Source organism: Martes martes (genome assembly GCF_963455335.1).
Source record: "Martes martes genome assembly, chromosome: 6".
In the NCBI taxonomy this organism is placed as follows: domain Eukaryota; kingdom Metazoa; phylum Chordata; class Mammalia; order Carnivora; family Mustelidae; genus Martes; species Martes martes.
Genome location: NC_137893.1, coordinates 98,599,765 through 98,671,693, shown reverse-complemented (window position 1 = coordinate 98,671,693; position 71,929 = coordinate 98,599,765). Strand labels below are relative to the sequence as shown.

At 41.9% G+C, this 71,929-nt stretch overlaps 1 protein-coding gene and 1 long non-coding RNA gene across 5 annotated transcripts; one reads left to right on the top strand and one right to left on the bottom strand.

Annotated features, from left to right (window-relative positions):
• Positions 1-21,212: 21,212 nt before the first annotated feature.
• Positions 21,213-67,299, top strand: GCLC (glutamate-cysteine ligase catalytic subunit). Of its 4 annotated transcripts, none has more exons than XM_080805318.1 (16): positions 21,213-21,304; positions 43,049-43,161; positions 44,006-44,188; positions 47,650-47,763; positions 49,347-49,405; positions 49,515-49,648; positions 53,582-53,656; positions 54,110-54,226; positions 55,302-55,440; positions 55,865-55,977; positions 56,456-56,548; positions 56,837-56,941; positions 63,770-63,851; positions 63,937-64,040; positions 64,119-64,239; positions 65,685-67,299. In XM_080805318.1, exons 2-16 carry the CDS (start codon positions 43,058-43,060, stop codon positions 65,894-65,896), a joined length of 1,755 nt encoding a protein of 584 aa, XP_080661444.1. In that variant the 5' UTR covers positions 21,213-21,304; positions 43,049-43,057; the 3' UTR covers positions 65,897-67,299. The 4 variants fall into 4 exon arrangements, with proteins under 4 accessions (XP_080661444.1, XP_080661443.1, XP_080661442.1 ...); XM_080805317.1 differs by having other exon boundaries at positions 63,934-64,040; XM_080805316.1 differs by having other exon boundaries at positions 21,213-21,845.
• Positions 55,235-64,007, bottom strand: LOC308344021. The gene is made up of 3 exons (XR_013966941.1): positions 63,888-64,007; positions 61,500-61,545; positions 55,235-55,923 (listed from the first exon to the last, which is right to left on the bottom strand). It is a non-coding gene; the product is annotated as an uncharacterized lncRNA (long non-coding RNA).
• Positions 67,300-71,929: the final 4,630 nt, after the last annotated feature.

Genomic DNA, 71,929 nt, shown 5'->3' with positions numbered 1-71,929 from the left:
AGGCTTTTGAATTTCATTATTTCACATACTAGGTACACAAGTGAAACATACAGTTCTTCAATTTCATTGCCTATAAGACTTAAAATAATGTGAGGTTTTATTTGCCTTTTTATCAGCAACATGCGTCCAGTTCCGCACCCACATGCATTCTCCTCCTTTAAAAAAAGAATTAAATTCTCTTCTGGATCGGCTTCTTGTGATTATGATGTTAGGTAATTGAGTATGGGCTGGAACAATGGATGACAGTAATTCACAGATGGTGAGCTCCTCATGATGGCAAAGGCCCAAGGCATAATAGTGACATGGATGGGGAGCTAGAATGAAGGAGAAGCTTATCAAAAACAAGGAGATGAAAGACTGAAATGCCAGAGTGCCAGATGGTCAGCCATGTGGATGCAGACGTCTCCTAGGGTGATGGCAGGGCATACGGCTCAAGGAAAGATGGAGAGTCAGGTGCCCCAAGTTTAGTGAATGAGTAGAGAGACAAGGAGGTTGGTGGACATCGGTATAAGAGGGGTGAGAAGACATAGCCAGATAGCATGAAACCTCAGAGGCACAGAAAATCTATGAAAGGCTTGAGGAGTAACCATCTGGAAGTTGCAGTGAAATGGGAAAGAGACTGCAGACTGGCGTCCAGATTCCCACACCCAGGGAACACGGGAAAGCTAACAGCCTACATTTGAAAGAGCCACAGGGGAAGTACTTACTGTCTTCAGAAACAAGCCAGTCTTCAGGTAGGTAAGAGGGCAAAAGGAAAAGTACTAGAAAGTCTGAAGACGAGATTGTTGGTCAAGAACTCTAAAGGAAGCATCAGGAAGATGAGCGAGAAAAAGGAGAGGGGAAAAGAGGAAGTAGAGATTGGATCAGAGGAGAGAAATGACGGTTGAACTAATAAGAGTAAGGGAGAAGATAAGTACTGGCTTAGTTTTTGGTCCCGACCAGGACCCATGGGCAAATCAACTGAAATAAAAATATCTTTATAATACCCTCATGTTGAAAGCTTGAATGGAAGTGGAACAACTATATGAGTTCCTCTGAATCCTGGGGGGAGAATGAGCATACGGTAGCGATTCTCAGTGCTGAGAGTGCCTCAGAATCTCCAAAGAACTTCCATAAAACATAGATATCTACGCCCCACTCCCAACCAATTAAATCAAAATTGCTGAGCGTGGATGTGAACACTAGTAGTTTGGGGCAACAGTATTCTTTTTTTTTTTTTCCTCAGAGATTTTATTTTTTTAAGATTTCATTTATTTATTTGAGAGAGAGAGAGAAAGAGAGCACAAGCAAGGGGAGGGGCAAAGGGAGAAGCAGGCTCCTCACTGAGCAGGGAGCCAATGTGGGGCTCGACCCCAGGACCCTGGGAGCGTGACCTGAGCCGAAGGCAGAAGCTTAATCGACTGAGCCACCCAGGCACCCTAGAGATTTAATTTTTATGTAATCTCCACACCCAATGCAGGGCTCAAACTCACAACCCTGAGATCAGGAGCCATGTGCTCTACTAACTGAGCTATCCGCGTGCCCTGGCAATGGTATTCTTTTTAGGCTCTCCAACTACTCTTACAGCCAGGGATGAGAACCACTGATATAGGGCAGTGGTTCTTGAATTGGCTGTGGACTATGGGGATCACCGTAACCTGGGAACTTGTTAAAAATGCAGATACTCAGGCCTCGCTCCAGAATTACTGAATCAGAATTCTGGTGGTTAGGCCCAGAAACCCATGAGTTCACAAGCTCTCCGGGTGACTGTGATGCATCTTGAGGTTTGAGAGGCACAGGTACAGGGTAGAGGGCATAGGGAGGGGGCGGGGCTCTACAGCTGCGCAGGAGTCACTAGAGCTGTGTGTATGTAAGTATCCTTCATGGTCAGCAGCGTTGCCGTCTCATCAGCATTGAATGACAGTTCTTACTGCTCAAGTCTTTTTACGTACGATTTTTGGGCAGTTTGCTAGGCAAAACAAAACAAAAACAAACAAACAACAACAACAAAAGACATACACAAAAATGTTGGTCTGACTTAAGACTGAACCTTTTTCATATGTTTATTGTTAACATAAATCCTGCATGCTGCAGTTCAAACTATTTTATTTTATTAGTTTTTGAACACCATTGTTGTTGTTGTTGTTTTTTAATTTAAATTCAACTAATAAACGTATAATGTATTACTGGTTTCAGAGGTACAGGTCTGTGATTCATCGGTCTTCTACAACACCCAGTGCTCATTACATCACATGCCCTCCCTAAAGTCCACCATCCATCCACCCCCTCCCTCCAGCCCCCTCCTCTCTAGCAACCCTCAGTCTGTTTCCTATGATTAAGAGTCTCTTACAGTTTGTCCTAAAATAAAAGTAGAGACTAAAATAAAAATAGAGACCAGCCAGTTACTATCGAGAAGAGGGGCAAATACACCGAAAACTTGCAAGGAAGTAGCAAACTCTCCATCTAGCCAGCTTTATGAAGAATTGTAGGACGATGGTAGTGTTTTAATCATGAACTTTCAACCTGAGAATATGGACATACACAATAACATCTGTTTCTAGTCTCTATTTTTATGAAAAAAGAAAGGGAACCACTCTCAAAAAAAAAAAAATTGAGGGAAAGAAAACTAAGAAGAGGAAATTCCTCAAATTAAACAAGTTGAAATATTGGCAGTAGGTGTAGTAAAGCACACACAGAAATGTGGTGTACATTTCCTGAAAATGTTAGTTGTTTAACGGAATGGATCATGTTTCATATTTTCTTAAGTAAAACTTAGCATATCCAGGGTGGTCCATAAGTTTTAAATAATAACAATTTGTTCTCCAATGTGGCCTCATTTAGCTTCCTTCTTCACTGTAACATCTTGAATTTCTCCCAGGGCTTCGTTTGCAATTCACTTAAAAAAGAAATTTTAAAAAAGCTAAGAATAAACATATTTAGGGGGGAAAGGCAAAACAAAACAACAGCTTCTTCAAGTTTGGGCTCAACTGACAGATCATCTGCACAGAAAAAAATGTCTTTTCAATTCAGCATACAAATTGTCCATTCAAATCTTCATTACTGCTTACCTAGACTAGTAATTGTTTCCTTCCTCCTTTCATGTCACTTTGCTCCAAGATTAATTTTCTTATTGCAAAATTCAAAAGCTCTCAGCAACCTGCCCCCCACTGATAACCCAGGAAGTACAAACAAGCTGTTTACCAGGCAAAGGCCATGGGCACCCAGCTCTGGGGGAAACTACAGGAGAGACAGGAATGTATTGATCTTAAAAACTGAGAAATTCCTGGAGAGACAAAAGGCCATCATCAGCTCTGGGTGGAGAGGCATGCAGAAATGGAGCAACAGGTGAAGAGAGCGCCGCTGGATTGGTCTGCCTCTCTCTCAGATATCCTTTGGATCCCTGCCTGTCTCAGATCCACTGTGAGTCAGAAGCAACAGCCCAGAGAAGGGGGCAGGCTGGCCAGTCACCCTCAGTCCTCAGACCTCCTCAGCAAGCCCGCCGAAGGGATAATAGACCACGTATGAAATAATTGTCTGCTCCCTTTTAAACCTTTAGAGGAGAATCCTGACCAGAGGAATGCCCTTTGGAGGAGCAACCGATAAGTGATTAACTGCAATCCGGTGTCTAGGACTCTCTGAACTGGGGCTCATCTTCTAATAGCTTAAAGTCGCAAAAGAGCCATAAACTAAGACGTGAGCCCTGGTATCTCATCTTTGTACTTGATGACTCCAGAGAAACATCAGCTTGCAACCTAAAATACCTAAGGTTAGAACCATTAGAGAAGGAAAACCACAAACCGAATAATAGATATCATACCAAGCAGAAATACCGGAAAAACAGATTAAGGACGTAACCCAAGCATACAACCAAAGTTATGAGAAAGATATTGGGACTACAAAGCAGGAAGAAAAGTCAAAAAGAGAGCCAAATGAAAAGATTAAGTATATATGTGTGTGTGTATAACTTGAAAGAAAGAATAGTCAATGGAATTAATAGCGAGTTGAATATAGCCAAAGGAATGAATAGTGAAATTGAAAGAGTGGACTGAGGAAATCTCCCAGAAAGCAGGGGGAAAAAAGGTTTTTGCATGAAGGATTAAAGTAGACAAGCTAATGTACTGAAAATAGGAATCCAAAAGGAGAGGAAAAGAAAAAACCGGGGGGAGGGGGTGGGTTGGTTGTAGGGAAATAATAAAAACAAATACTCTGAATTAAGGAAAAATGAGAGAACTCAGATGGAGAGAACTGAGCGCCCAAAAAGAGAGATTAAGAACTCAGATACAGGTTTGGAAAACTTTAGCACATCAAAGAGAAAAGGAAAATTCTCAGAACTTCCAGAGAAAAAAGAGCCTATCTCCTACAAAGTTACAAGAATCAGACTGGCATCAAATTTTTCTAAGAGCAACACTAGAGGGGCGCCTGGGTGGCTCAGTGAGCTAAAGCCTCTGCCTCCAGCTCAGGTCATGATCCCAGGGTCCTGGGATCGAGCCCCACGTCGGACTCTCTGCTCAGCGGGAAGCCTGCTTCTTCCTCTATCTCTGCCTGCCTCTCTGCCTACTTGTGATATCTGTCTGTCAAATAAATAAATAAAATCTTAAAAAAAAAAAAAAAAAGAACAACACTCGATCCAAATATTTAGGGATTTTCCAGGTATCATTCTGTTCCTGATTTCTAATTTAATTCCATCATGACCTGAAAACACAGTTTGTATGACTTGAAGCCTTTTAAATTTATGGCGATTTGTCTTATGGCTCAAAATATGGTCTACCTCTAGCAGACACGTCAGCAAAGGAGATATATAGAGGGCAAACGAAGCCATGAAAAGAGGCTCAACACAATTAGTCATTAGGGATATGCAAATTAAAACCAAAGGAACTATCTCTACCCACCAACCATATAAAGTGTTGTCAAGAATCTAGAGAAACTAAAACTCTCCTGTGTTTCTGGTTGGAATGCGAAGTAGTTGGACAACTTTGAAAAATAGTTTGGCCATCTCTTAAGAGGCTAAACAAACACATGCCATCTAATCAGTCATTCCATTTCAAGGTATCGTTCAAGGAAAAACAAAATGTATGTTCATACAAAGATCTGTACTTGAATGCTCCTAGCAGATTTACTGGCAATAGCCCAAACTGGAAACAACCTAAATGTCCATTAACAGGTGAATGGAGAAGCAAATTGCAGTATATTCCCACAATGGAACTGTGGTCAGCAATACAAAGGAGTGAACTATGGACACATACAATAACAGGAACAAACTTCAACATCATTATGCTAAACAAGGCACAATCAAAGAGTACGTACTGTTTGACTCATCTATATAAAATTCTAGAAAATGCAGCTTATCTATGGTGATAAAAAGCAGATCAGTGGTTGCTCAGGGATGGGGAAGAAGGGCAGGAAAGGCTGTGAGGACGGAATTACAAAAGAGCAGAAGAAAACTTTTGGGGGGGATAAAATATGTCCATTATCTTGGTTATGGTGATGGTTTCACAAGTGTATGCATATACTAAAATTTATCAAAATGTATTCTTTAAATTGCAGTTTGTTGTATGTCGATGATACGAAGATAAGTTGTGGGGGTGCCTATGAGGCTCAGTCAGTTTAGTGTCTGCCTTCAGCTCAGGTCATGATCTTGGGGTCATGGAATCGAGCCCCGCATCACGCTTTCTGCTCAGTTGGGAGCCTGCTTCTCCCTCTCAATGCCCCTGCCTCTCCCCACTGCTCATTCTCTCTCTCTCAAATAGATTAATACAAATCTTTAAAAAATAGAAAACAAAATAAAGTTGTTAATATGAAAAAGTTACCAAAAACATAAAATTTTTCTCTGAAAAAGATAGATGAAAGACAGACCTCCATGTTTTATTTTAAAAAATAAACAGAGAAAATAAAATATATATACATATATACATATTTAATGAGGTAGAACTCAAATTCTAGATAATAACAACACAGTGGTGGGGAGGAGAAGCCAAAGGGACAGGAAATGATGTGTATCAGTTGGAGTCTAGTCAAGAGGCAGAAACACAGCTGTTGTTGACAGAGAGAATTTAACATAATTCAAGAACTGCTAGCCAGGTTTTAAAGAATTGAAAAGTTAAAAAGAGATGGGGCATCTCGGTGGCTCAGTCAGTTAAGCATCTGCCTTCAGCTCAGGTCGTGATCCTGGGGTGCTGGCATCAAGTCCCGCTATTGGGCTCCTGGCTCAGTGGGGAGCCTGCTTCTCTCCCTGCCTGCTGCTCCCACTGCTTGTTCTCACTCTCTCTCTCTCTCTGACAAATAAATAAAAAATACAAAAAATTAAAAAGAATTTTTTTAAGATTTTATTTATATTTATTTGACAGAGAGAGAGAGAAATCACAAGTAGGCAGAGAGGCAGACAGAGAAAGGGGGGGGAAGCAGGCTCCCCGCTGAGCAGAGAGCCCGATTCGGGCCTCGATCCCAGGACCCTGGGATCATGACCTGAGCCGAAGGCAGAGGCTTAACCCACTGAGCCACCCGGGCACCCAAAATTAAAAAGAATTTTAAAAAAATAAAGAATAAAACTCCCTGCTCACTGGGGAGCCTGCTGCTCCCTCTAGCTCTGCCCATCTTCCTGCTCGTGCTCTCTCTCTGTGAGATAAATAAGTAAAATCTTTAAAAAGCAAATAAATAAAATAAAGTAAAGAACCGAAAAATTAAAAAGGGAACCATCACCATCACACCGACCCTCCTTTCCATCGGTAGCAACAGTTGTCTCCAGCTTACCATCGTTCCCACAAGTGTGTGTTAGCCCCAACGTGCACTCCAGAGAGTAATGCCCTCCTTAGAGCCTTCAGCCTATCTCTTCAGGGCTCCTCCTCTAAAAGTAAAAGTTTTAATAACTTCAATCTCCTCTAATATGCTACAGAAATATTGGGGAACTATGAACACCACTTATTTAAGAAATACTTAAGGAACTTTCACTAATTTTTAAGGTAAGATAATATAGTATTAAAGTTATATTTCCCCAAAAAAGTCCTTATCTTTTAAAGATTCACACTGATGGATGCCTGGGTGGTGCAGTCAGTCAAGTGTCTGACTCCTGGTTTTGCCTCAGGTCATGATCTTGGCGGTGAGATTGAGCCCCGTCTTGGGCTCCACCCTCCGTGCAGAGCCTGCTTGAAACTCTCTTCCTCTCCCTTTGTCCCTCCCGGCCACATGCACTCTCTCTCAATTAAATTAATAAATCTTAAAAAAAATTCATGCTGAAATATTTACAGAGAAAACCATATGATGTCCGTAATTTGCTTCAAAATAATATAAGGGGAGGGATTACTAAAGAAAACGGGGCTATGGATGAAACAAGATTAGACATGAATGGATAATACATGGGAATTCATTATAATATTCTACTTTTTTATGTTAGGAATTTCCTATTGTAAAGGGTGTGTTTAAGAGCATGCACACAATAATATTTGTATAATAAAAACATGCACAAAGAAAATAGAAATATTAAGGGCATTAGAATGGTTGCTATTGGTGGAGGTGAGCTTAGAAATCAGCAGTGGAAATAAAAGGAAATAAAAATGAATGAATGAATGAATGAATGAATGAATGAATGAGACAGAAGAGTCCAGCACAGACCAATGGCCAATCTGCTATAACCTAAAGAGCACAACTGGCTCAGCCTTCAGCACATTAGAGGAAAACAACAATGACAACAATGAAGTCCTAAGTCTTCAGCATTTTAGGTCTTCTGGGTTTGGATTTGACCAATCACTTAAAACTGATTTTTTAGTATTCACCTTCAAAATCTAACATTCCACCAAAACAAAACACTCACTGTCGACTCTGAACAGCCCATTCTCTGATTCCATGATGTAGCTCCTGGCAGTCCTGCTGCCTAAAATTCTATGTCCAGGTACCATCTCTATATAGCAAATTTTCACCTCTCCGTCAAAGCCTAGCCCATATCCCGGCTCTGCATGATGCTTTCCCCAATGCCCACCTTACAGTGGAGAGAAATTTATGTACAAGACCAACCAACAAACAAAATAGCACCTTATCAGAATTTTCCTTAAAGAGTCATCCTTTTCTAATATATATTAAAAGCTTTTGTTTGTCTGGGCTTTTGGTTTTGCTTTTGTATTTACCATCTGTTCTAAAGATCCGGATCTTTCCAGTGCAGTATCCTAGGAAATATATCGGTTGTGTTCATCTGTATATCCCATAAGGCTTAGCACTTGTGTCTCAAATCTTAGAGGTGTTTCCTAAAATGATCAATGGAGGGGGGGCAGGGGCAGAGAAAAGGAAAGAAGAAAAGAAATGCTGGACTGAATGAATAAATTGAATTTCAATTCATGGTTCTTTTAAGGGCGAAAACTGGTCAACAAAGCATCCAAGCTCACTTAAAACCATAAATACGATTTAATAACAAAAGATGTTATCAATTTTATAATTTTTATTTCTCAGCTATCTGGAGCTTTTTTTTTTTAAGCATTTAAGTGCATACATCAAACTGAAAGAAACAAAGATATAAGATAAAAGCTGAAAAATTGGTTCAGAAGTCTTTTTGTTAGTATGCTATGCCCGCGTGATGCCTGCTCCAACAGCGGTAATGTGGATGGGTGTTTCAAACACTTGGACTCGAAGGAGCCGTGTGCTTCCCACCCGCTTGCTCTGTTTACTTCACCTGACACACCCAGCAAGAAACAAAAACAGCCATGGGGGCAGAAGAAACTCAGAACGTGGCGCAGCTGCCTTTGAAGTGACACTCCTCAGTGCAAATCCTGTGAATGCTTTTCATAGGTCGGCGTTTGGGCAAGTCATCTGAGCTCTGATTTTCTCTGTTGAGTTGCCTAACCTAAAAGAGGGGTTAACAGCTATCGTGGTCTGTCATTGACTGCCCCTCTTCAGTTTTCCCTTAAGTGACCTGATGCTTTGGGTGGGGGAAAGGGAGGCTGTTGCCAAGTTTTCTTGTTAAGGAAGGTAATGAAGGAGTTGGAACCACCTGGACATACCATGGGGACTAGCATCTGGGAGGAAGCTCGACCAAAGAGAGGGTTAAAAGGGTCCAGACAGGCAGTAAGGTAAGGAGGTTCCGTGGAAGCTTCCCAAAGAGACTTGGAGACCATCGGGCTCTGAGCAGAGCTGCTTGCAGATCAAGAAGAGCAAGCAGAATTTGGCATTGAGGCCCAGTGCCTTCTTGCCTCTGCACACTGAAGCTATAGAGGCTAGGACAACTCATCCGTACTGGGTGGGCAGCGTCAAGGGACTTCCTCGCTCTATGGGCAGACCTGGGAAATCTCCTGTAATCCTGCTTCCTGCCACAGGAACCAGAGCAGGAGTGAGAGCACATAGGTCCATTGTGGTGACACCAGAAAGCCAGCTTATATACCTGGTATAATGCAACCCTTTCAGTACTCCCAGAAATACCTAGCAGGTCATGGAAAAATGGGGAGTTGAGGGGCAGGACTGACAAGTGATCACATTCTGGGCAGAAAAACTGTGATAAGTTGGGTATTAAAATTTTGCAGTATTTCTTTTTTTTTTTTTTTAAGAGTTTATTTATTTGTCACAGAGAGAGAGAGCACAAGCAGGGGGAGCAGCGGGTAGACGGAGAAACAGGCTTCCCACTGAGCAAGGAGCCCAATGCAGAATTCGATCCCAGGACCTGGGGATCATGACCTGAATGGAAGCAGACACTTAATCAACTGAGCCACCCAGTCATCCCTGGTATTTCATTTTGTATGTATTCCAGATGGATGAAGTCAAGACATGCTGCTAACAACAGTATGTATGTCACCCCATGTTTCGTCAATTCTAAGATTCCATTTTTTGTAAATTGCACATGGATTTAAATCAGAGGTTTGTTTTTTTTTTTTTTTGAGAAAAAAATTTGCCTATGACATCAATCATAAACAATGATTATAAAATAAATCTTGAAATCAGATATCATAAACTATAACAAAGAAGAATCAGAACCAAGGAAATATGATATTTATGCCACTTAACAAACTTTCCTATTACTCCGGAAATAAAAGATTAACGGTGCTTTTAATGCTTTGATGATGGTGAGAGTCTTTACAAACATGACTGTTACATTTTGAAATAGGCGTATCCAGTTTTACATAAAGTTTTTGTATAGAGGTAAATATGGACCGTAAAAGATTTTTATCAATATTCTTTCCCACTAATTAAGATAACTTCATTTTGTTAATGTAAGCTATTTAAACAGTAACTTTCAGTAGAAAACAAGGTGATAATTTATACCCCCCCAAAAGGGGGCAAGTACATATTTTATTAAATACTTTCTAAAAGCTTTTGGCATGTTTCATCTTTAGCAACATTAGATGCTGCTAAAATTTCATCAGTTTATTCTTTATGAAAATGTAGGTGTGTCCTAAATAAGTATTTAAGTAACATTTTACCGGGCACAAAACACTATGGGCTTACATAAGACTTAAAAATGAGATGTAGCCCACATACTGTAGAATATTCGCATTAAAACAGACATTAAATGGTGAGAAAAGAATGTATAAGAAGAAGTCAACTTTGGTTAGTTGGGGGATATGAAGAAAAAAGAAATCCCTTCACAACATAATAGTTTTTTTTTTCCTAAGATTTTGTTTATTTATTTTTTTTTGAAAGACAGAGTGAGCGAGAGAGAGAGAGAGAGAGAGAGAGAGCGCAGAGGGAGAGGCAGAGGGAGAGGCAGAGGGAAAGAGATAAGCAGGCTCCCTGCTCGATCCCAGGGTCCCAGGCATGACCCAAGCCAAAGGCAGACGCTTAACCGACTGAGCCACCCAGGTACCCCAATAGTTATTCTACCTGTAAAAATTGGTGGTTATCATGGTTTACTCCAGGAGATACAAAAGACAGTAATAGTTTCTTAAAATGTATAATTATAATAGCATATGTAGAAATATTTGCCTCCAGCTACAATTTACTTTTAAAAGCTGTAGGAAAATCATGTGTGTGTAATAAAAACAAATGTATTTCTTACTATTACCTATAATTTTCATCAAAGGTTAACAATGTTATTATTCTGGAATCTTCAATAATACAAGATTTCAGGATTCCAACTGTTGATAAACATGTTGTTCGGAACATCATTTTCCCAGAGAGGCCTTTCCTGAGACCTGGAATAGTCACCCCCTGTCCCATTTAAACTATGTTCTCCTACCCTCATTCTTTTACTGTCATAAAGCATAATAACTTAAATTATGCATTAATTCATATGACTATTTATTTATTTTTTAAAAACAGAACACTTTATTCTAACTGAGCATAAACATCAATCAATGCTATGTCTACATAACATACGGCTCTTTATTTAACACCAGTCTTTTCCTACCCAGCTTAGCTATAAACTGTGAGAGAACTACCAGGTCTTTTGCTCACTTTTTTGTCCCAGCATCTAGCACATACCTGGCACCTAGTAGGCACTTAATAAATATGCATTAGATCTACTCATATTTTCCCCAGTACCCTTACTTTACTCCTCTACCTACCTCTCTTTATTAACCCATACCCTTCCCAGCTCCTCCATTAACCCCTGCAAAGTGTTCACTGACTACTGGAATTCAAAGAGTATCACTGAGAAGCAGGAGAGGAACTGATGCAACCCAGTGGAGAGCTGCCCTCCAAGATGGCGCTACCACCACATGAAGTGAAGAGGAAATGCCCACAATCCCTAGAAATGCTACAGAAGATCGGGCAGTGTCAGGGAAAGAAAGTCACTGATCTCAGTGTCCCCAGAGCCAACAGCTGACTTGGCAGGAGAGCCCTGGGCCTGGGACCTTTGTTCTCCTATCTTATTGGGAAAGAGCCCATGGCAGAGGGACGCCTGGAGAACCGGAAGTGGAGAAGCAAGGTGGTGAACACTGGATCTGAAATTGGATTCTGTCCTTTACTAGATATGAAACTTTACAAGTAGGCCTAAATCCTCAAAACGTTGCTTTATTCAACTGGCAAATAGAGATATTGTCGCCCAGCTTGTATTGTTGAGAATCAAATGAGAGGATGCTTAAGAGTTTGAATGAATGGGTGAGTTATACTGAGCTTGGAGGTCAGGAATCTAAGACACTATCCCTTCCTCTTTCCTTTCTTTCTCTTTATCCCTTTCTTCTTTCTTTCATTTTCCCTTCTGTTCTTTCTTCCTCTCTCCCAGTTTCTGGTAACGTCTCATAATCTGCACCAGTTTTTATGTCCTTCCCTGGGACTCTGGAATGCAATACTAATGCGATCCCTAAACTACAAGCCTCAGAGAAAACAAACCATAATAGCCATTGTTTTTTTTTATTATTTCAGCAATGTGCTAAGCACAGTTACAAGAAATCTAGTGTTCATGAATCATGCAACAACACGTTAACTGAACTGGGCTGTTAACAGACTTTAAATGTTGAAGTAAATATTTGCCGGCTTACGTTGGCATGTTTCTGCCTTTAAATAAACTACCATATAATCATCTGAATATAAAACAAACAGCCTGCAACTGTCTAAACTAGTCTTAACTTGAAAACTGAAACTTGGAAACCTGAAGGCATATTATTTTAGTTAAAAAGTGATGACCCTGAATCGTCTTTTTTACATCTAGAAATTTTTTTTAAGATTTTTTAAAAAAATGATCTCTACACCCAATGTGGGGCTCAAACATACAACCCTGAGATCAAGAGTCTCATGTTCTGCCAACTGAGCCAGCCAGGTGCCCCATCTAGAAAATTTTTAAATAGATAAGAGAGAGAAACTCTTATTGAAGGTTCCATCTTCAAGCAGAATTTATGTTGTTTTCTTACAAGGAAAAAAAAGGGTTTATAAGCAGCCTTGCGAGTAATATAATGAGTATGGATTAGCTTATTTATACCTTACAAACTTGACATCATGAAATGTACCAGATTTCTGAAAAATGTGATTCTGTGTACTTTTCCTCTCTAGTTTTACATTCTAGATGCCTTCTACCACCTGTGCTAGGAATTTTTTATCAATACAGTCTACCTGCAGAATATTATAGTTTAATGTTAGCAAAGGCATGCTATTACTTATCGTTTTCATCCCGGGTAATGTTCAAAAAAATAAAAACCTTAATCATGTAACAAGTCCGGTCAATGTAATTAACATGAAATCAAATATTCGTTGACATTTTGACACTATTTTGACTTCCTGAATAAGTTCCATCATAAATCTCCTGTAAACCCCTCAGGCTTTAGATAGTGTTTACATATTATGCTTCTAAGGCCTATAGATCCATAACAGAAACCAAGGACTGTCAAAGGTAACCAAAGCATCAGTCTTTCCATAACATTTCCTACTGATTCTCATTTTGAAGAAATCTAAGAAGGAAGCTATATGTCCTACCTGAAGATAAAAGGGAGTGGGGGGAAATTCTTCAACTGAGAGATTTTTATTCCGAGCTGGAGCAAAAGGAAATTTTCCAGAGCTGGTGGCTTTTTCTGTGTGCAATATAACAGCTGGTAGCTAACTCATTAGCAAAACTAACCAGAAGACAGTCTGATACACATAAATTGCCATGAAAACAATGAGTGCTATTATTTTCTTCAAAATGGCATCTGAAATTATTGAGTTTATTTTCTTGCTGTCTGTCTTCTCCCTCCAGAAGGAAAGCTCCATGAGAACAGAATTGTTGCCTTTTCCATTCACCCAGGATCTTCAGCATCAAGAACAGGACCCATGCAGAGTGGGTACCTAGTAGGTATTTGTTAAATAAACAAACACAAATTTAATCCAGCTGGTAGATAATTGCCTTAGTTACATAATCATGGAAATTTATATATTGTCCAAACTCCCAGATGTTCTTTGTAGCCCAGATCAACATTGATACTAATTTCGTAGCTAGTTTATGGACATACTTAATCCGTGTTTTTAAATATTAAAAGACATCTGTAAAAAAAATTTCTTCGTTATTTGTTTTGCATAGTGAAAACGAGAAGATAGTGGCCTAACTCTAATAATAATATTATCTTCATGGACAAATTCTCACATTCAAGTTTTTAGCTATTTTAATAAACATTGCAATCCAATTATGACTCAAAAAAACCTAGTGAATTTCCCTACCATGCATGCCCACAACCACAGGACTAGTCCCCTGACCATACTGATCAGGATGGGCAAGGTGAATCCTGATCAGTTCCCTGCATGTGAAGGTGGTTCATGATGTCTTGCATAAGTTATGTTTGGTTTCCTGGACAAGTAAAAGAGCTTAGATATGTGCTTGAGAGACATTTCTGGGCAGAGAATTTTCATTTTCAATACCATGGATTTTAGTGAATGATATGATTATATGGTACTATAAAGGTGGGGTCTTTTACTTAATGAATCTCCTTAATGGATCTACTTAATGGATTTACTTAATGGATCATTCTTAGGATTTTCCTTTAAAAAGAAACCATTTCTGGGAGTTCCTGGGTGGCTGAGTCATTGGGCATCTGCCTCCGGCTCGGGTCATGATCCCGGGGTTCTGGGATTGAGCCCCGCATGGGGCTCCCTGCTCAGCGGGAGGCCTGCTTCTCCCTTTCCCACTCTCCCTGCTTGTGTTCCCTCTCTCGCTGTGTCTCTTTCTATCAAATAAATAAATAAAATCCTAAAAAAAAAAAAAAAAAAGAAAGAAAGAAAGAAAAAAAAAGAAACCATTTCTTGAGGGTGGCTATAGTAGCTCTTATGGTACTCTCACCTCTTAAGGCTGTTCTTCATCCGCTTTTTGATTTTTCTCTATATCTTCCTCCATGAGCACAAGATATAGCTCTGACTCTAAAATCCAAAAATTATGAACAGTCAAAGGGCATAGAAAGAGAAAGAGGAATGTATATATATATTTAAAAAACCCTTAAAATATCAAATGTAAGAGTTTCTTTTGTATAGTCTCAACAAAGTAAAGACAGTAACATTTTGAAAGTCTCTGCTGAATGAAATTACACCATCACTCTTGGGTCCTGAATTTGCAGTCAAAAGTCCTGGATTTAAGTACAGGTTCTAGCATTCAACTTTCCTTTAGCTCAGTTTTTTTTTTTTTTTTCATATCTAAAATGAACTCGCATTAAAATTCTGTAAGGTGTGAGAATGGGACATTTATAGTAAGGCAGCCTATTAAATGTTACATTATATGCTATATTAAGACAGCCTGTATATTAAAACCTCTCGAAGGCAGGAGGTCAGATGAGGGTACTGCCAGGAAAGACTCTGTGAGGAGGAGATGGGGTGAATGTGAGGGCTCAAGCTATCACCCTGATGAGGAGGGACCTCACCACCTGTCTCAAGCCAGGGGCTCCTCTACCCAGAGAAGAAAGACCTCTCCTGGGCTAGCCTTCCTTTTGTACTGTCCTCTTAGAAGAAAATTGACTGGGGATATTTTCATAGGGAAAAGCAGGGGGAAAACTATCTCCTAAATTTCAACTCCTGAGGACCTCAGTTTGTGATGAAATATTCACTATTCAGTGTCCACTGCCAAGTGCTGGCAAGGCTGAAGCAATAATGATGCATTCTAGGTGCCTGGGTGGCTCAGTCCATTAAGCGTCTGCCTTCGGCTCAGGTCATGATCCCAGGATCCTGGGATTGAGTCCTGCATCCGGCTCCTTGCTCAGTGGGAAGCACTGCTCGTGCTCATTCGCTCCCTGTCTGACAATTAAATAAAAAATACAAGAAATTAAGAAGAATAAAAAAATAAAGAAAGAAAGACACCCATCTAATATTTAGAGTTAATGCTGATACATGTAAACCAAGGTTGAGATGGGACCATAGTTTAGATGGGACTAAAATAGGCTGTAGAAGGTATTACGTGTGGAAAAATACTTTCCGGAAGTACAACTGTGTTACTCTTTTGTTTTTGTTTTTGCTTTCAGAAACTGGTCTTATCGAAGCAAAATTGCTTGATATCCAGTACCACTGCTTTTCTAAATGATGTGATTATGATGAGTCCTTTTTCACATTTCATCGGCCACAAATGATGGGGTACTGTGTGCCACAGTTCAATTATTTGGTGTTATCTAACCTAGAATGAAGTTCACATATATTTATGTGAATAAGGTAAGTGAAATGGGAGGGGAAAGGTAGCGACTAAAATTAAGATCTTAACAAATGTAAAACACATGCCTTGAAGACCATACTCAGATTTGACAACAGGCCTCCCCTGACAATAATCATTCTCCCTGCCAGCCATTGTGACACACTTTATACTACATGTGACAAGGAAGGATTTTTAGTTCTGCTTTTTAAACGCAAGGTCACCTAAGGTAGAACGGTAGCTGGAAACCTTGGAATAAAAACAACTGGTTAACACCGTCTCCAATTTCAGGAGAAAGGAAATTGACTTCCAGTAAGGGATTAGCCTGTTGCTACTTCTTTTCACTTTCTTGAATCACCCCTCATACCAATTGCTCCAATTGTCTTTTACATTCCTTACTTAGAGCAAACTGCCTGAGATCATGCACCAGTGAGATGTGCTTTAAATTATGGGGACAGAGTGAAAACCTGAAAGGAGATTAGTCATGGGATGACACTGAAGATGGGTAATAGTTACAATAGGTATATTACATGTACTTTTCTGCTTGTTTGCAAATGTCTGTAATAAAAAGTTGTGTTTCTTTAACCATGCTCCAGTGACAAGGAGGACGTCTACCGGCCTCAGCCATTACCTTTCCTGTCCCAACACATCAGTCTTGGCATCCTCATCTTCTTGCCTAGCATCTCGTAAGAAGGCCAAGATACTGGACATGTGTTCTGGATTCCATCATGCCTCCTGAGAGATCTTGCTTTTAAAGGCATCCTCTCTCATTCCCATAGCTCTAATCTCACCCCACGGACTCCTCCTCATCTTCTTTACACACTCAAGTTTCCCCATCTTCACAAAAGCCTTCACTTGACAGAGCAGACCTTTGGCAACTCTACATGAAAATAAGCATGTTTATACTTCAGAAAAATCCCTATGAACTAAAAGTGGGCTTTGAAAACCAAGTTGACTGGGGGTCTATGTTTGGTTGACTTGGAATGGACAATTGCACAGCTCAACAACATGTGTTGGAAATACCACATAATACAAAAAGATTTGTACTTTTTCAACTAATTTAGTAGCATTACATCAGAGAATGTTTAGGTTGGAAGGGAAACCTCGTTTGAACAGGTGAAGAAGGAAGGGTCCCTGATGATAAAGAACACAACTTTACTTAGATTGGGCAGGTTACCCTGAGCTAGGGTGAAGACCACAGTCTTTTGGGTGCTGCACTTCTATGATAAAAGGCCTGGGGTAATTCAACGTACTTAAATCAAATTCCAAGTATAATGCAGTCATAGGGGAAAAATGCTTTATGCATCTTATGCATTTTGTACTGTGTACACACGAGTTAAGAGATAGCAGTTTGTTTCTACCAACGAATTAAAATACAAAGCAAGAAAATCTTAAACACCTGTCTGAACAGAGGTCTTTTGGGGGTAAGGGAGTGTCAAAGGAGAGGAGGGCTTAGTGGAGGCAAAATCAAGAGCCAGGAAGAGCCCCCAGAAAGATACCCTCAGCTTCACCCACGCCATGAGGTATAGTAGAAAGTAAACCGGAGTTCAGATCCCTGGCCACTGCCTGTTAGTTACTATTACTAGATCTCAGTTGCCTTATCTATAAAATTATAGCAACAACCAAGATTGTTCTACGGATTCTAGATCCAAGTGTTTAGCATAAAGCAGGTGCGCCATGAAGAGTAAATTACTGAGACCCCCGGGAGAGTATCTAAGGGACGTTGAAACCAAACACAACAGTAGGGTTGGGGCAGGTAACCCAAGCGGCCTGAACCTGTAAACCCCCACCCCACCCCACCGCAGAGACCCTTAGGCACAGGCCCTCTGTTTTTCTCATTTGATCTCTGGGAGGCCAGCTCCGCGATCTCAGCGGAGCTGCTGACTCAGGGAAAATTGGAACCGGCGTGACCATAAGGAAATGTATTTTTTTTTCTCCTTGCGGGGAGGCCCGAAAACCAACAAATCTGAAATGGCTGCTGCAACACTCTCAGCAGCGGTGGGGGTGGGGGAGTGAGAAGATTGGAGCGCCCAGACTTTGCCCCAGAGCAGCATCCCCGACATTGACCTCTAGCACGGAACCCGCACAAAGTGCTGAGTCACTGGGAGGTGGCACCGCGCGCCTGGAGGCGGGCCCGGCGCAGTCACGTGGCGGGGGCTCTATCACAACAACGACGCGGCGTGCAGCGCCCGCGGCCCGCGCCGCTTCCTCCCGCGACTGAGCCGCTCTCCGAGCATGCTCAGCTCGACCCCGCGGTTGCGCCGCGTCGCCAGCCTCCCGGCTCCACGGTCCGGGTTTTCCGGGCAGTCCTGGAGGCGGGGCTTGCGGCTGTACCCCGTGTAGGAGGCGGGGAACCCTTGTCCCGACCGCCCCTGGCGATGGTTGATTCAGGGAGACTGAGTCCGGTTTTTTTTCCGCGAAGTATGTGAACAGGCATCCGCCGTTGGGCAGGCCTGGAGAAGAGCTGATTCTGCAATCGACGAGCGCCTTTTCCGCTTAGCGATCATGAAAACCCTAAAAGATCTGTCCGGGGCTGGTCGCTGAAAACTTAATCGTAGCAGTACAAAAGGAGAAGTAAACTTAAAAATGAAAAACGCTGTCAAATAGAGGGGATTGGTTGTTGTTGAATGTGACTTCTGTTGATCTGTGGTGGGTTCACCCCCACACCTCCCTCCACCTGTAACAGTAATTGGTAAAGGCACTGCGGCAACCATGGTTTAACTTTGACTTAACTGCCCGATAGTACCACCGTGCCGCAACCGATTTGAGATTGAACAGAGCGCGGGGGCCCTTCAGAGTGCTGGCTGAATTCGGGTAGGAGAGGCCCCCTTCTGTGTCAACCGGAATCTGGGGCTGAATGACTCAAATTACAGTATTAACTGTCACTACATTCAGTACCTCGTAGAGCTTTGGCTAGACTTGAACTTAGTCTCTTACTGAACCACCCTTGTGCCTGTATTCTTTATTAAAATGAAACTGATATTCTCCCAAGAGCCCAGCTTCAGGTATTGTGAGGAAATCCAGCAGGTGTAGGAGAAAAGTGTGTGCGTTGTAAAGTGTAAATGTCTACACCTGCTCTGTTTCAATTAAGTGGAATGCGAGCCACAGAGATAATCTTAAACTTCTCATTAACCACCTTTAAAAACAGGTGAATTAGTTTAAGCACTATATTGTATCTTAACATATCCAAAATACAGTTACAACAACATGTAGTCAATATACGATTAATGAAATATTTACATTTTTATTTTTGTACTGTCTTTGAATCTAGTATGTGCATTACACTCCAAGTACCTCTCCTAGGCCACTAAATTTTCATCGGAAATACTCGATCTTTCCATGTCGTGAATTTAACAGACCCAAAAATAAATTCACATTCCCAACCTGCTCCAAATTTATGTAAAAGTTTTCCAGTAACTAAATGGAATATCAATTTTGAAATTTATATTTAAGTGGGTTAAAATAAAACTAAAATTCAGTTTTACAAATTAGCCATGTGTCAAATGCTCAGTAGCCGCATGTGGTTGATGGCTATTGTGTTGAACAATGCAGGCCTAGGCAAATGTGAGATGAGATTTTGAGTATAAAAAATGATCTTTTAGGTCCCTCACCTGCATATGAAACATGAGCAACACTACCCCCCCACCGCCCAGCTCCCCACACTCCCTGCCTTCCATAGGAAGCCAAGATTTATACAAGCACTTTTCTATTAAAAAAAAAAATCAAAACATATAAACCATCTCTATCCCAGAGGAAGTCACTGGTGTGGAGATATTTTTTAAATGATTTTATCCTACTGTAGAAACAGATGCATGTACAAATGCAACCAACTTAGGGAGAGGAATAGCTGGGACCCAACAGGTAAACAAGAATGTGTCAGGTGGACAATTCCAAGCAGGGAAAACAGTGGAAGGCCAGGACCGAACAAGCCCGGTGATATTGGTGCAGAGGGTAAAGGAAGAGTAGGTGCAGTAGCTGAGGTTGCTGAGTCAGCCATGAACAAGTTAGAATGAGGCTTGGTTTTTATTCTTGCTGTGTGCTCTGGATGGAAACATCTCCTGAGCTTCAAACACCCCCACAACCCTGCCCCCATCCGCTCGCCACACATACACACACACTCCACTGTGGAAATTACAGCCAGACCTTGGGTATCCATGTCTCCAGTCCCTGAGAAGGACAAATCCACTGTGAAGGGGTGTGGGAGAAGAGAGTCCTACAACTCTATATTCATTCAGCAGTTAATGAATGCTTACTAATGTTAGCCTTGTAGTTGATGGAAGTGAGCACAATAAATACACACGTTCTGGCCTCAGTACATGTGTAATTTAGTTGCTGTCTCTTTTTCCCTCCTTGACATCATCACTCTGTCAACACAGATTTATGGGGGTGAGGTACGGCCTTTCTCTTTCCCACCAGGACAGGATCAACTCCAGTTGTTTCTAATATTTTCTCCTTGGTAAGCTCATGAAAACATCATTTTAGTCACATAATGGATGATTATTAGCTTTGGATGGGGGATATGTTGTTGGAGATGATTCCTTTAAATATCCATCTGAAGATGATGACAAAGTCCCTTTTGTTGCCATGAATGGTGTCTGAGCCATCCAAAGACTTTATGTCATCAAATAATTTAGAGAATACACAAATACTTGCAATACATACACACTGTATATACATAAGCCCTGTAGACAAATTGATTCCTCTTAACAGCCAGGTAATTTGTTGGCCATCGACCCTAAGCACGTCTGCATCGTGCACACTCTTACAACATCCATAAAAGACAGAATTCATATAATTTTACACGGGTATGGAGATAACGTGCCCAAGATCTCACAGTCAGTAAATAGTGGAAACTAGAATTGAACAGGTGTTTCATCCGACTCCCAAGCTATGATGTTATTACCGTACCCTGCAGCTCTCACCTGTTTTTTATGAGCGTGAGGCCTTTTCTCACCTCAAAATAAATACATTGGGTTGTTCATTAATTCAAATAACCAAATTTCTTTCCCCAGCTCAAAGTCTATCTCTTTGGGTTAGAGAACACAGGTTTTTCCCTATCTCATTTGCTTAAAGCGTGCGGGACCTCACTCCCCACACCCCCGCCCCTTTGACTCCGCCCCAACCACGCCTGCGCACGCCTCCTCCGTGGCCTTCTTTGAGGCTCTTTGGGCGCTCGGCCACGCCTCCTCTCCTGCACCGCCTTCTTTCCCCGCCCCCGCCCGTAGTCTATAAAACCCGGAGCGACGGATCACACCCTGGAGCTACGAGTGAGCAGATAGGAAGACTGGGCATGCTCTGTGGCGGCGCAGGTCTCGGTCACAAGTAGGAAGAAGCCAGTGCACGACACCGGTAAAGAGAAGCGAGAGCCGCTGCCGCACTGTGGCTGTAGGGTCCGTCGCCGCCGCCTCGGAGCAGCAGCGGGACGGGAGCCGGAGCGGGCGAAGGGCGAGGCCGCCGAGCCGAAAGCCATCCAGCCTGCCCTCCCGTCCTCTGCCTCCGTGTCCGCGCGGCGCGCCGGACCCCGGAGTCGGTCACCTGGGCGGCTAGGACCCCGCGCGGGGGAGCGGAGCGGAGCGGAGCGGAGCCTCCCTCCGCCAGCTGTGATCCAAGGGCGCCCCCCACGGGGCGGAGCAGCTGCTGCCTCCGCCGCTTTTAGCGGGCAGCTGAGTGTCGGACTCGCACCCCGCGCTCTGAGCCAGCGGCCGCGGTCAGCCCCGAGGAGAAGGAGGAGGGGGCAGCCATGGGGCTGCTGTCCCAGGGCTCGCCGCTGAGCTGGGAGGAGACCAAGCGCCACGCCGACCACGTGCGGCGGCACGGGATCCTCCAGTTCCTGCACATCTATCACGCCGTCAAGGACCGGCACAAGGACGTGCTCAAGTGGGGCGACGAGGTGAGCGCCCGCGGCCTCCGCCCCCGCCGGGCGCCCCTGTCAGGCCACTTCGCGTCTCCTTTGTTCGGCGAGGCGCGCCCTGCGGTGCGCCCCGAGGGTCCCCGGACGCGTCCCCGCCCGGGTGCGCTGTCCCTGCTCTCCCCCGCCAGGCGTCCAGGGCTCTCCTGAGCGTGGGGCCCTGCCCGAGCCTTCTGACTAGACTTACCTCTCCCATTCATTCATTCTTAGGGTTTTCCCCTTCGTTGAACAAATGGGTTAGGCGCTGGGAGGGCGAGAGCGTGAGCAAGTGTGACATTTGGTGCCTCCAGGAGTTTTTAGTCTGGTGTAGCTGCCGGCCGTGTATCGCGGTCTCGCGTCCGGTGTCAAAATGCGCTTTTGCGATCAGTGAGGCGGGGACCAGGTTGTCCTAGAAGGGCCGTTGCTGCTAGGATTCAGGTCTTCAGGATGTTCGCTTCTGCCCCATCTCCTGCAGGTTCCTTTTTAAACCTTCGGCTGCTTCTCATCAGCTCCCTCTCACTGTCTTCACACACCCTTCCTCACCCTCCACGCTTTGCCACCACTTTATAGGCATAGATCAGGAATTACAACTTGGTTTTCCTAAAGAGGACGAAACTTCTTGTACCTCCATGGGAACTCTTGAAGCTTCGCAATTGGGATTTGTTAGTGCCTTTCCGTGGCCTGGATCCTCTACAAATCAGTGTTTCAACATGTGTTCTGCCTAGAGCTGAAATGTCTTTGAATTTTCAATTTGTTGAACCATTGTTTATTGGAATGATGTGGAAAGCATTGCCCACCCCCCTTTAGATTTAGTTTTCTTCTGCCAAAGCTTTTTGTGCTCTCTCTTTCCGTTTTTTAAAGTCACATGTAGATACCATTCAGATAATCAGATGCTTTTTTGAAAAGTGCTTTTTTTTTTTTTCTTTACCATTTGTGTTCTGTCGCTTGCTCAGGTACAAATTTCTCTCTCAGTTGATGTTATTACTCTTTTTTTTTTTTTTTTGATGTTATTACTCTTGATCCGGGCGTCAGGGTGGTGCTACGCTGAGGCACTATCTGTTTCCTTGTAAAATTAGTTTGTCAGTTTCGAAAGTTGGATGATAATTCTGATTTTTACAGTTGAATTGCGGTGTTTTAGGTTTCAAAAGTATAATGGCAATTCACATTTATACTAGAAGGGGTTTGTCATACTTTGGACAGAAAAGGGGTGTGGTATTGTGTTCGGTAATTCTTCAGTTTCATTCTGAAGTTCCTTGTTGCTTCATAGCATCTGACATTGTGTGTTCATTTGCGTATTGTGTGCATTTAGTGATCTGTGCTCTATCCCCCAGGTCCTGGATTTTTTTTTTTTCTGTCCCACATCTCTTTGCTTCTTTTCCCCCTAATAAACCAGCATCTTTTGGAGTAGGGAATTTTGCAGGTCATGATCCGTGTGCAGGTTGACAAATTTAGGTTCTCCTTGACTTTTTTTCCTCTCTAGAACTTAAAAAAAAAAAAAAAAGCAAAATGGAATCAGATGAAGAGGGCTATTTTGTCATAAAGAGGCAGCGTAGCATGTGAAACTTTTGAGTTTTTTTTTAAAGATTTTTTTTATTTTTATTTATTTGACAGAGAGAGAGAGATTACAAGTAGGCAGAGAGGCAGGCAGAGAGAGAGAGGGGGAAGCAGGATCCCTGCCGAGCAGAGAGCCCGATGCGGGGCTCAATCCTAGGACCCTGGGATCATGACCTGAACCGAAGGCAGAGGCTTTAACCCACTGAGCCATCCAGGCGCCCCTTGAGTTATTTTTGAGGGTGCATGTGAGCAGGTCTGTATAGAGCCACATGTAAATTATTTCTTAGTATGGTTGCCAACTCAAGGAGTTTGAAAACCAGAGTCTCTTATTTATCATGGGAAGCTTCCTTGATGAGATGAGCCTCAGCAAAAAAGGAGGAGAGACGTTAACTACTTCGGTGTTGGCGCCATTCCTCGCACAGAGGAACTCACAGATCACATCTGCTGAAGTAGAAGTCTGCAGGCAAGGTCAGGCAGCAAGCAAGCACGTATTGTATGCAGGAGTCTTGAGAAGTCACTGAGAAACTGGCTGGGCAGATGGATAAAGTGGAGAAGGGTGTGGTGGGCGGTGTGGCCCTTAGAGATGGAGGATGGCTTTGCCAGGCAGAAAATGGTGTTTGAGATGTGATATGTTGGACTGCTTGGCATGATACCAAATGACTGCTTTTTGTGGGAACTTTTAGTCTTAGAAGCCAAAAGAAAAAAACCAAACCAAAAAACAAAAAACACCTAAAACCATGGTTAGGAGACCCTGCCACTTTTGGAAATGCTTAGCCCTAGTTCCTAGGACAGTATTTGTATCTGGTAGTGTTATCAGAAAGAACCCTGGATTTGTAATGCCACTTGTGTCATATTCCAGAGCCTGCCAAACTGCCTGTGTGATTGTGAGCCTTAGTTTCCTCTTGTGGAAAATGACAGGGTTGGACTCACCTAGCTTTTGTAGTTTGAGTAAGAACAGTTTCAATAACTTTTTTACATTAAAAAAAAATTTTAATTTTTTTAAATGTACACATTCTTTTAAATGTACACATTTCAACCAGAATGTTACTTTTTGAAATTCACCTGTAGATAGTCTTTAGACTCTTAAAGCAAAGGCTGCGAATAAAGCAAAGGCTGCGAATCGCTGAGGTAAAAATGGGTTGTATTCTAAAGGCGTGTGCTGGCTTTTTAGAAATCAGAAGTATTATCCCGTGACAACCTTATGAATGCGTAGATTCCCAGATCAGCTTACAGATGCATGTTTCACGTTTGGTGAAACAGGTCCTAACCCTAGCCACTGGAGGAGATAGAAGTTCTGGAGGAGAACTTCTTTATTGTTTCTGGAGGAGATAGAAGTTCTAACTCCTGGGTTGCAGGGAGAACACTTCATTTTGCCCCAGGATGGGGGGTACTGTAGGGGAGAGGTAAGATGGATGTTCCTGGGTGCTCTTTTTGCCTGCTAAGCTTTCTACTCTACATATGCAAAAAAAAAAAAAAAAAAAAAAAAAAAGCACTTACCTTTTCACAGCCTACACAAACTTTTCAGGTGCAGATTTTGTTCATAACTGGGATTCGCCCATTAAAAGACAAACTTAGGAAACGTAGGCTGCAAACATGGCAGTAAGTACAACTTTTGAAACATGGCAGTAAGTACAACTTTTGAATTCACTCAAGTGTTACCTGCCTGCCAGGCCTTTTCAGCTACAACAGCAGAGGCATTATCAGAATTGAAATCTGGCTGACTTCAGGTCCATTTCTTAAACACGTAATACTAGGTTTTGGATTATTTACAATGTGTGAGATTTCATCAAATCTCCTTTTACAGAGTTCACACTACAGGTTGTAGAGGTGTCAGAAAACAACATTTAAAAGCAAATGTATAGTTTTTCTAATTTTTTTTTAACCCAGTGTAGTGGCTCTCAAAGTTAAGAAGGTAAATTGTCCTCTAGTTAGCAGAGAAGTACATGTGAATTTAGGAAAATAAAACATGTCCTTGATATTTGAGTTTATTTTTACCGTGCATAAAGCCAGTAAAGCTGGAATGGGATATGTTAAGGGCTGAAATGTCATCCATTGAGTTTGAAGGACAAATTTGCCTGTGTAGGTTAAGAATGCTTTAAGTGACTATTTAGAAAGTGCCTTGTTAATTAATAAGCTTATGATCCTATAAAAAACTAACATAACTCAGCTATAAATCTAGAATAGACAAAAACATTTTCATTTGAGTGTAAATTAACGTGTAACTTTGGACAAATTGCTTTATCTCAACCTCAGTTTTTTTAATCTATAAAATAGGGATGATAATGCTTTATAGGTTAAGATTAAATGAGATAATGTTGATGAAATGGTTTACAAGTAAGTGTCTTGCCTTTTGAGTGAAGGCTCATAAATGGTAACTTGTTCACTTGGATATTTTTAAATGTCTGCTATATCTCATTTAAATAACCATGGTCAAGCAGACTCTTAACGATTGAGTATAAACTGAGGGTTGCATGGGGGGAGGTATGGATTAAACAGGTGATGGGGATTAAGGAGGGCACTTGTCATGAACCCCCGGATGTTTATGTGTAGGTGCTGAATCACTGAATTCTACACCTGTAGCTAATACTACTGTTAGCTAACTGCAACTTAAATAAAAACGTGAAGGAAAAAATAATTTAAAAAATAGCCATGGTCATTGGGGAATGAAGCATTCCATGTACGTGGACATTTTTTTAACCAGTTAACTTATATTTGTTTTTTCAGATATAATTATATTCCATTAGCTTAGTTATTTTTGATGGTATCGATGGTGTTTGGAAAGTACAGTATTTCTGAATTGCACTTTAAAAATCTAAATTGTGTCTTTAATGCATTACTGGACACGGACTAGAATTAGATGTTGAGCACAAATATTTCTTGAGTCATTAGGAATGTTCAGCTTTCTTACATAAGTCATTGAGTATTTTGTGACCTATAAAGCAAAGTTTTATTTTTCTGTTACTTTGCTATCACTGTGGACATTGTTTTAACAGTATTCATGTGTCTCTAAAGCACAGTGGTGAAATCAAGGAAAAATAAATTTGTGTCTGAACTTTTCATATACTCAAAGCATCTGAATATGTTGTTTAGAAAACTGGGGCATTAATGATGTTGCTGGTATTGAATGGGTGATATTCTGATAAGCTTGTTAATACTCTGTTTATACATTCATGATTTAACCAAGTTAGGTGGGTTTTCATAAACATTTTACCATCTTTATTGATATAATTGACATGCAGTAAACTGCACATACTTAAAATGTACAGTTTGGTAAGTTTTGATATATGTGTACACCTGTGAGACTACCACCACGATCAGAACAATATACATCATCTCTAAAAATGTCCTTGTGCCCCTTTGCAATTCCCGCTTCCCTTCCCACTTCTCTTCCCACCTCCACAGGCAACCACTGCTTTGCTTTCTGGCCCCGTAGTAGAGTTTGCATTTCCTAGAGTTTTAGATCTAAGAAATCATAAAGCATGTACTTTTCTGGTCTGGCTTTTTAGGCTGCTTGTATATTTTGGGATTCATTCATTTCATTGCATGTATCAGTTGCTCATTCCTTTTAACTACTGCATTATACTCCATTACATGGATATACTGGGACTTATCCATTATTTGGATATCCAGTTTTTAGCTATTATAAAGCTTGTATGAATATTAGTGTATAAGTCTTTGTATGGACTTACACTTTTATCTACCTTGATTATTCCCTAGGAGTGATTGAACTTTTCAAGGAAATTACTGAACTTTTTAAAAGTAGTGGTACCATTTTATATTCCTAGCGGCAGTATAGACCAGTTTGTCCACATCCTTGTCTACACTTGGTATAGTCAGTCTTTAATTTTAGCCATTCTAATAAGTGGGTGATGGTATTTCATTGTATTTTTAATATGCATTTGCCTTAAGAACAGTGGTGATGAGTATCTTTTCATGTGATTGTTTGCCATTGGTATGACTTTTTTGTGAAATGTGCTTAAAGCCATTTCCCTAATTTTGAGAGTTCTTTATATATTCTAGATGTAATTCTTACCAGATAATTTACATTGCACATATGTTCTCCCAGTCTATTTTCCTTCTCTTAGTAAGGATGTCTTTTTGAGGACAGAAGTTGTTCATTTTAATGAAGGCCAGTTTGTCCAATTGTTCTTTTATGGATACTTCCCGTGTGTTATCTAAGAAATCTTTCCTTAATTCAAGGTCACAAAGGTTTTCTCCTGTATTTTCTTCTAGAAGTTTTATGACCTTAGGCTTTACATTTAGGTCTGTGATCCATTTTGAGTTAGCTTTGTCTCTGGTGTAAAGTATGGATTTTTTATTTTGGTTGCCCCAGCACCATTTGTTGAAAAGACTGTCCTTTCTTCGCTGCCAGAGGTACATGGCCTTTGCTGCTTGTCTAATTCCAGTTGTCTGTGTGTATGTCTTTATTTCTGGAGTCTTTGTACTGTTCTGTTGATCTGTCTATCTTTATGCCAGTACTATACTCTTTATATAGCCATAGCTTTATAATACGTTATGAGATCAGGCAGTATTAGCTCTCCCAGCTTTCTTCTTTTTCCAGTTGTTTTGACTTTTCTAGGCCCTTTGAATTTCTACATGATTTTTAGAACCAGCTTGGCAATTTCTACCAAAAACAAGCCTGGGATTTTGACAGCAATTGCATTGAGTCTGTAGATCATTTTGGGAAGAATGGACATCTTAATAATGAGTCTTCTGACCCAAGGACAAATAAATTTTTAACTTCTCTCATCCTTTTTTTTTCTTTTTTAGTTTTTTAACATACAAGTGTCACATTTTTTGTTAGCTCTGTCACGGTTTCGTGTTTTTTTTCCTATTGTAAATGGTATTACATTGCAGTTTCTGACTGTTCATTGTTAATATATTGAAATAAAATTGATTTTTACAGATACATCTTCTGCAGCCTTACTAAACTTCTTGGCAGGCGAGAATTCTGCCACTGAACCACCCATGCTAAACTTCTTGAACATGTGGGATACAGTTCTAATAACTGGTCTAATGTCTTAGCTAATTCTGTCACCCTTGTTATTTAAGATTAAGTTCAGTTTTATTTTCTGAATGTTTCTCTGCTTCTTTGCACGCCTGGTAATCTTTGACTGGTTGTCAGATATTACGAATTTTACCTTGTTGGGTGCTTGTTAATTGTATATTCCTAACTGTTTTCTTTAAGCCTTGTTCTACAGTACAGTTATTTGGAAGTAGCTCAGTACTTTGTGGTCTTGATTTTATAATTGGGCAGATCTGGAGAAGTCTCTAGGGCTAATCCCTCTACTGAGGCAAGACCTTTACGGATATTTTCCCCAATGTCCCTGAATAAGGAGTTAATCTATTCTGGTTTGTGGGAACACACTTGGCCCCAGCTTTGGGTACTTGGTACTTTGGTACTCCTGTATGGGTTGGTTTACTACTGAATCCTTAAGGGGGAATCCTCTGCAGATCTCCAAGGTTCTCTGTGGTGTTTGGTCCTGTGAACTCTAATTGATTTGGTTTCCTCAGACCTTCAGCTCTATCTCTTCAATTCAGGGAGTACTCCAGGTTCTGCCTTACCTTCCTCCCCCTGATCTAGAGCCTCTCTTCCGGCAGTAAGTGGGGGCAATTGGTGGATTCGCTTTGCTTTTCTCCCCCATAGATCAGGAATCTCTGCCTTGTGTTAACTGCTATCCAGTGTCTTGAAAAAGCTGTTTCATATACTCTCTCTCATTTTGGCTGTTTCAGATGGGAAGGTAAAATTGGTTGCTTTTATTCCCTCTTAAACAGAAGTAGAAGTCTTTCCTATTTTTTCTATTCTCCTTTCAGCTCTGTTCTTTCTCTGTAAACTTTGTCCAAAGGCTGGCAACGTTTAGCCAAGTTTCTTTTTGTTTATTATTTTTATATTTAAGTAATCTCTACATCCATCATGGGGCTTGAACTCATGACCCCAAGACTGAGTTTCATGCTCTTCCAACTGAGCCGGCCAGGTGCCCCTAGCCAATTTTGTTTAGTCAGGATTTTCTTCGCTTTTATGCTAAGATGTTCGTCATTTAATATCACTGTTTTCATCCTATGACTGGGTATTTGGTGAAAACACAATTATTTGAAAAGTTTGCATACATTTTATGAATAGACTTTAATTTGAAGATGCAAGTCTAAGCCCTGGGTCTTCCCCTGAATGATTGTGTGATCTTAGACACAGAACTTAAATTCTTAAGACCACAATTTCCTCATCTATAAGACTAATAAAAAAACAAACAAAAAAACCTACCATTTAGTTTTGAATTGCGTGTTTACATATGTATAGTTCCTAATTGTATTTTTTAACAATTTATTGAGAATACTTTAAATTCCATACAACTTATAAAAATCAGAAATGTATACAAGAAATGGTAGAATTTATTTCCTTACCCTGTCACCTTTTGGGTTTTAGCATTGGTCTAAGATAATATAGTTCACTGGCTACTGACAAAATAATTTAATTATAAAGCCATGAATACTAGGTTTCTAGAAATTTTTTAATGTCTTAAGCCTATTTGAGCTTCACAACTTTTCCATTAAAAGCAAGATGGTATTGTGAAAATGTTTTCTTGAAAAAAGATGATATTTAAATTTTACTTACATATGGCAGAACACTAAAGGCTTTATTACCATGATGGAAAACTTTTAAATTAACTATTTATTGTGTACTTCCTATATATTAAGGACTTACTGTGCTAGGTCATGGGGCTGAAGAGAGAAGTCAAGAAAAATGAGAAGCTCTCCACCCTTGAACTCGAGTGGGAGGCAGATGGGTGGATGCGCAGGAGGGAGGAGAGGAAGAGTTTGCTGTATATCTAGAGATCCTGGGAGTCTTATGAATGGAAGGTGGGGAGTCAGTCTTCTGGTAGGTCTCAAAGTGAGTTGGAGAAGCAGGGAAAGGGAATGCACAAACGTGAGATTACGGAGGTGCCTGATGTTGAGGGAGTATTGACATAACACAGGACTAAAGCAGGGAAAGGGGAATGCCTAGAAATTGAGGCTAGAAAAGTAGGTTGGATTCAGGCTGTTGAAGGTCCTTTGTAATAGGCCATGTCAGGAGATACAGTGTTAAGTCCAAGACTGGTACAAGGGAATTTCTTCCAGGTCCCTTTGATCGTAGTGTGAAATAGAATGGATTTCACATTGGAAGGATTAACTAGAGACAGGGACCTCACACTACGGAGGACATGTCATTGCTAGGTGATAGAAGAGAGTGTAGCCTAGGAATCTGGAGATTAAGATTTGCATATATTAAAGAGATACTTTAGGGGCGCCTGGGTGGCTCAGTCAGTTTATGTGTCTGCCTTCCGCTCAGGTCATGATCTCAAGGTCCTGGGATCATGTCCCACATTGGGCTCCTTGCTCGGCGGGTAACCTGCTTATCCTCTGCCTGCCTCTCCCCCCGCTTGTGTGCTTACTCTCATTCTGTTTCTCTGCGACAAATAGTCTTTTAAAATTAAAAAAAAAAAAGAGAGAGAGAGATACTTTAAAGAGGGAGTGAAAGGACCAGGCATGTGAGCGGTTAGGTTATGTCTCTTATACCCATTCCTGGAAAAGATCAGATGAATAAGACTCCCTGGCAGGATGGTTCCTTGGGGAACTGTTGGTTTGGATATTCTGTTCTGCAACCCTTTAATTTAAGGAGACCTCTACTCATTTAGTAGAAATATCAGGTAAGACAGAAGAAAGCCGGAGCAACATCTGAGCTGTGTGTATGGTGGGGCAGCCACAGGCCTAAAGATGGTGCTTAAAACCCAAGTGGAGAGCCAGCTAGCCCAGGGAGAAGAAACCTTGGCGGCACCTCAGAACCCTGATGAATCCATGGGATCCTGAGAGGAAGCTGTGTAGGGGGTAGTAGCGCTGTCCTGTGCGGGAAGGAGAAGAGCGCGCTTTCAAGAGCTGTGGAAGGATGGGAACTGAAGTGAAGCCACTGGATTTGCTGGTTGGGGAGGAACTGGAGGCTTTGGCAGCAGCCTATCTGGAACATATTAAGAATTTGGGAGAAAAGCAAAAGTTGGTTTCTGGCCAAAATAAATGGCACAACGCCCATGGATGTTTTCAGAGCTCATAGGGTCCTTAAAATCTTGATTATAATTTTAGAAAGAAACAAAATTGAACTATTTTAGTTGAACTAGATAGTATAGGAATTTCGGTATCCCGTAAGGAATAATGTCCGTGGCTGTTAAGTTGTCTCTGTAGCACGTTGGAAATGATTGTAATGGATTGAGTATATTAGAATGGCGACCCTGAGTCTCCACTCGAAGATTGGGTTTCTCAGACATGGTTTAAGACATTGGGGAAACATGATTAAACCTCAGTCTTGTAGCCCAAAGAGCTCATTTTGGATACAGCTTGCTAGGTATTCAGAAACCTTGGTTATCTGGATTGGTATATCCTTGGAAAGTTTATATGGCTGCAATTCTGCTGTTGGACACTGGAGCGCTTTCTGTATGCTTAGGATTTCTGTGTCTGTCATGGTCAGACCATTTGGGATTTGGTAGTTAAACTTATTTCCAGAACAAAATTACAAAAGGACCCCAAACCAGATGTTCCTCATTACATAAATGTTCACACACATCCACTGGTCTTGTCTCCCTTCCCCTGAGGTCCTTTTTTTAGTCCTTTGGATTTTGTTAATGCCTTTTTTTTTTTCCCCTGGATGCTGATGTAGCAGAGTTAAAACAAAACTGTTAGGCAAGAGACTCCGTGACCCTTTTCCTGGAAGATAGTAAGATTCCGGGCTGTGACTCTGCCCTGTTTGGATGGCTGGGGTGCACAGGGCTTCACATATTTTAATGCTCCAGAGAGATAGTCAGGATCTTGAAGTACCTGTAAAAGCTGGCTGGCACTTGTCTGAAGTGTTTTCAAGAGTTAAGGGTTGCACCAGTGACCTGCAACCCTAGGAAGTTAACATTTTTTAATTTAAAAAAATGTTTTGGGGGTGCCTGGCTGGCTCAATGGGTTAAGCCTCTGCCTTCGGCTCAGGTCATTGTCTCAGGTCCTGGGATAGAGCCCCACATCGGGCTCTCTGCTCAGTGGGGAGCCTGCTTCCACCTCTCTTCTACTTGTGATCTCTTGCTCTCTGTCAAATAAAAACTTTGTTTTTTAAGATTTTATTATTTGAAAGAATATGCTCTGAGCACTTTAAACCACAGACAAACCTGAAGAGGTTATTTAGGAGTATGTCCTTCATTTCCTTCTGGAAATACTGACCTATTTACACAAGTTGGGTACGTGGAAGGTACCTTCTAAACCAGCATGCTTTCAGCAGCCCTGCCTGTGCTTAAGCATGGTAGTCCTCTCCTCTTGGCCCCCCCTCCAAGGCTACCACTGCTGTACTGAATTGTATCTAGGGGTCCTGATCCTGAGGCTTTAGTACTCAGAGGACTAGGAAGTAAACAAAAGGCTTCTAAGGACAGAGTTTATGTACTTTCCTCCTAAAAGCGTCTCAAGCCCTTACCCTGAGAGCACTCACTTAATACACAATTCTGAAAGCTTGGCATCTGGCTTCTCAGCTCAGGATGAATTATAATAAACAGATCAATCAAGGCAGAAGCGAGAGAGACCAATTCATAGAGCAGTTGTAAAAACCACCTCTAGATGTGGCAGCCCATTGTACTTCTAAGAACCTTGCTCTGCTGTGATTCTAGTCAAAGAAATGAAATTGCTGATGAAGTCTGAAGCCTTAATAAAAAACGAAAGTGTGTTTAGGACCTTCCAACTGATAGCAGAAGAGGATGTAATCAACTTTAGAGGGACTTCCACTCATACATACATAAAAATTTTTAAGATATCATATGCTTAAAAGGGGTAAGCTTTGGGCAATAAGACAATGCATTTGAATAAAATTACTTTCCTGGCAGTGCAGAGTGAGTAACGTATTTGAAAGTGAAAGAAAAATGGCTGATCATACACTAAGAATTTCTAGAAGAGCTTAATAGAAATACAGAAATACAGATTTCCCCCATCAACCAAAAGTAAAGCATCCCTATGAAATTTTTTGTAACCCAAAATGGTGTAAAGAGAAGAAGCAATTACTATTAATATATGGAAAAAATTTGGGGTGTTTCCAGACTCCCAAAATAACCTTAGACCTTTTCTTCTAAGCTTTTATTTGAGAGAGAGCATAAGCAGAGGGAACAGTGGAGGCAGAGGGAGATGCAGACTCCCCACTGAGCAGGGAGCCCGACTTGGGGCTCGATTCCAAGACCCCCGGATTATGACCTGAGCTGAAGGCATCTGCTTACCCAACTGAGCCACCCAGGTGCCCAACCTTAGACTTTCTTGATACTTTGGGATGTATATTGCTAACAGGTGCACAAAATAACCTAAGATAAAGTCTAGATGCTCACTGACACAGGTCAGAACTATGCTTACTTTAGACTGACCTGTTGGATGTGGTTCCCAGGGAAGGGATTTGTCTACCCTCTTGATGTTTTGGGTGCCTGTTTTCTCTATAAGGGCTTGCTGGGGGGCCATTATTTTCGCCTTTTTCCATAAAGGCAAACAAAAACCAAAACCTCCAAATTTCTTTCAGTTAGCAAAAACAGATACTGTTATCCCTCACTTTCTGTAAGTTTTCCATTATGGCATTTTTTGCTTTTATGAAAGACCTATGTTAGTATATTTTTCACTAACCGAAAGAACTCCAAAGAGGATTTTTGCTTTTGTGGAGGGCTGGGGGTAGGCAGTTACCATGCTAATGTAAGGTCTTTTGTAAAAGCAAGTGGCCCACCACAAACTTTTGGAAAACGGGGAACACTCTTCACTCTAATCAGTTCTGTGTACAAAAGTTTTTACAGGGAAACTGTACTTTCCGATAACAGGGAAACCTGTGCTCTTATAGGGCTTTCATACAAACGAAATGGCTTGACTCAAATTTTTGAAAAGCTGGGGGTACTTGTATTGCTTTAGAGCTGGAAGGAACTTTTTTTTGCCCCCGCTTATTTCTTCAAATGATGAAGCTAAGGCGCCCAGAGTCTAAGACAAATTCCAAATGTCTGTAATTGTAATATTTCTGAGAAAAGAGGGAAAATTAAGAGTGTTCTGAGTAGGGTGGTGCCCCCTTGGGGATGGGGACAAGGAGGTGCTCATGCTGGGGGAGCCGGGTGGTCAACAAAGGTTTCTCTGAAAAGGTAGCACTGAACTTGAGACCCACAGGAGCCAGCTGTGTGAAGGGCTGAAGTAAAAATGTTCCCAAGCAGAGAAAAGTGCTGTCAAGGCCCTGACTTGGTTGTTGGAAAAACAGAAATGTGGCCACAACGTGGTGGGGAAGAGGGAGGTTTGATGAGGGGTATGGGGTGTTTTGCTCAGTGGGAGCCGCTTGAAAGTTTCAAAGAGGGGGATGACTGGATTTGCTTGGTGCAGGAACCCAAGACTACTTAACTGCAGAATTAGGCAGTGTTCTACACTATGAGCTTTCACTTTTAACTGAGACCAGTGGTCCCTGAAAGAAATGCCAAAGGAAATATTCTGGTGAGATGGTGCTTCCCTTCCCATCAGTGACCTCTTCTGATAGTCTCTATTTCAAGATCTGTAATGGTGATTACAGCCGACTTTGGCCCACCACAGGGGTCGTAAGCAGCATTTGGAAAACACCTCTAAGACACTGTTCTGCCTCAGTAACCGTAGCCTTGCCCACAAGCTGGAAAACAATAGCCACCAGCATCTGCGGCATGCTATGTAGTTGCTACTGCTTTAGGCAGTTGACACACAGCTTGTCCTCTTCCCAGTATCGGATGGACTCCAAAACCTGCTTCCCCCATATATCAACTCCCACGTAAGCAGGAGGAAGAGTGCTCGGACAGTCTTCATGGGCTCCAACCCAAGAGGAGATGGAAGGTGGACAGAAAAAGAAAGAGGAAGGGATGGTGGTGATAAAGGAAGTAGGCTTTTTTTGTTTGAGTGAGCATATAAATGTCTTAGAGCCACAGATGCTCAAGTGTTTTTTGTACCAGATGGCCAGTGATTCCCTTCTAGTGAAACGCCAACATCCTTTCAAAACTATAATATTGAATATGCTTGGTAAATTTCTCGGCCTGTGGGACAAATGCTAACAGGTTTAGTAATGTGGCTGCGGCCTTCCCAGCTAATCTTCTGCTGGCAGTGGAGCCCTGTGAAAGGGCAGAGGCGGGTGAGTCCTTTATGTGAACATCAGGCTGACCTCACTTGATAGTTATGCAGCCTGTGCCAGCCTCGGCCGGGGGCAGCAGGTAGTGGGTCAGAAATCGGGTGCTTTGACTTACCTCTTTAACGTGAACTTGAAATATGGCAGGAAAGGAGTTTGTATTAATAGGAGTCTCCATCTTCCACACCCCAGTGTAAGGTTAGAACTGTGCTCTTAGTGGGATCTCCCCAAACATCCAGGAGTCTTTCCTGAGGAGGGAGCCCTGATGCTATGCTGCCTTTGTGAGATAGAATTATGCAAGAGTGTGCTCAGATTCTTGCGATGGTGGAATATAGCATTAGAGTTGGAGGTGTTGAATCTCTGCCCACCACCCCCACGCCCTGCCCTGTTACTGGGGGCATAGGTGAGCCCTTCTGGACACAGCACTCACTTTGGAGATGGAATTTCTGTTTTAGCATTGGCTCTCACTTAGTCTTTTTAGAAAGTGCTTTTTTTTTTTTTTTTTTTTTAAACCCCTTAGTTTGGTGGGCTAGTCTACCACTAGTTCTAAAAACTAAAACTCCAAACTTCTATTTCCTGGGCAGTCCTTGAATTCAGACCAACCTAACTTCTACCTTAAAGGAGTATGCTTGTTTTCTTGCTCTCCCAGCTCTAGGCGTGCATTCGGGCAGAGCTGGGTACCACCATGGAGAGTGGGTGTTCTCTCTCCAGCAGCAGCATGCCCCCCACGAAAGCCCTAAGCTTGCCCACGCCTGCTAGGAGCCGCCTCACAGGTTCTTGGCGCACAGCCCCCAACACTGAGCGCCGCAGAGCAGTCAATCCAGAGCAGCCTCTGTCTGGGGACCCGGATACCTCGCTTCATGTTAGCCACGTGGCAACCAGGACTCTGGCTGAGGAATGTGTTCACAGCAAAGAGCTGAGGAATGCACTTGTCCTTGGAACCCAGAAGCTATAGGTCTGAAGTACAGATGTTTTTAGGTTAAATAAAAACTATATTTACAATATTGTGTCTTCAGGAAGGGTTAGGGTTTAGGGTTAGGGTTGTTTTAACTGCTGAGTGCCCTCACCATTGGTGACTTTACTTGATGGAACTGCCTTTTGTGTGGTTAGTGTGAGAAGACTGGTTGGTTCTGCTAGATTTCATTAGAAAGAACGTAGGAATGCCTTAACGTGGTCTTTTTTTTTTCCTTAAGATTTTGTCAGAGAAGAGAGCACAAGTAGGGGGAGCTGCAGGCAGAAGGCTGACGGCTTAACCAACTGAGCCACCCAGGCACCCCTTCTTTCCCTCCTTTAAAGTCTTAAATTTTTTCACTTAGGCTTCATATTACTAATCTTGGCATGTGAAAAAATTTTTCTCTGTATGGGCCAAGATAATGATTCAAGGAAGTTACTTCACTGAATCATACAGGAAATTCACTGATGTTATGTATTGTTAAAATTGAGATTAACACATTATAAATAAAAAGCCGTGTACTCTGTAAACTGAAGTCCTAATCTAGGATGCCAACAGAAGACCAGGTCAGGGTGAGGCCACATTTATTTTGTTTTCCAAAAGCGTAAACTTCCCTAGAGTACACCCTGTGTAATTCTGTGGTATAAAATGATATCTCCTGGTAGGAGAGAAAGTCAAAATACATCCAATAATTTTAGAATTTGATATGACTTTAGACTAAAGCATTCTTTGGGGCCCATGTGGCAGTTTAATATAACCTATCAGCAGTTTAAAACCTCACCATATACAAGGCTGTACAAAAGCACGTGTGTCAAGAGTTTCTGCCTCATGGTTACTAGTCCCCCAGAAGTGCTTAGAAGTTACTGCATAAAACAGTGGTTTTGATATTTGTAGTGTCTCTAGATGTGTCTCACCTGGGAGTCTGCCTTAAATCCCATTCTGAGCCCCATCAAATGTCATTATATCCATATCAGAATTTTTTACTCAAGTTGATTCAGTATTTGAAGCACAACTCTTCTTTTGGTCTCCTCATTTAGGTCTTCCCTGTTTAAGTGCAGGTGTTTAAAACTAAGCATCATGGCAGCTGGCTATTCTTTGGATGCTCTGAGTTTGGGTCTCTTGCTAGGTACGGAAATAAATGCGATCAACTGGACGGTTGAACATGCGCTCAAACATACTGGTCATTTGTATTTTGCCATGTGAGAAAACGGTCTTCTGGACGGAAGGCTTGGCTGCTAGCTTTAAAACTGCTTCTAATGTAGAGGAGGACTGTTGTGGCATCATCTCTATGGGGTGGACCCAGTTTATCTGCATCTCTGACCAGCCAGACCTGTGATTATGCTGCAGTCAGAATGTTGGTGGGGGAAAGCTTGGGAATCCTCTGGGAGGTTGTTGAAACATCAGTAGACCTCTCCTTCATCTGGCCAGTCCCTTTCTTCCAGGAAGCCTTCTGATCCCCTAGACTGGATCAGTTCTTGTACATACGCACAGTTCTGCTTGGTCATCCCGAGCACTTACCCAGATCATTTCGTTCTTTTGTGTTACTGGCTGTGGATCTAGCAGCAGTGGAAGCTTGAGAACAGGAGCTGCACCTGCCCGACTCACCGTATTGGCAGCACCTATCCAATACTGGGCCTTGTTGAGTGGGTGAAAGGACAGGGGTGGGGGGCAGACAGCAAGCCTGTGGGTTTGGGTGCTGATCTGTCATGAACTCTAACTCTATCCTTAACCCCCAAAGTGGCTGTGGGCTTGTTTTGGAGTTAATGTAAAGAGAAAACTGGGTCTCTGAGAAGTGACAGGTAGTTCTAGCAGGAGTCAAGACTACTGCTTGGGCCACTGGAAAAACACCAACAGTGGAGTAGAGGAGCTGGCCCTGAACCCCAAATTTTGAATTTCGGTAGGATGGCTGGAGACAAAAGAATTTCTCAAAGTAGAACCTCCCTAAACACAAGGAGCTGCCTCTAACTGCTTCTGAATCGTATAGAACTAGATTGCTTTCCTAATTAAGCACCATTTTTATCCCCAGAGAGTAGAAATTTAAACACTCCTGTTTTATAAAATGTCTAGCCTTTCCTCAAGTTCTAAGCTCCTTAAAACCCTTACCTTCATGGTAGAGTACCCAAATATATATATATATATATATATATATATATATATATATATATTTTTTTTTTTTTTTTTTTTTTTTTTTTTTTTTACAAAGGAAATTTATTTTAAACTGGTGGTAAATCCCATTTAAAGGCAACATAAATCCTAAGGGGAAAAAAATAATATTTTGATATTAACAGTTACTCTTGTTATTTTGAACTCTGATGCCATAAGTATTTCACAGTCTACTATATATCCAGCATTGTCCGGTGTACTTACATCATCTCAATTAAGATTCTTTACTTTATTGGCCTAATTTTGGATGAACATAAAGCACCTCATGCTTGTGTAAACCTGCACTGAATAACTAGTGGATTATTGTGTTCAGGTCATTCCTAGCAACACTGTATATACATAGCCTACATAATAGTCTTTTGAGTGGGCCTTTGTCTTTGATTCAACTGTTCTGAGATATTAGTGGCTTTTTACCATAGTGGGATAAAACTTAGCCTTTTTAGCAATGAAATCTAAATTTTAATTTTCATTTGTAGAAAAAGTACACATTTAAAGATGTGTGTCTCACATAGTAGCTAGTTATTTTTATTGTCTCTTCTCCCCCATTTAAAAAGATAACTGATGGGTACCGCATAGCAGCGTCCCTAAGTTACATTTAGAGAGTTAATTATCTGTGTACCAAGAATAGAGCCCAGTGGCTATTTTTGCTACTTCCAAATACTATGTTGATTACACAAATTTGAATTAGTCACTCTGCAGGCTGCTTATGATGCCTTCGGGATTGTGTATGTGTGCAGCGTGCATTGCTGTAACTCTAAATACACAGCCCACATGCTGTTTCAAACATGTTAGGAAGCTGGTATGTTTAGTCCTTGGAATGTGTTGTGTTCAGAAGGGCCTCTGTGCCCTCTTGTTATTTTCTCCTTGATTTTGCCTTTTCTCTCATCCGTTGGATGCAAAAAGGAAGTTTAAGATGGGGACAAAATCCAGATATAATAAAAATCACTGTGGCTTTAGGTATTCTACGTAGGGACAGCATTGCCTTAATGTGTCATTTTATTACCACTCAACAGCTAGCTCACTGAACCAAACTCCATTTTGGCTCTAGCTTGGCTGTTAGGAAAGATCGAGTTAATTATTTGATGCTTGTGTGATCTAGAATTAGAAATAAACATAAATGTATTGAGGTGGGTAAGGGAAGGGTTTAAAAAGGTAACAAAAAAAGGCAAGAGCTGAAAGAACTATCCTGAGCACTGAGGCAAAAAATCAAAGCGACTTGGGGGGTGGGGAGATTACTTCCAAGAACCTTAAACTTGAGTTTGAAAAGTGTTTAGGGATTAAGGCTTCTAACTGAACTTCCATTTTATCCAAAAGTAAGTGTGTTTATTTGTTTCTGTTTTTTTTTTTTTTCTCACTTGGGTATATAATTCTGATGTGTTTCTGTTTCATTTGCTTAATGAGATCATGGATGATTATTTTTTAATTAAGGAGAGTTGGGTTTGTAAGCATTTTAAATGTCATCTGTTTGGCTGATATTTAAAACGGGCTGAGGTTGAGCTTTTTGTTCTTCTGCCCTTCCCATGCTTTAAACTCATGGTCTCACAGTGATTTTGAAAACTAAGGATTTCAATTATTTCAAAACTTGGAAACCAACAAGAGTTATTGCACTTTAGCCTATTTATATAAGTGGGTGCAAAAATTCTTGCTCCTTTTGTTAACAGATAAATGATGGGAACCCAGTAAGCTAGGAAGTATCTCTTCATCTGTCTTGCAGGAAATGCTCTCTGGTTAAGAAGAGAACACAGATAACTGATGATGGCCTGCAGATGCGCTGGAGCCAATGATCAAAGGAGGAAGTTTGGAAGTAGGAAGATTCCTCCTCAGAGTCAGCAAGGCGTTGTAGAGCCAGAAGCTCTGTCCCGGGCCGAAGCTGGGCTAAGGCATCTGCTTAAATCTCAGACTGTAACTGCAGTATCTCAGCTTCTATGATGTCAGGCCCACTTCATAAAATTGAGGCATAATCAGTTTGTGAGATTTTCAGCCAGCATTATATCCTGTCCCTGCCTCATATAGCTTATAATGATTCTTAAAGATTTTATTTATTTGAGAAGAGACGGTGACCGAGATAGAGCACAAGCCAGGAGGAGAGGGAGAAGCAGGCTCCTCGCGAAGCAGATAGCCAGACATGGGGCTCGATCCCAAGACCCTGGGATCATGACCCGAGCTGAAGGCAGATACCTAACCAACTGAGCCACTCAGGCCCCCCGTAACGATTTTTCTAAAAATTTCTTACCACTAACCAAAATTGGCATTCTCTAGAGTCCTAGCAGCAAAGTGCGCTGTGCTTTGAGGACAGGCAGGCTTGGTTCACATCCCTGCCCTGACCCTGTGGCCTTGGGCAACTTACTCAGCCTCTCTGAGCATCTTTGCATATCTGTAAAATAGGTGAGCCTTCCTCCTTCCAATGATGGATTTGGAGATTAGGACCCACATGTGAAAATTCACAGCATGCCCTTTCTTATGCTCATTTAAAAGTAAACTTGTTTCTTACACTTAGGATATTTTTATATATCCATCCTGAGACTTAATGAAGTTTCTTGTTCCATCAGCTCTTAGCTTCTCCATCCAGATCTAGGACTCCCAAATAGCTATCTGAAAACCTGTACTTAAATTTGGGAGCACTTCCGGATTCTGCAGCTCACAGTTTTCAGACGTTTTATATTGAGTGATTATACTAGTGCAGATTTCACATTTCTGGTTCATGTAGCTAAAGCAAATAGTCTTACCTATTTCTTGAACTAGAAAATTCTAATAGAAAAGCAAGAATGGGAACTTAAATTCATCAGTAAGACAGCTGTCTTAGTTCAGGCTACTATAACATTTACCATAGATTAGGTGGCTTAAACAACAGACACATATTTCTTATGGTTCTGGAGGTTGCAAAGTCCAAGGGGAAAGGAGGCAAGAGATTTATTTCCAGGTGAGGGCCCTCTTCCTAGCTTACAAGCAGCTCTGTCCTGACATGGTAGCAAGAGAGATCATCTTTCTTATTTCTTCTAATAAGAACACTAATCCCATCCCATTGGGGAATAAGGGCTTCAACATGTGAATTTGGGGTAGTTGGGCACATTCAGTCCATAGCAACAACTAATAAAAGGTAGTTTTATTGAAAAGTTTATTGAAAGTTTAGTTTTTGTTGTTTAAACCTGCCAGGCTATTTTCTTTGGTTTTCTGACATTTTTCCCCTTTATAATTCCATTTCTTAGCTTAGGTGCAAAACTGTCTCTTGTTGAACATGGTTGTGTCTGCGTTAATGGGTGGCTGACTGCAGTGCCTTCCCAGACCAGGCAGGTACACATAAGTAAGAAAAGGCCACTGCAGACCAGAGCATGCCCCACCCTGTAGGAATGGGCTTCTGGGTTGTTGTTTTCAAGGCTGGAAATCTGGATTTACATGTGAAACGTCAGGTAGATACTGCATATATTGTTACTTTTTTTTTTCTTATTTTTCTTTTATGATAAGCCAAACAAAATACTTCTGCTGACTGGTCTGCTTCGTGGAGCAGTAGTTTATCACCTTTTCTCTCTCGGTATCTTGCCCAAAGGGTACTCTCAAGTGTTTGTCTGAATGACCTGATTCCATACCTTTTCACTTACATATGGATATTGTATTTCAGCCGTAAATCGTGATACCGAGTTTCCACTGTTTACACCAACTATCATGATTTAAAGCATGTGATTTCAGGGAAGACAAAAGCAGGCTTTATTTGTACTCCACCCAGAAAAGTCTTACTTTGGTATTAAACTCCTGATTTTTATCAGAATTCCACCAGGTATTATAAATGCACTAGTGCACCTTGCACTGTAAATCGTATACAGTTTCAGGGTGGGGAAGCTGTCTTAAGTTACTCTTAAAGAACCAAAACTACATTGCTGTAACTACTAAAATAACTTGTCCATACTGGTGTGTTTATGGTTATGATTTAACTCTCTAACAGACTTAACAATGGAATTTAATAACCTGCCAGTAAATGAAGATTATCTGCCTTGATAATCTGTCCAGATACCCACTCTCATAAACTTACAGTAAGCCACTTGAGGAAATAAATTTAAAAATGCAACTTCATTTTGTAACTGCAGTTGACAGAATTTTAGCTTTGAAATACTTACGAAGTATGATCTATCAAAATCTTGACTTTTCTTTGAGATATTAAGTAGAGCAGGAAAAAGAAGTAATGGAGGAATAAGTTATGGTTCTCAAACAGAGGCACTGTTGACTGATTATCTCCAGTTTTTCATACTGTGCAAAAGAACACTCATTGTGTGCCATGTAGTGTAAGCAAATGTGACTGTCTCCAATTACTGTGGGTCCTTTCTGACCTTCACATCTCCCTGCCTCCTCCTAAAGGTTACACTGAACACAAGTCTGGAAGAAGGTTAATCTTTCTTTTACTTTCAACAGGTGGAATACATGTTGGTGTCTTTTGATCATGAAAATAAGAAAGTCCGGTTGGTTCTATCTGGAGAGGAAGTTCTTGAAACTCTACAAGAAAAGGGGGAAAGGACAAACCCAAAGTAAGCAGATAAACCAAAGGGTTGCTTTAGTGTTTCTGAACCTGGTACACCTACTAAAGTGGAGTCATTCCTCCGGTGTCTAGGAGGCAGGATGGCATCGTAGATGAGAGCACAGGCTCTGGTTCCCCTGCTTCATAGCTGGGTGTACTCTTGGGCAAGACGCTTAATGTCTCTGTGCCTCTCTTTCCTCATCTGTAGAGTGAAGATAATAATACCTCCTGTGTAGGGTGTTGACATTTTAAATACATTAATGTATTTAAGTACATAGAACTATAAACACAATATGAAGCCTGCTTACTATTAATAAATGTTGAAAGAAAAAGAAAGGGGGGCAGCAGAAACTGTGGACAGAGTGTGACTCAGTGTTACTGAGATCCCAAACCGTGGGATCAGATAAAACTTAGACTGAGTTTGTTTGGCTGGCAGGATTGTCTTTTAATATTTCTTTAAGCAGACAAAGAGGTGAGGAGATTGTGCTTTTCAGTTCCATTTTCCTGTTCACTCGATTTTGGGAGACTGCCTTTGATTTTGGAGGCCCGAAGTGAACTGAAAAAGCCCCTATGGCCTCCTCTCTTTTCTCACAAAGTGGGCAAGCCTGTCTTGGAGAGCGAGCACCCTGTGTGTGGTTTTCAGTTACTTACAAATATTTTGGCCCCTGTACTTCCAACTCTCACCTAGTTGAGGAGCTCTGGAGAATGACCAGCCTTTGGGAACTGTAAAGGAGTTGTTAGCTTCGTTTATATGGAGTGGTGTCTCCATTTTTGGAAGTGACTTTTTTAAAACTTCTAAAAATTGAGTAGACAGCAGCAAAATATGAGGGAATGGAATTTTTCCTCCTCTGTAGCCATCCTACCCTGTGGAGACCCGAGTATGGCAGTTACATGATTGAAGGCACACCCGGACAGCCGTACGGAGGAACGATGTCCGAGTTCAACACCGTCGAAGACAACATGAGGAAACGCCGGAAGGAAGCAACTTCTTTATTAGGAGAAAACCAGGCTCTCTGCACAATCACTTCATTTCCCAGGTTAGTTCCTGTATGAACATGCCCCAGCAGATCGTTCAGAGCTTTAGGTTCTAAAAGAGCCAATCATGACCCAAGCATTTGACCATCCAGTTCTCATACTTCACAGACAGTTCATACTTTATATGCTGCATTTGATGGAATCTGTCACATTAGAGCCGCAGGCAGACCTTGTGTGCCAGCGTCAGCGGGTGGGTGGTGGGCCGGAGCACTTCTCCGTGAGAGCATTCGTCTGGCCTCTGTAGACAGGACCGTAAGAACCACAGTGACCACTAGGGTCGTGGTGGCACCCATCCCGGGCCAGGGTAGAGGGAGCGGCGCATCTGCCAAGCAGTTCTGACCCTGTGAGGAGGAGCAGAGTCTGATGGCGATCAGGTGCTCTCCCCACTTGACTCTCACAGTGGCTTCCACTGGCCAGTGCTGGTATCGGTGGCCGTTGGGAGGGTCGCCTGCTGGAGGGCTGGCATCAGTGTGCCCAGTCCGCTGTTGACACATCCTAACTGTGAGCAGGGGTGGGGGTGTGTGTGTCATTTAGGCCTTGTTTGTGTCTTGTGTTGAAAAGGAAATTTAGAGGTTGTCATCAAATCTAGTTATGGGTAAAAGTTCCTAAAAGTAAAGAAGATGTAAATAGTGAAGCTATGCTCTTAGCTTAGAATGAGGTACATAAATACTACACAGGCATAATGGGAGCTCGGCATTGGAATGCCATTCTACCCAACTGTAAATCTGACTTATCTGTGCTGGCTAGCTGTCGGATTGTGGCAAAGTGTGCTTACTTCCTCAGGGCTCAAAAGAGCTTTGGGATTGGTATCCACAGACTGAAACACTTAGAACTATTTTTATACCCTCCCTCTTTTTTTCTGATAAATATCTGTAATGAACACAGGTGTTGGGGGTCCTACTGCTGGTCTTGGAAAGACACTTGCGATTTTCTCTTTAAAAATCCTCAGTGTAACATCTCAGTGGTGGAAACCCTATTTAAGCAACTGGACATTTAGAGATACATCTCTAAATGTGATTGCTTTGTTCTGTCATGCAGGCCACTCCCCTCTGCCTGCCAGAAGAAGAGCCCCACCTGGTTGAGGGTGGGCAGGTTTGCTGGGAAATAGTTGGCCTAGTCCTTTGCCCTAGTGTTTTAAGGAGGAGGTTAAAAAAAAAAAAAGATCCCTACTCTGTCTTTCACTCAGATACTTGAGTGCCTGCTCCATGCCAGACCCATGCGGCGTGGGGATGCAGTCATGAATTCAGGCAGAGTCTTTGCCTCTGCAGAGATGGGGTGAGCAGGTAGCCACAGCTCCAGGGAATATAAAGTTGAGGAAGTGCTTTGAGGACAAGATGCCGAGCAGAGAGGGGGACGAGGTTGTCAGGTGGGTTCTGCGAGGTGGGGAAGATGATTGGAGTGATGTCCAGTGTCCTGGGAGAAGTTCACTGGGAGTGGGGAGGGGAGGGACAGCCTAGGGAGAGTGAGCAGAGTGGGCAGATGTCCCAGGCTGAACAGAAGGCAGCTGGCCAGTGGGGCGAGGACACCGAGAGGGAAGGGGAGGCTGGGCAGGTAGTTAGCGGGCCAGATCCTATTAACTGAGAATTTGGCTTGCTAGCCTAAAAGCAGTAGGAGTTATAAAGGGAGAGCTGAGACAGAAGAATGTTTTATTCTGAAAATCTAGGGGTTTTTTTGTTTTGTTTTAAGAGCATGTCATATATTTTTTGATGGCAGGGTATTTTTTGATTTACCAACAAAAGAAGAATGTTATTGGAGAAGCCTCACCTATCAGTAAATGATAAAGTTCTGTTTTGGTGTCAAGAGAGAAAGGAGGGGGCGCCTGGGTGGCTCAGAGGGTTAAAGCCTCTGCCTTCGGCTCAGGTCATGATCCCAGGGTCCTGGGATTGAGCCCCGCGCATCGCATCGGGCTCTCTGCTCCCCCGGGGAGCCTGCTTCCTCCTCTCTCTCTGCCTGCCTCTCTGTCTACTTGTGATCTCTGTCAAATAAATTAAAAAATAAAAAATAAATTAAAAAAAAGAGAGGAAGGAGTACTTGGTTTCTTAAGTGTAAACAGTATGATTTTTCTCTTGTAAAGAGGCTAAACTCTATCGTGGAGCTATAATCCAAAACAATGGCCAAGTGAATATTTAAATTACTGATACTTAAGTAGAAACTTTTTAGTTCCTCAGTTACACTAGGCTCAGCTCAAGTACTCACTGGGCACATGTATTGGACCCGCTGGTAATGGCCCGGGCGGACGTGAAGCCCTCCCGGGGCTGCAGAAGGGTTTGTGGGATGGTGCCGGCCTGCGAGAACAGCAGTGCTGGAGGATCTGAGGATCACAGTGCTGCCTGCCTTTGTCCTGCCCAGCACACATTTTCATTCTCCCTCCATTCAGCCTAATTCTGCTTGCCTTGGAACCCCCGAGATTGAAGTCTGCCACTCTTACAGAACTTTCCTAAAGTTTGCAGGCTCCTAGTAAATAATGCCCACAGCTGCAAGAGTTCTCAGGAACCCTCATTATAGCTGGAAGCAGTTTTCCAGATAAGATCAGCAGATTCCGTTGTTGTTCACAAGGCGGATATGAGCAGCCAACAGGTGCTTTATTTTATAAAAGGTAGGGGCTGAGCATAAGGCATGGGTAGTCTTGGCTCTTAAGCCCAAAGTTTCCTACCACTGATCTAAAGCCCTGACAAGAAAGAGCCTCCCTTGTTTTGCATTTGCAAACTTTGTTGGTCTTTGTCCTCTCTCACAGCACATTTAACAATGACCTTAAAATTCTTAACTTGAAGAGCTGGATGTGGAATTTGAGCTTTACGTTTAGGGATAAAGACAGAGCTTCCTTTTTCTGTGTTGGAATTAAAGCTCTTGGTTAGGTCAAGTAAGAGACCTAGGTTGGGTTTCAGACATCAGGGAGATCTTGGGGCACATGGGGACACCTGTAGAGACACTGCCTAATCCTGAGGGACTCGTGAGGTGATCTGTAGAGGCAAAAAGCAGGAGAGCCCTTTGATATTTGAACAAAGCTTATCAACAGGTTGGGGGCCGTGGGGGTATGCAGGGCCAAAATACAGGTCAAAAGACAATCAGATGAAAGCTGGTAAAGGAAAGCCATTGGACGGCTAGGGGGAACCCACAGCCTGTGACAATCGACGTGACCTAGCCGAGGGACTTCTGTGAGGTTGGCTCTTGCTAGTAAATGAAGAGATGGCTAGGACGTGAAGAAGCGCTCTAGAGATCCCGAGTGGATGGAGGTCTCTGATAAAGTCTCTAACAGGCTACAATCATCAAAGATGTCAGTGAGGAAGACCGAGTACAAGTGGGTGTTTGTAAAGCACGGTACTTACACAGCATTCGTGGACTAGAGCCCCCAGAGGGGGGAAGCGAGACAGGCATGGGTGGTTCTTAACAGGTGCAGTGATGGTGGGACATTATTAACTTTTGAAAACAAATCTTATCTACTTAGTTCTCCAATTTGTTGTAGATTAGGCTGTCCTGGGTTCACGCTGCCAGAGTTCAAGCCCAATCCGGTTGAAGGTGGAGCTTCCAAGTCCCTCTTCTTTCCTGATGAAGCCATAAACAAGCACCCCCGCTTTAGGTGAGTATGGCTCTGCCTTTAAAAAGACACGGAACAGATGTCCCTCACTCTTAATCCTGCCGGCTGAGAGTAAGGTGCTCCTTCCTAGAAACCTTGCAGAGCACGGACTGAATTCAGGCTCCTTTCGTAAGGAACCAGGGAAGCCAGCAGGATATGCACATATGGCTGCTTGATCTGCTTCCTAGAGCACGGCTGACTTGCCCATCTTACAAGTTACCTTAAAGTCATTGGCTTAGACACTGTGGTCCTCAGGGTACAGATATTTTTCTGTCCTAGTTCTATAAACACCATTTGGGGAAGTTTTATCTTAATTATTCCTACCTTTTCTCCCCCTTTCTAAGTGATCTCATTCTAGTCAATATACTTTCATAATAGGGCAAAATATGTACAACTCTTTATCTTCTGTGTTCTATTAACTCCAAGCTCTACTAGCTTGTAGTTTCATTCCTGGATTTAAAGTGGTTTCAGGGTGCACACCAGTCTGATCTTGCTTTGTACCTTGAGTCTCCTGTATCATCCCCAACCTAGGCTCCTGACCTGCAGGTGGGGATCTTGAGTCTTGTCAGTGTGGATTCCATTAACAGGTCTGCACTCCTGTCACATGCAGAGTCTTTTGGGGGAACAGATTATAGGCGAAGTTCCCGACTTCAAATGTTAGAGTGTGCCCAAGGGGAAGATAGATTCAGTTGCAAGAAAAGATAAGGTTATGCTGGATGCCACAAGGTAGATGTATCAGAGACCCTCCTCGGAGAAGAGAGAGGGTGCTTCTGACTGAGGAGATCCCAGCAGGCGTGGGAGAGGCTGGTCCACAAGCTGAGTCTGCATCACCGCTGTCTGCTACAATTGTGTCAGCCTCAGATGTTGTAAGTTTTCTAACAGTCACATGAGAAAAGTAAAAAGAAGATGGACTTAATTTTATTGTGTTGTTTAATCCAGTTTATCCAAAATTATTTCAACACGGAATCATTATTTTAAAATTATTGATAAGACATTTTGCTTTATTTTTGTATTTTGTAGTAAATCTTCAAAATCTTCTGTGTATATTATCCTCACAGCATATTTTAATTAGGACTTGCCCCATTTCAAGTGCACAGCGGCCACAGTGTGCCTGGTGGCTTCTGGTTTAGATGCTGTGGGTCTAGAGAATAGGTATTAATACTGCCAATTGGAAGGGCAGTAACAAGGTGTATTGGGGCTCCAGCGGTGCCTAGGGAAAGTAAGTTATTAAAGCTTGAAGTCTTCAGAGTGAACACGGGGAGGGTTAGAAATACATGATGAGCCCAGACCACTGGCAGACCCCAGACACTTGAATTTGAGTTGAGAAGTTACAGGACTGGGGTATCCAGGGTGGAACAGGGAAGAGAATAGCATTCCTGATCAAGGGGCAGAGGAAGTGGTGTTAATGCAAAGCCTTCTCACAGAAACTTCCCTTAGAATAGCTTGATTCACAGGGATATTCTGTAGGATTGCCTCAGACACTTCATTTGAAGGAGGATTTCTTTCTGTTTACTTGCATACGAGTAAATTCTTTTACCTGCTGGTTCTTAGGTGGCTGATTTATGACGTTTGGTTGTCTATTTCAGTACCCTAACAAGAAATATCCGACACAGAAGAGGAGAAAAGGTTGTCATCAACGTACCAAGTAAGGCTGCAGAGGGGTGGTGGGGTGGGAGGGGCAGCTGGGGAATTGCTGTTTAATCCTTGAATCTCACCCATGTCCCGTGTTTCATTTGTTTAATTTAATCCTACAGTATTTAAGGACAAGAATACACCGGCTCCGTTTATAGAAACATTTCCTGAGGATGAGGAGGCAGCTAAGGCTTCTAAGCCTGATCATATTTACATGGATGCCATGGGATTTGGAATGGGCAATTGCTGTCTTCAGGTATTGTTTCAAATACACAGAGAGGCAGAGTGCCCTCATCCATTTCTACTTACTAACTTGTTTGCTTTATAGATATGCATGTTTTACAATTACACTGTGATAACAGTTGAAATGAAAGCTAAGTGTGCCTTTCTGAAAACCAGTGATATTTACTGAATTCATTGGTAGCTACCTCCTGATGGAGAAATCACGGCATCTCCAGTTTGCTACAGAGATAAATGGTTGTTACTTATAGTGTGAACTATTCCATGATCCCTGCCTCTGTTCTTTCTAGTGATGGTTGGGCCTGGAGCTTGTAACATCATTCGGATCTGTTTCTGAAAGGGAACTCTGGATGCACTCCAGTGCCCTTGTGATCCAAGGGAAGGATTGTTTGGACTGTAATTGTTCATATCCAGGCAAGGCCATCTAGTGGTAGAAAAAGAACGACTGAGCAGCCTGTGTTCACCTTGCTCCTGGCAAAGTCACATAGGAGGTGGCACAGCCTTTCTCTTTCCTCGGTTAAAGCTTCCTACAGATCTAGTCAGATGGCTGGTGCCCCTGGCAGGGACTGTGCCCAAGCTCACTTAGGACCTGCATGGGCGGGCACAGGACCCACCCGGCAGCAGTGGGTTCGGGCTGCGCCTGTTCCTCATGCGGGATTTGGGTAGCTCCCCTCACTTCTTTTTGTCTTCCTTTTCTCCTTGGTTCACCGGAGGGCTTATATTAAGTTCCCTTCTAGGTCTGACTCTAAGCTAATATTTACTTCACTTTTTTTTTTTTTTAATCAGTGGAAGTGCTTGTTTTAACCTTTCCTTTGTTTAAAATCATAAGAACAGGAGTAGGACTTGCACAAAGTATAAAGTGAAAATTGACAATTTCAAATAAAAAGGCCACTTGTTATTGTCCAAGGAGAGTGTATCCAGTTCGGATTACTTCAGAAGATTAGAAGTATCCTTAGAGACCTGGAGTGGTGTGAAGCCTGGCCCCAATGTGAATTCTTGGGCCTCCGGTCTGCTTGCTATCCATCCAGAGGCCCAAAAACTCAGCATTCCCATCATCTCATACAACTGCAGTGTAGACTTGTGCCTTCCTGCACATAAAGCTCTGATGTGCTTATTTTTATAACTCTCTAAAATGAAAATTGAATGCCAGAGTCAGATTTCTCCATGCTGAATGTGTTTACATAACCATAATTTTTTTTTCCTAATTCCCTGACTTACATAGGTAGTATACAGTGTGTGGTCTTCCAAACAAACTTAGGCCAGTAAGTTTCCTTACAGAGGGTCACATTTCATAAAAAAAGACCTTTCAACTTTTTTTTTACCCATGTATCTGCTCTTCTATCTTAATTACAAATGTTTTTAAAGAGAACCATTAAGCTCTAGAACTTACAGAGCATGGCTTTAAAACTGTGTCCGTGCAGTTGGGGTACATGGCTTTAAAACTGTGTCCGTGCAGTTGCCTTTTCTGGTTCAATATTAAACCAGAGTGCCCTGCGGGGGACAGCATAGTCACTTCTCTCCAAAGGGATAGCCTTTCCCTTGAAACACCATTCAAATAAATGTGTTCTAACCTTTTTCCTTGTAGATAGAATTTTCCATCCAACTTTACACTTTGTCATGGGTTTAGGATGAAGTTTTCTTCTTGATTGCACATCCAAGACCCTACTTTGAATACTCAACTTAAAAAATTATTAGCGTGAATCACATAAAGTGTTTGGGAAATGAGATGAATTCCACACATCGCCTCAGAAAACACCCCGCTTTGTGTCTCTCAAGTGGAAAACTAGAAACTGCTTGTTAAAGCCAAAAATGTTTGAATTTTTTAAAGTTAATGGAAGACTTAACTGTACAAAACAAAAGTCACATAACCACACTCAAATGCTTGACTCTTGGGGAGTTTTTCAAGAATCATTTAAGTTCATGCACGTTGTAATAGGTTTTTCCAGGAACCTCTAAGAAAACTGGGTAGCTTCAAGAATGGGTTCTAGGTAAATTTTAGACATTTAGGTTTCTAACATCTATTTTTCATACTTCCTCTTTTTTCCTCCTCAGTTTCCTAGTGACACTGCTTCTCCTTTTATGAGATACTTTAAAAGGACACCAGAAGCCAAAACTGTTCATACTTTAAGGCATAAAGATTCTTTTACTCCCCCCCGCCCCAAGCCATTAACCACAGTCATGTCCTGTTTGATTTGGAGATGGATACATTAGCTCTCGAGTGCTGAGGCCAGTTACTGGATATATCTAGAATAACTAAGTCACTTCACTGTTGTAACTTAACTATGGAATTCCAGGTGCAAATTTTCTTAAGCATACTTTTTTCCAGGATTTGCCTGTGAATTGTCTAGTATATACTAGGTCATCTAAGAGAACCCAGTCTGTCCCAGCAGAGAAGTTTGTAAATACTTGGCTTACTGTCTCCCCTTTCCTCACTTGCCATTTTATCCTTAGCTTTGCACAAGCTGATTTTTGAGTTTCCCACCTCTTTGCAAAAACTTCCCTTGTTTTGGTGAAGAGTGACCTAATTGCCGACACTTCTTAATCGTTTATTTTAACCTTTGGTACTCTTACTCCTTGAGGTCTAGGACACAGCTCTTCTCTGCATGGTATTAATTTGTAATGGCTGGTTAATTGCCAGTACACTCTAATTAAAATACAGCATTGAATCATTAACAGAAATTACAGCAAGTTATCTAAACAGTTTTCTGTAGTTAGTTACCACACTGACATGAATATAATTCTCCAGTTAAACGGCAAGTCTCCTAACACAAGTTCTTTGTTAAAAAAGCAAAATTGAGACCTGGCTAAAACTATGGGAAATAACAGGTTGGGCTTATAATAATAAACATATTCACTTTGCTGCTCCTTCAAGGATCAAGCCCTTAAATTATTTCCTGCACCAACACTAAATTCAAAATACCATTATTAAATAACCACAGAGGACAAGAAAACTGTGTACCCCATTTGTAGTTAATATAGATATGCTAACACAAGCAGGATTTGTGTTCCTAGTCCCTTCCACTGCTCCCCACTCCAAGGCAGGCAGGACTTTTTTGGTTTCTTTTGGGTAATTGTTTCTAGAACATTTTGTACTAATGAACAGTAGGATTTTTTTTTTTTTTTCTCTGCCTAAGTCTGAAATGTTCTACTTATCCCTCTTGTGCAGGTTTCCTGGGTGATCTTGCCCATCTTCAAAATGTTATCTGAGCCTACTCCCTAAATACTTCTCCAACTCAGATGGGCATCAGTCCTAGAGACCTAGCCACTTAAATAAAGAGCTGCTTGATGTGCTTCTTTCCTTCATATGCCCATCGTGTCTTGGTGCCTCTGCTCACTGGCTGTTCCAGGAACACCCAAGCCAAAACCTAAGTCATACCTTCATTCTCTATACCCTACCCCTTAACCCCCAGCGGCTGCTGCTTGGACTCTGGTGTGCCTCCTGCAACCCTCCTGGGTTGTCAGCTGCAGTATTTTAACTGCTCTCCCTTCCTCCAGTCTCACTCTGTCCCAGGTTAGTCCTTGTACTTGCCATCAGTGAGCTTGGGAATCCATCATGAGCATCTCTATTTTGTGCCAAAATTTCTCTAGCCCTTGAGCTCACTTAAGTGCCTGGGATGCTGGCGAAGGAAACAAGCCAGCAGAAGAGGGGATGCCTTTTGAAACTTGACATTTACCTAGTGTCTTCCTTTCTGTTCCTGCCATTTTAATCTTATTTAACTTAGGAAATGGTTATTTGTATTAGTTGGGAATGTGATCAAATACCCTTGTTGGGCAAAGTTCATCCAAGGCAAGATGTAAACAAAACTGCTGCATTAATAAGTGTTGTTAGCCATGGAGTGACCACTGCACACCGTGCCCACTGTCTTCCCCGGCCATCCCCCTTCTCAGACTTGACTCCTCGGAGAAGATGTTGATTTGTCATTGTTAATAACTTGTAATTCTTAAACAGGTAACGTTCCAAGCCTGCAGCATATCGGAGGCCAGATACCTTTATGATCAGTTGGCCACTATCTGTCCGATTGTTGTAAGTAGAAACGACATCTTATTTAAAGACTTTGTTGTAGAGAGAGTGATTGTGCAACATTCGCTTACTCTGCCATTTAAGTCCAGTTCAGACTTTATTCAGAAATGGACATAAATAGTATGCATTTAGAGCTAATGGACTAAGACTCCCAGCTGTAGAAGTTTACTGTTGCTGGCAAGACACCTGTGTGTTAGTGTCAAGTTTGAGTGTAGCTGTTTCCCTTCTCCCATCCTTCACATTTAGTGTGACAGAGAGGGTGATTTAAATTAATCCCATCCAAGGATTTGAGTCCCTTCTGGTGTCTTTTGCTGTGAAAATGCAGGCACAAAGGAGTAGAACTCCATAGGGCTCACCTCAACAGATTACTCTAGACCAGAGATAACTGCATGGTGCTTTTCTCAGCATGTAAGTGACACTTCGAACCTGCAGGTGCTGACTCTTGTTTGTTTTTAGATGGCTTTGAGTGCGGCATCTCCTTTTTACCGAGGCTATGTGTCAGACATCGATTGTCGCTGGGGAGTGATTTCTGCATCTGTGGATGATAGAACTCGGGAGGAGAGAGGACTGGAGGTGGGAGTGATTTTCCTTAATAGTCTTTTTAAAAAGTCAAGCAGGTAAAATGGGGTTATTGTAACAACTTACAATGTTGAAGTCTCCCTTAAATTGTTATCTTGAATGGGCTAGTCACATGTGGGAAGAAATTCACAGGTTTGAACTTGTCTTTGATGTCATAGTGTTTGTTTTGGGGTGAGTATATGGGAAACATGATTTGGTTGGATAAGATTTCATCACTTGTTGAAATCTGTATTTGTTTCATTCTCTTCTGAAACTCAGTGATGCTTTTTTCCCTACATTTTCAAACTAAGTGGTGAAGGGCTCTTATTACCAAAAGGCTTTTTGGCACTACATGAGTGCTTTGTATATGAGCTTTCTGCTGTGGATTCTGTGGTCGAAGATTATTTTGCCCCATGTAAAGGGTTAGGTATGCCTAATAAGGGGAAGTTAATGCCTCTTGTTTGCATGTTGAACTGTGACCGTGCCCCTCTTCAACCTGGAGTGTGCATCAAGACCACCTATGGAGATCTTTATAAATAGACACCCAGGCTCATTTTAGATCTAATAAACAAGGATCTCCAGAACCGGGACCTGGACAGGGGTTTTAAAAGAGCCCTTCCAAGTGTCTCTGACATTGCCAGCCAGGGCTGCACTGCTCAGGTCTTTGTGTGAGTGCTCATGAACTGCTGAACATGTTGCCTGAGTAGAAGAAAACTTTAAAGGAGAAATGGTTTTAATAACTTTTATGCTAATAGGTTTGCTTTCAACCTTGGCATGTATTTTGCTAGCTTAGTAAGAATGAAGGCAATCTGCTTTAAAAAAAAAAAAAAATATATATATATATATATATATATATATACACACACACACTTAAATCCTATCAGAGAACAGCTACTTCAGTTACTTCCAAATTTCATAATTTTCCCCAATAATTTCTCAGGATTAACTTCTTTTCAGGATCTTAAGTTTGGATAGTTATATGTAATTATTACATATAAAACATAAAAGCATTCAAATAGAACTATTTGGGGCATTAGTTTATTTCCAGAGTGTTTTATATGGCATTCATTCGTATTTTTTTCAATTTTAGCCACTGAAGAACAATAACTATAGGATCAGTAAGTCCCGATATGATTCGATAGACAGCTACTTATCTGAGTGCGGGGAGAAATACAATGACATCGACTTGACGATAGACAAAGAAATCTACGAGCAGCTGCTGCAGGAAGGTGAGCAGCCCCTCCTTTTCTCTGGATTGGATTGTACACCTTTAGTTCTTCAGAGCTATTGAGAACTTTTTGCTGATTTCTGGTCTGGTTTCTATTTTTATTGTGAAGTCTCTTAACTTTTCTTATGAGACTGCTTGTTTCTGAAGTTTCAAGTTTCAAATACTTGTGAGATCTTCTTGACTTACTTGGGAAGTCTGTATCTAGGTCCACACCAGTGCGCCACCAGCAGATAAACCTGTGACACTTCCTCAGGGACTGTAGGATAAAACCCTGGGTGACCTGTGGATACTGAATAAACCAGCCATGTCCTAAGCTTCTAGATGCCCTGTCTTCAAACTTGCTGAACTGTCCTGTCATCTTACTGGACTTAGACACAGTGGAGCCTGAGGCTTTGACGGGAGTCTGGTGTGGCCTCTCTTGACAGGCATTGATCATCTCCTGGCCCAGCATGTCGCTCATCTCTTCATTAGAGACCCACTGACTCTGTTTGAAGAGAAAATACACTTGGATGATGCCAATGAATCTGACCATTTTGAGGTATCTCCTCTGTTTTAAATGCATTTCACTTCACTAACCAAGATGGAGGCCATTTTCTGTACCTGTGAGTGGTTAGTAATAGAAGAAATCTCCAATGCCTTTCATTGTCTAGTGCAGTAAAGAATTAAGAAATTTTAGAGTGGTTTAAAGTACCCTTATTTTGATTCTGACTTGGTGTATCTCTGATTCTGCATTTTTTCACTATTTTCTCTTGCAGAAAGGTGAAAAATTCACATATGCTGCAATAAAAAAAATAGGATCAGATATTTCTCTGCTACCAACATATCACCCAACTTTTGTTAACCATTTGTTTTCCTAGCAAGTCACACACCAAGGAAATCTTAAATTGTACCTTTTTGTATTTTTAATTAAAAAGTATCTGGTATCAACAGTGCATAATCTTCCCTTATTAAACATCAAACTATCTTAATATTTTCCTGGACATGTGGAAAGTTGGTTTTCTGCTTTTTTATTATAGAATATTCAGTCTACAAATTGGCAGACAATGAGATTTAAGCCCCCTCCTCCAAACTCAGATATTGGATGGAGAGTAGAATTCCGACCCATGGAGGTAAGATGTGTGTCAGCAAGAAGGGATTCAGTGACGCCCGTCCTCTGCCCCTTACCCTTCTAATGCTCTTCTCAGAGGCTCTTCAAATACAAATCATATGTGTGCATGATAAAAGCAGGTCCAAAAGCTAAGGATTGATTTCTGAGACTAGACTGTGGAGAGAGGACTTCCCAGGCCTTCTTAAAGTAGGAGCTGGCTTGGGAATGACATGATCTGAGGAGGGTCCTGTCGGGGAAGAGCTTGTTTGTGTGGTTGGTCTGTAACCTCTCTGGGCTCTTGCTTGTCCAGGTTCAGTTAACAGACTTTGAGAACTCTGCATATGTGGTGTTTGTGGTGCTGCTTACCAGAGTGATCCTTTCATACAAACTGGATTTTCTCATTCCACTATCAAAGGTAAGAATGTGTTTCAGTATAGCAATGGGTTTGGGTATCTGTAGATTATCTGTTGCTTATTTTTGTGTAATATTTATTTTAGATCTGACCTGATGGAGAATTTTCACCATTTAGAATAAAATGCTTCTCCTCCACCCTATTCTTTTTCCTCTTAAACCAAAGCTTATGCTGTAGATTTTAGTACTGCATTAGTAGAGATTCCTGGAAAACAAAGTGCTAACAGTAGTTTCTTAGCCTGTTTGAAAGAGATTTAGGGTTGCTTTTGAATAACTACTTTATTTATAGAGGCTTTCAATTCAGGTTGATGGCTAGAGGGAATCCACAGATTGATTCCATCCTCCCCCAAATGCCGTTTTGGTGACCGTATTAAAAGAAAAGAGGAGAGGAGCAAATGTAACTGCGGGGGATGTAGGGAAGGTCACCTCAGTGGAGCCAAACTGGAGATGTTTCTGGAGAAGGTAGATTGGACTTTCAGAAAAACAACTAATAGTTCATCCGCTCCAGCCCATTAACAACCAGAAAAGGAACTTTGGAAGCAGTTTCCCAGAGGAGCCCTGGAACAATTGCAGGCTGTGGGGCAGCAACTAACTAACTGGAGACCTTCGGTTCCAGGCCCAGTGGGTCTCTGGGCACAGCAAGTGGCTGGGAAAGGTTGCTGGGCTGAGTGAGGGGTCTGCTGAGGATTTAGTGTCAAAGAAGGGAGAGGTAGAGCAGCGGACAGAGCAAGCACAGAAGGAAGAAAAGAAATGCCTAGCTCAGCATCCGCCCTTCCTCACTCCCTACTGTCTCCCTCAGGGGGATCTCCAGCCTGTACCTGTCCCACCCACACACCCTGAGGGAAGTCTGGCTGTCAGCCTGTCTCTGCCTGCTCTTAACACCCTGGCCAAAAGTAACCCATAGGATTCTGTGGACCATTTACCCATATGGGTGTACCTGCTAGTGGGATCAGGCCCTGTAAGGAAGAGTCCCGGGAAGTTCCCCATCTAAGCCTTTGTTAACAGATTTGAATAGATGTCTGAAAGCCAGCAGAAAGTGGATAACTTTTAATAGCCTTAAAGGAAGGGCCCAGCTGGGCTTACAGAATGCATTCCCCTCGGTGAAATATAGTTAATTCAAGCAACTGGAAAGAACTCCTCAAGAATTTCTAATTAGTGCACTTGGAAAATATTCTATGGAAAGGTCACAAAATAAACAAGCACTATGAACAGGAGAGCATTTGGAGAAGACTTCTTAGGAAAAGCTACACTTTTTTTTTTTTTTTAAAGATTTTATTTATTTATTTGACAGAGATCACAAGTAGGCAGAGAGGCAGGTGGGGTGGGGGGGAAGCAGGCTCCCCACCGAGCAGAGAGCCCGATGTGGGGCTTGATTCCAGGACACTGGGATCATGACCTGAGCCGAAGGCAAAGGCTTTAACCCACTGAGCCACCCAGGCGCCCCAAAGCCACACTTTTAAAACTATTTTTACCAGTAGAGCTGATGTTATTATTAAAGATCCAAGTTAATAATTTAGAGACCAAATTGCGATTTATCTCAGCAGGATGAGAAGGAAATGGGAAATCATGGAAAAACTGAAACAGAATTCCTCTGGAAAATTCGATGTTTATAATCACTTAAAAGAGAATGGTCTATATAAAAAGTGAGATCTAGTAATCTGAGAAATTAAATTTTCCCAGAGTGAGAGTCCATTAAGGATGAGACAGAAATACTAAAAGAACCCAAATCTAGGAATTTCTGAATCCTAAAGAGAAATCAACCATCTGAATGGGAGAGAAAATTCAGATAGCTCCAAGAGGAAAAAAAATGAATTGATAACCCTCCTCCTCTCCAACATTAAATACTATGAGCTGGAGAAAAGTCTACAGAATCCTGAGGGGTAAAGAAAACAGAATTTCTTCCCAAACTTGAAATTCCAGGTGATCCTATCAAAACTTAATAGATTATGTCAGAACTCTTACCTACCAGGGGGATAGTTAAAGGATATTTATGGTACAGTATAGAAATAAGAGATTTTACTTCCAACCCGCTAGGTAAAAGGAGTGGGAAAAGAACAAAGAGAACCTTTCTAGTGCCACCAAAGGTCGGGGTAGGGCAAGGGAGTGGTATGATGATATAGCCCAGAGAACGTAAAATGGTGAAAATAAGATGAAAACAAATTTGAACAGACTAAACTATCCTGTTAAAAAGCTAAAACAGATGATCCAGAAGAGCAACATAATGGTGTAGATGTTTGCTTCCCTAAAACAAGGACAACTGTGGAAAAACAACTGGATAATGACCTTTTGAAGAGATAGCAGAAATGACCAACTGGTAACAGAAGTGTGAGAATAAAATATTAAACAGAAAGCAGTTTTCTGTATTCTTCCAGGATAGTAAACCTGTGATTTTTGTTTTGTACCTTAAAGCGTAGCAGACCTTTCTCAGAAGCAGGAGCAAATTAAAGGCATTCTAGTGTGGTGGCTCTGTTGGGGCTGCATGGTGAGCAGTAAATTCATAAATCACCTGCATTCCTCACAGGCTTTTTAACCTGAACAAGGTACTTAGCCTCCCAGTGCCTTGGTTTGCATGTGTAGAATTGGGGATAATTGAGCTGTTGTAAGAACATGTGGGATTCATGGAGGTAAGTCACTTAAGAGTGCCTTGCCTATACTCAGTACCTGACAGGCCATATAACCAAAGGAGGAGAAAGGCTGTTGGGGAATTAAAAGGCACAGTTTATTAGCTGGGTTATATGGTTCTTATCACAAGTCTCCTACCACAGCACATGTTTTTCCAAGTGCCCTGAGGAAGATTTTACAAAAATTAATGAAAATCTTCCTCACAAGAGTAAACCATACAAGATGCGTTCCCACTAAAATTCAACAAAAAGATGTTCAAGAGAAATTTAACTTAAGTTGGAAGTTTAAAATTGCTTTCTTCATAGGTTTTAAGTGAACTCAAAGCTAGTATGCTGGTAAAGCTAGTCTCTAAAGGGAAAACCATAGCTTTAAGTACTTCAGAGATTTAAAGTAAACCTTAAGCTAGCAGTCAAACTGAGAATCTAAAATGCAGTAGTAAAGTATATTTCTAAAGAGAAGCTTATAAAAGCAAAAGTTAAAACAATGATCTTTATGAACTTTTGTCAAAAGTAAGAAAAAATATTAGAAATGAAAACCTGTCCATAACCATGATGGAATTTTAGGCAGTTATTTGGATATGTTCCTAGAAGTGTCTAGATTATTCAGGAGGTCATGTGTCTTTAAAAAAAACAAACCCATAACAGTAGAACTTAAGTATGGGAGACAGGCTCCCATACTTAATCAAATCAAATCAAAGACTTGGCACCATCCATCCTAGTTCAACATGACCCTTTATCTTATAGAGGTTAAGATTCTCCTAAGATTTCATTATGGGAAATAAAAGACTAAAAAGTATTAAAAGGTCTACTTTAAGGGTCTTAAAAAGTCATTGGAAAATTACAGAAATTACAATCAAGAGGAGTTTTTTATATGTGGAGATAAATGAAAATAAACACACAATGCTCCAAATTGGGGGACAGAGTAAAAAAAAAAAAAAGAGGGAAATTAAAGAGGGAAATTTGCAGTGATAAAAACCTATCACAAGAAATAAAAATTCCAATGAGCCTTATGCCTAAAGGGACTAGAGAAAGGAGAACAAACCCCAAAGTTAGTAGGAGGAAGGTAATTCAGCTCAGAACAGAAATAAGTGAAATAGACACTAAAAAAATTAGGAAAGATCAATGAAATTGAAATATCTTTTAGATTCCTCAAGTAAAAATGGACACAAGTAAAATCAGGAATGATAGTGAAGTGTAACAGTTGACACCACAGAAATACAAAGGATTATGAGACTACTAAAGTTATATGCCAACAAATTGGACAAACAAGAAATGGATAAATCCCTAGAAATAGAATCTTCCAAAACTGAATCCAGAAGAAATAGAAAATCTGAACAGACCAAATACTAGTAATGAAGAGGAATTGATAATTCAAAAACTCAAAAGTCCAGGACCAGATGGATTTACAGGTGAATTCTACCAAACATTTAAAGAAGAGTTAATATCTATTTACCTTATACCTTTGCAAAAAAAAAATAGAGGAAAAGGAGCTTCCAAATACATTCTCTGAGGCCAGCATTACCCTATTACCAAAACCAGATGAAGATTGTATAGGTGACATAGATGCAAAGTCCTTAACAAGATATTAGCAGACCATATTCAGCAACACATTAAAAGGATCATTCCCCATGATCAAGTGAGATTTAGTCTGGGGATGTCAGGATGGTTCAGTATTTGTAAGTCTCAGTCAGTGTGGTACACCAGATTAACAGAGTGAAGGATAAAAATCATTTGAGCGGATACACACACACACACACAAAAAAGCATTGGCAGAATTCAACATCCGTTCATGATTACTCCCACCATAGTGGGTTTAGAGGGAACATACTTCAACTTAATAAAGGCCATATATGAAAAACCCACAGCTAACATCATACTCAATGGTGAAAAACAGAGCTTTTCCTCTAAGATCAGGAACAATACAAGGATATCCACTCTTACCATGTTTGTTCAACATGGTCCTGAGAGTCGTCTTAGTCGCAGCAATCTGACAAGAAAAAGAAATAAAAAACATCCAAATTGGTAAGGAATAAGTAAAACTCATTATTTGCAGGTGATATATGATATAGAAAATTCTAAAAACTACACCAAAAAAACCCAAAACTATTTGAGGTAATAAATGAATTCAGTAAAGCTGCAGGATATAAAATTGACAGTACTCTGTTGCATTTACATATATATAGTAAAGCAGAAAGAAAACAATTTTATATACAGTTAAGCCAAAAAGAATAAAATACCTAGGAATAAACTTAACCAAGCAGTAAAAACCTCTACTCTGAAAACTATAAAACATGGATGGAAGAAATTGAAAATGACACTAACAAATGGAAAGATATACCATGCTTATGGATTGGAAGAATATTGTTAAAATGTCTCCACTACTCAAAGCAACCTGCAGATTCAGCACAATGCCAATCAAAATAACAATAGTATTTTTCATATAACTACAACCATCCTAAAATTTGTTGGGAACAACAACCACCACCTCCCCCCAAGTAGCCAAAGCAATCTTGAGAAAGAACAAAGCTGGAGGTATTACAATCCCAGATTTCAAGATCTACTACAAAGCTATTGTAATTAAAACAGTAAGGTACTGACCCAGAAATAGACACATAGGTCTATATGGAACACAATAGCCCCAAAATAAACCTACTCTTATGTGGTCAGCCTGGGACAAAGGAGGCAAGAATATACAATGGGGAAAAGTCTCTTCAATAAATGGTGCTGGGAAAACTGGACAGCTACATGCAACAAAATGAGACTGGTAATTTAGTAATTCTACTACTGGATAATTACCCAGAGAAAATGAAAACATTAATTCAAAAAGATATACACCCCTGTTATATTTATTGCAGCATTATTTACAATAGCCAAGACATAGGAAGCAATCCAATAGTCCCATCAATACATGAATGGAGAAAAAAGATATGTTTCTATATATAATGGAATAGTACTCAGCCATAAAAAAGAATGAGAGCTTGCTATTTGTGACAGTATGGATGGACCTAAGAGGAGTATTCTAAGTCAGAGAAAGACGAATTTCTTGTGATTCCTTCTATGTAGAATCTAAAAAAAGCAAAATAAAAACAGAATCAGACCCTTAAATACAGAGAACAAACTGATGGTTGCGGGGAATGGGGGAATGGGGGAGTGAGCAAAACGGGGAAGGGCAACAGATTGTACAGGCTTCCAGGTATCAATGACTAAGTCTAGGGAGGAAAGAGAAAGCATAAAGGGAATATAGTCAGTGGCACTGCAGTAGCCTTTGTATGGTGACAGATGGGGGCACAGCATAATGGATACAGTTGTTGAATCACTGTTTTGTATGTGGGAAACTAACAACATTGTGTGTCAACAAAGCTTTGATATAAAGTAAAGATACAGATAGCTGGGACCCACGATCACAGGCTGTGATTTAACTGGTTCTGGTGTGTGGCCTGGGCATACCACATGATCCAGCAGTCTTACTGCTGAGTATGTATTTTTTCCTTTTTTTCTTTAAGTAGGCTCCCTGGCCACCATAGAGCCCAATGTGGGGCTTGAACTCCTCACAACCCTGAGATCAAGAGCTGAGCTGAGATCCAGAGTCGGATGCTTAACCAACTGAGCCACCCAGGTGCTCCTGGGTATATATTTTTTTAAGAAGTTTTTTGGGCCCGTGTATAGTTGATGTGCTTGAACTACCTGATGGACCCTCTGTTCTTGGAGAGCTAAGCTTATTCCGTATCTGACAACCTGTTGACTCTTCTCCCCTGCTCACCACAGTGAGGCAGCAAATCCCCAGTGGCAGGGAGGGTGCAGCCCTGAAGCAGAAGTTCTCTCTGGGTTCTCTGCTTTTGGTCACCCTGGCATCTTGGATGAGTCACTGTGCTGTGTAGGGAGAACCGACCCCTTGCCCTCCACGGATTTCTTAGTAGGCTCAGTCACAAAGGTGCTTTGGAGTGCAGGCAGCCTGTACGAATAAAAGTTTTTGTTGCGTTTTTTTATAGTAAACTTAGAATTCCCCTGTTATTAAAAAGCACATGCTGACCTGTGGTTGGAGGACACGGGCCCCACGTAAGTCAAAAGTCTGTTCTTCCAACAGAAAGCGTTGAAGGGGAAAATAGAATTCTTATGGGGTGAGTCTTAATTGCAGAAGCAAGGGAGGTACCCCAACTTCTATGTTGGATCGAGAATGTTCTGACGTAGCCATGATTATTTTTCTCCCTTAGGTTGACGAAAACATGAAAGTTGCACAGAAACGAGATGCTGTCTTGCGGGGAATGTTTTATTTCAGGAAAGATATTTGCAAAGGTATTACATTCTCTTAGATTCCTAGGGGTCACTTACTTGAGGCTCCAGCAGGCTGCTCAAGCGCCTGTGTCCTGTCCTCCAGCAGGTGGCAACACTGTGGTGGATGGCTACGGCAAGGCCCAGAACAGCACGGAGCAGGCGCTCGAGGAGTATGCCCTGATGAGCATAGACACCATCATCAATGGGAAGGTAGGGGCCCTGCTCTGCTCACCTCACCGCCTGTGCCCATGGCCAGAGCACTAATGATGCGTCCTGTGCTTCTCACAGGAAGGTGTGTTTCCCGGGCTGATCCCGATTCTGAACTCTTACCTTGAAAACATGGAAGTGGATGTGGACACCAGATGCAGTATTCTGAACTACCTAAAGCTAATTAAGAAGAGAGCATCTGGTATGGCATCCTTTGCTTCTCTTTCTTGTTTTAAGTCTTAACATAGGCAGAACCTTACAGTCTTACAATCTTAGTTTCTTGAGTAGTAGTCAGCTCGAGTATACTGTTTTATCAGTGCATTCTTTCTCACATTTGATGTCTCTGCAGTACGATACACCTTATAATCATTGACTGATTAGTGGTCCTTTTTCTCTTACTGGTTCATAAAGCAGTGATGCATCTTTAAATAGCGTCTTAGGGGCGCCTGGGTGGCTCAGTGGGTTGAAACCTCTGCCTTCAGCTCGGGCCATGATCTCATGGTCCTGGAATCGAGCCCCGCATTGGGCTCTCTGCTCAGCATGGGGCCTGCTTCCTCCTCTCTCTCTGCCTACTTGTGATCTATCAAATAAATAAATTTTCAAAAATCTTTTAAAAAAATAAATAGCGTCTTAGACAATGAACTAGATTGTCTGTTAGTCACCTAGGGGCAGCTGTGTTTGAGGTACATCATCACGGGCTCTTTCTTTAGGGCTAAGTAACTCTAGGTTCCAGGAGCGACGGCTAGGACTTTTGGTTCTTCAGCCTGCTTCCATCCAGTAAGCACCCCAGGACCCCTCTTTTTTGGTTCGTTCTGAGATCACATGATGGTGCCTAGCAAGGGCCTGGCACAAGGGAGTGGTCAGCTGTAAGAGTAATGGCATCAACGTTTCCCTTGAGGTTTTCGTGAACCTTCTGGAGTCACAAAAGAATACCTCCAAACGGTGTGTCTGCCGGTTCCTCCTTTCCTTCACTCTACTTACTATTCCTTGTTTTCTCCACCTCTTTGATGGAAGATGGTTCTGGGAACTTCAGATCCCACAATTCTGGACTCAGATGCAGTTCTTCGGCCAAATGGGAGGACCCATGCTCTAGTACACACGTTAGCTCCCAGTGTTGAATTTCTTCCCCGTTTTGTTGAAGGATAATTGACCCACATCACAGTATAAGTGTAAGGCCTACAGTGTGGTGGGTTTTTTTGATTTACATATATTGTGAAGCGATGACCACAGTTGGCTCAGTTAAGATCCTCTTGTTATATAGACAGAAGAGAAAGAAAAACTTCTCCTTGTGGGGCCTACTCTCTGGCCAACTTCATGTAACACTTCAGCGTTAGCTATAGTCCTTGTGTACGTGACATCTTTAGTGGCTCCCTGTATCTAAAGAGCTGGCAGCATCCCTGTGTGGGTAACATCGAACCTTGGATGTGAAGTTTTAGTTGCCTGCCTGCAACCTGGACTTCTTCCCCAGGAGGAATTCTTCCAACACCCTGGAAAACATTTTCCCCAGCCTCTGCCATGTGGGTACACCAGAAGGCCCTACTGATTTTTCTTCAGGATTGTGTGTGTGCTGGTCACTAAATGTCACCTTACTTTAAAACAAAACAAATTTCTGTTAACTTATGTTGTCTTAATTCTCCCCCACCCCAGGAGAACTAATGACAGTTGCCAGGTGGATGAGAGAGTTTATCGCAAACCATCCTGACTACAAGCAAGACAGTGTCATAACTGATGAAATGAACTACAGCCTTATTTTAAAGTGTGACCAGATTGCAAATGAATTATGTGAATGCCCAGAGTTACTTGGACCAGCATTTAGGAAAGTAAAATATAGTGGAAGTAAAACTGACTCTTCCACCTAGACCTTCTGCAGAGGGAGAAAAACATTACTATTTTACTGAAGAACTAATGGCAGTACTCCTCAGCCCCTTTGTGTGGGATGAAGACCAAATTCTAGAATGGCACTGTCTGGGGCCAGTCGGCCAGAGATGGATTTAGAGGCTTTCCTCCAGTAGATAAATCTAGAGTTTATACAGTGTACATGTACATAGTAAAGTATTTTTATGATTAACAATGTATTTTAATAACATTGTAAAGTTATTGTGAACTGGCTTGTACATTTTTCAGTTCTTACTCTGGAAGACCTACTGTCTGAGCACTTTTGTAGGTGTAATGTACTCACTGTACTCTACCTGCATTCCAGAGTTCAAGATGTTTACTGTAAATTCTGGGTGTTTTTTTTTTTTTAAGACTTTACCTGGGACCTGATTCACTGAAATGTATCCCTTTACTTTAAAAAAGTTGGTCATGTTAATTTTCTTCGAGTCCTCCCCAGTGTTGTGTACTCTAAAATCACTATTGAATCCCTTGAAATGCTTTAAGGGTAACCTTGGGTTTTTGGCATCTTGTCTCAGTTTCTTTTGTAATTGGAATAGCTAACAGCTTGGTTGCCCTGCCTCAAGCTTTCCCCTCTAAATAAAATGCATTGAACTGAAAGCTGTTATTAAAGGTATTTCTTTGTTTAAATTTGCTGATTTAGGCATTAAGTTTAAAGAGAAGTCTGTAGGAAGAAAGACTATTACTTTGAGTTCACCTGTAGTGATTAGCGGGGTGATTGTTTCTCTTCCTGTACAAACCAAGAGTAATGTCAGAAATAGCACCAGCCCTGCTGCTGTGGCCCCTGTTCGTTCTGATCGCTGCTATATATATACTTTTCAAATCAAATGCAGCTGCTTAAGTCTTCGCTTTGTTATTTTCTCTAGTTTCCCATAAACATACTGCATTCTCCTAAAGACCATTCTAGATTTTACCTGGGGAATATTCCACATAATGCTTACCTTCTCTGTGAAAACCACGAATGAATCATGATGTGCACTAAGTTCTGTGAATCAGGACCCTACATGTTTAATTGTAAATTAAGTTTACATAATTGTTAGTGCTTTCTGTTAAAGGGTTTTTCCCCCCCAATTAGTTAGGTCCTAACTGCTTCTGAAATAACTATGTATAGTAGATTATGCAAACTTTTACAGGCATAAATATTTAAACTGTAATGCTAATTTTAACAAACTGCGACAAAGCTGCTTCAGCTAAGCCTGTTTGTGTATAAATACTAGGCTTTGTGCGATGTTTCATACATGTATTTTGGAAGATTAAAGAATGCCTGTTTTTCATTTGCAGTTTGCTTATGTAAATCAAGTTGTAAAAAGGCAGATGAACTAAAATGTTTGTGGTATGAGGAAATAAAAGAATGGAATTAGCATTCTGACAGCTCTTGGATGTGTGAGTTCCACAGCTAAATGGAGGGTGATGGGGATTGTTGTAGTTAGCCCAGATCCTCCTTGATAGTGTTTTTGAGAGCACAAGGAGGGGGAAGTGGGAAAGGGAGAAGCAGGCTCCCCGCTGAGCAGGCAGCCCGACACAGGACTCGATCCCAGGACCCTGGGATCATGAGACAAGCTGATGGCAGATGCCTAACCCACTGAGCCACCCGGGCACCCCAATAACATTATTTCTTCATTGCAATCAGATATTTTTAGAAAGAAGCCTGGTCTCCAGACAGGTGCCTCATCTTCCTTAGGAGCTGTCCACCCCACTGGGGAGGGGAGAAACCTGCTTGGATGGATGAAAGGAACCCTGGCAGGGAATGTTTGACTCTAGACTCCTGCTGTGCTGAGTCGGGGGGGGGGGGGGGGGTGCAGGGGTGGTGCTGTGTGCACTCTAAGCTCGAGATGCAGGACTGAATCAGCAAGCCCGGCCAAGAGCTCTTGCCAACCCATGTCTTTGGATCAACATCCCTTTCCTCCCTGCCCAGCCCCTTGTAGCATAAGGTAAGGGTCAGTCCACTTTTCTCAGCTCAGACTTGGAATGATCTTAGGGCAGGACTTGTCAAACTAATCTGCATCCACACTGCTAGGATCTTAGTGAAGAACACATTCTGGTTCAGGGGGCCTGAGTTTGGGTCTGCATTCTCCACTTCTGGAAGCTCCCAGGAGATGCCGAGGCTGCTGCTCTGCGGCCCACTTTGAGCAACGAGGACTTAAATCACGCTCTGTACCTGTTACAGGCAAGGCAATTTATGTCTCAATGACACTTCAGTTCTAATGTCTTGTAGCCAGATCCCCCTCTGCCTGAAAACCAGACCACTGCCTTTCCTGAGCTTTACCACTTGAGCACAACAGAGAATTCAGGGTTCTAGGAACAGAACTGTAAGCACCGAGAAGAGCAAAAAGGGCTTTCTCCCTGGTGGAAACAGTTGCAGCTGAACCCAGACTCTCGGACACTCAAAATACAACTGACTGTCACTTAACCCAAAGGTTAATTTACTACCTGTTGGGTCTCCTGGATGAGTAAGAGGTCAGCTTCTGGTCCCAGAATGCCTGTGCCCCTGCTGTCTGGCTCATCCCTGAGGCTGTGTGAGCCTTTCTGTTCAAAATGGAGAAAGCTTTGCCTTGACCACTTCTTTCTAAACCACCACCTATGCAAACATGAGCCACGAAATGTGTAGAAATCCAGGATGTGGTGTGGGCTTAGATAAGGGGCCCTTTCAAAGCTATAAATAGCCTGCTTAATTGCAAAGTTTTTTATAGGTGCTGCTATGATAAGCTTTTCATTTATTTTAAGACTTCCATGAGTATAAGCTGGCTGAGTACTACCAGCTGCTCTCTTCCATTATGATTTTGTCTAAATGTTTAACACTCCTTGTAAACGTTTCTGAACCTACAGGCCAAGAGATATTTGGAAAAGCATGAATTAAAAGGGGAGCTGATGAGGTCTGAGTCAGAAAGGCAGAGACCTGGGTAGGCGACCTTGGCTGGGAGAAATACACCCTTCGGACTATTCATGTTTTTGTTGTAAGGGGAAGCTGAAACTAGCTGGATAATGCCTAAAGCTCCATCCACTCTTAACGTTCTATGATACGAAACATTATAAAACTGAGTGTGGAAGATGGATTACGAAAGGACAGTGATGTATCCAGCTCTGTTCTGATTGCAAAGTATATAACAAAGCTGTGGTTATCCAAACCGTATGGTATTGGCATAAAAACAGATTAATGGAACAGACTAGCCCAGGAATACCCTCATATATGGTTAATTTATGACCAAAGAGCCGAGAATACACAACGGGGAAAGGACAGTCTCTTCAGTAAATGGTATTGGGAATAATGGACAGCCACATACAAAAGTGGGAAACTAGACTGCTATTTTGTGCTAGATACAACAAGTAACTCGAATTAAAGACGAGATAGTTTCTGGTCAAAGACAGCATGGTGATGGAAGACCCTGCACTCACCTCCTCCAGGAGCACACCAAATCACCTCTTCATAGAGCAATTCCTCCCTGAAGACCTGGGGGCTCACTGAGCAGCGGCACCACAAAAGCTAGGGAGGCCCCATCGAGAACAACAAGAGTGACAGAGACACAGTAACAAAGGAACCCCCACCCCTGATGCTGCGAACTGCGGTGGGGATGGACAGTACTGAGGGACCGGGTCGTCTTCCCTAGGGAAGAAAAGAAGTCATGGTCTGAAAAGAGAACTAGAATATAAACGAATCAGCTGTAAAATCCTGCCAAATGGCAGGGGAGCTGCTGGAATTCTCTCTCTCTCTCTGGGTAAGTGAGGCTGGTGAGTAGCACAGTTTACCCGTCCACCTTGATAGTGTGGATAGGAGCAGAGTTCCAGGTGCCCGAGCTGGCCTACTGCCTCAGTGAGCCCTGGACCCTAGCCCCCAGCAGCCCTGGATGTTCTGGGGCTCAGAAAAAAAAGCTGCAGTTTATAAGAGGAACTGCAAAAAGGAAGGCTGCAGACCTAGAAACTGCCAAATGCTGGGCGGGGTGGGGGGGGGGTGGCTGCTGGAACTCACTCTGGGTTGGAGGGGCTGGTGAGCACCATGGTTTACATTACCCTTCCGCTTCCGTAGCATGGATGGGAGCAGGCCAGGCGGCCTCGCCAGTCCACCACCTCAAAGCCCCAGCCCCTAGCCCATACTAGATCCAGCCATTCTACCAAAGTGGCCCCCAGGGTGGCACACACCAGGACACTACCAGAAAACACAGCTCTAGCCATCTCACCAAGGTGACATGGGTACAAAGCATCCTAAAACATTCCAGGTCTGCACCACCTCAGCTCCCCATAACTTGCCAGAGCACTTAACATGCACTCACTTTGCCTCCAGCCACCCTGCCAGGGCACCCACTGTGTGGAGTGCTCTGGGGTCCCTCCAGCCTATGCCCTGCCTGGGCTCCAGCCACCCACCAAGATGCCTCCTGAGAGGAACCCCTGGAGATACCCCAGCTTGCACCCACTTCAGTTATCCTGTTGGGGACACTGTGTACAGAGAGCCCTGAAACTGCCCAGCCTGTGCCCATACCAGCTCTGGCCATACCACCAACATAGAATGTCCTGGGACCCCCTACTCATATACCAGCCACTATTCCCACCATCCACACCTCCAGCCAGCCAAAGTCACCAAGCACACACAACTACATAGGAGACAACCATGCACAAGACTATTCCTTCAAGTTTAGAAGTAGCTATTCCACCTAATTCACAGAAACACAAGAAGTCAAGCAAAATGAGACAGAAATATGCTCCAAATAAAGAACAAGACAAAAGTCTCAGAAAAAGAAGTAAATGAAACATAACCAATCTAGTTGATAAGTTCAAAGTAATCACAAAGATGCTCGCTAGACTGAAGAGAAGAGTGGATGAGTTCAGAATGTCAACAAAAGATAGAAAGTATTTTTAAAAAGAATCAGAACTTGGGGGCGCCTGAGTGGCTCAGTGGGTTAAAGCCTCTGCCTTTGGCTCAGGTCATGATCTCAGGGTCCTGGGATCGAGCCCTGCATTGGGCTCTCTGCTCAGCGGGGAGCCTGCTTTCCCACCCCTCTCTCTGCCTGCCTCTCTGCCTACTTGTGATCTCTGTCAATAAATAAATAAAATCTTAAAAAAAAAAAATCAGAACTGAAAAAAGAATACCATAACTGAAATAAAAATATACTACAAGGAGTCAGTACAAAGCATGCAGAAGAATGGATCAACAAAGTGGAAGACGAGAGTAATAGAAAGCACCCATAATGAACACCAAAAAAAAAAATTTTTTTTTAAATGAAGACAGATTAAGAGATCTCTTGAACATCAAACACGAACATTTGCATTACAGGGGCCCAAGAAAGAGGAGAGAGGAAGAAAAGGGACAGAAACTTTATTTAAAGAAATAATAGCTTGGGAATTCCTTAATCTGGGGAAGAAAATAGGCATCCAGGCTGAGGAAGCATAGAGAGTTCCAACCAAGATGAACCCAACAGGTCCACTCTACAGTATGTAATAATTAAAATGTCAGTGATTGGGACGCCTGGGTGGCTCAGTTGGTTAAGCGGCTGCCTTCGGCTCAGGTCATGATCCCAGCGTCCTGGGATCGAGTCCCACATCGGGCTCCTTGCTCAGCAGGGAGCCTGCTTCTCCCACTGCCTCTGCCTGCCTCTCTGTCTGCCTGTGCTCACTCTCTCTGACAAATAAATAAATAAAATCTTTAAAAAAAAAAAATAAAATAAAATGTCAGTGATTAAGGATAAAGAGAAAATTTAAAAAGCAACAAGAGAAAAGCAACTGGTTATATATATATAAGGGAGCACCATAGAGCTACCAACTGAATTTTTAGCAGAGACTTTGGCGTACAGAAAGGAGTAGTACAATATATTTAAAGTGCTAAAGGAAAAGAATCTACAACCAAGAATACTCCACCTGACAAGCTTACCCTTCAGAATTGAAGGAGAGGGTAAAGAGTTTCCCAGGCCCCCCCAAAAAATAAATAAAAAAGTAAAAGTTTTAAAAGTTTCATCACTATGAAACAAGCCTTACAAGAAATATTTTTTTTTAAAGATTTTATTTATTTATTT

Coding starts and splice junctions, on each gene's coding strand:
- GCLC (XM_080805315.1), top strand. CDS start 21,696: ATGGGGCTGCTGTCCCAGGGCTCGCCGCTGAGCTGGGAGGAGACCAAG. Junction 55,978..56,455: donor ATGAATCTGACCATTTTGAG/GTATCTCCTCTG, acceptor TTTTTATTATAG/AATATTCAGTCTACAAATTG. Junction 63,852..63,933: donor CAGGAAAGATATTTGCAAAG/GTATTACATTCT, acceptor CCTGTCCTCCAG/CAGGTGGCAACACTGTGGTG.